This window comes from Bombyx mori, chromosome 14, assembly GCF_030269925.1.
Source record: "Bombyx mori chromosome 14, ASM3026992v2".
In the NCBI taxonomy this organism is placed as follows: Eukaryota; Metazoa; Arthropoda; class Insecta; order Lepidoptera; family Bombycidae; genus Bombyx; species Bombyx mori.
The window spans coordinates 2,367,265-2,439,353 of NC_085120.1; the positions used below are offsets into that span (position 1 = coordinate 2,367,265).

Genomic DNA, 72,089 nt, shown 5'->3' on the forward strand with positions numbered 1-72,089 from the left:
AGAATTGTAAATTTTTTTAAATTTGACCTTTGCAAATAATAGGACACAGACTGCGGACAGAAACCATAAGAAGCGGCAGTTCTGCTGTAAAGAAAGGATGCACAGTACCTTATGTAGTCCTTACTGCAGGCTCGTACCGATACGCGAGGATGAAATTCAATCAGGGAGGATGAAATTATCGAGCTACGTTCGTGATTTTCGCACTCCCGAGGCGTCACGTTTCCAATCAGTGAATGAAGACGCGCTCTGAACACAAATGCTGGGACCCGAAAGATGGTGAACTATGCCTGGTCAGGTCGAAGTCAGCGGAAACCATGATGGAGGATCGTAGCAATTCTGACGTGCAAATCGATCGTCGGAACTGGGTATAGGGGCGAAAGACTAATTGGTTCCGTCCGAAGTTTCCCTCAGGATAGCTGGCGTCGATATAAAATTTTAAAACAGTCTCATCCGGTAAAGCGAATGATTGGGGCCGAAACGACCTCACCTATTCTCAAACTTTAAATGGGTGAGAACTCCGGCTTACTCGAACGATGAAGCCGGAGATCTGATGACGGTGCCAAGTGGGCCAATTTTGGTAAGCAGAATTAGCGCTGTGGGATGAACCAAACGTCAACGCCTCATTACCCACAGTCGAATGGTAAAAGTGAAAGAACAGTACAGAGTGTGAAAAATCTGCTTAAAAAATGTGTAGATTCAAGTCAGGATTTTTATTTTTTCAAACGTCGGGGGTCCCGATTAGGTGGCGCACCGCCTATACATGGGGGTGGTGCGGTCGATGGCACTATACGGCGCTCCCGTATGGAACGCCCTGACCCGCGAGAACGTCGCCGCCTTCGCGGTCAGGGCGATCCGAGGATACCGCACCGTCTCCTTCGAGGCGGCGTGCTTGCTCGCAGGGGCGCCATCCTTTTTTTTTCTGGTCGCGGGTCGAACCTCCTACGAGGTCCCCGCGCATTTGTATAACGTGCCTGTGTCTAAGGGTGCCCCTGGTATGCTGATGTTACATGAGGCCCAGTCGCGTCACTCCCCAAAAGTTGGTCTATGGGTCGAGAGACACGGGGCCGAATCGCACCACTTCTAGACACGTCACTACCGGTAGACAACCGGTGAACAGGAGACTCTGTCAGGAGGATCTCAGGGCGCCACCACTTACCGCTCTGGGAGACTCACACCAATAAATAAAAACAATTATAATATAACAATGTTGTGTTTATTCTACACAAATAACACGGTTAAGATTATTATAATACAAAGTTCTAATTAGTGGTCAGGTACAATGTTACAGGTGTATTGGTAGGTATACCGAAAACACGAGAAAGTTATACAACTAAAATTAATTTAAAATTAAATAACAAGAAACAATGGAGATTTCACCGATTTAGTTAAAAAAGACGATAAAGGGTTCACCAGATCGCTTCCCAGCAACTGGGGTTACTGGATCCGAGCAAGGCTGTGAATGCAGATGTGTTCTTAGTCTACCGTAGTCAAGTACTCTTTCTTGGATCGCCTTGCCAGAGCCCCTCGCTTCCGGCAGCGTCCACACAGAAAGGTACTGCGGGATCTTGAAGGTGATCTGAAGGTCACTCTCCGCACCCTAACTGTTGTACATATTATGTACCAGTTACTAGGACCTACACGATAAGACATAGTGATGTTAGCTTCTATTTAATTACAGTTTGTGGACACAGTGTGGAGAATAAATTATAAAACACTTACCCTGGTTTTAATACACGACACCAAGGAACTATTAAATTGACTTAGGCAAATGCTCAAGAATACTTTCACCGCAACTCGAGAGATGTTGATAGAAAAAGGACTTGGACAAAGTGACTTGTCCTTTTATAGTAATAGTCTGACGGTTCTCGAAGATTCTGCATGTTAGTGCTGGGCTAATCTCGTCTTCGAACTATAGACAAGATTGCACAGTCACGACATGCAGCGTCGAGTGAGTGAACTCATTAGTGTATTAAAATTATTTTATTTCCCCACACTGCGCCACGTATACGCTAGATGGCGTTAATTTCAAAAAAAATCTAAATTAATTTTTCCAGCGTTACAAGGGGCGCGCGGGGTATGTGAGACTCAACGATCTGCATGGTGCTATGAGCAGACCGCGGGCCCAAGGGTTTTAGGGCCCACCTATTAAACGACTCCCCTGCACTCTTACACCCGACGTCCGATCCCCTCCGAAGCCAGAACCCGGATGACGCCCAGCCGACGGAGCCTTCGAGGCGAATCGAAGGCTCTGAAACGTCGGCCGTCTCGGTACGGCAGCCCGTCAGGCCGGCCAAACGGTGCCGCTGGTTTCCCGGAATACCCCGCTGGAACAGAACCAGCCTGCCGGGTCGAGATGCGATACAACGCCAACCGGTCGCTCTTTCGTAACTCCTCGGCAGCGCGCTAGAGTGCTGGTAGCGCGCCGCGCGGCCTCTACCCCCTCAGGTTGGCCGGGGTGCCACCCTGAGACCTGGAGGCGGAGGCGCTCGCTCGTGCTAATTATAGGTGGCGTAGCGACCTCCACTCTAGGGGGGAAGAGCGCCCTGGCAAAGGTATAGTGAGAGCGCGGAGGCTCCAATCTCGGCGGTCCGTGTCTGAGGCGTGGTCTCGTCGTTTGGCGAACTCGTCGGCCGGCCGCGACCCCGGATGCCTCACCTTCCGACTGACAATGTTGACCGGCCATGGGTGTTTGGCCGGTACCTTTTCGCGCGTGTTCCATAATTATGTGAAATAATAGTAGTAATTATATGTATTACGTATTATTTTTTATGTATTTTATGTTCGGTTACTTCGATTTAATGCGTATTAAATGTTAAAAACTACGCACCGCTGTCATCATGTAGTGAAACACACGCAAATTGGTTCAATATTGATTTATTTTAAAGATACCTTCACTTACAGTTAGTTATATTGAATGCATGACTTACGTCATTATAAATATACTACCAGAAACACCAACAATTTCACTTATTTTCGTACAAATTCAACAGAGACACGTAGCGCGCGCGGTAGTTTAGCCATTACATTTTCTTCTCAAGTCGATGTCGCCATGCGTCGGTAGGCAAAGTGCGGGAGAGGGATGGGACAGGATTTGCAAAAAATAAATTAATGCTGCTATCTTCCGAAACCAAAAAGTAACAGTTGTAAATCAGCGCCACCACTATCTTTTTGTCGTTGTCTACGACTTAACTAAAGGAACCTCTGCCTCTTTTCTTTAGTTCCTTGTCACTTAACAGGCCATTGGTGCATCATTTCAGTCTATTTTGTCGTATGGTTCCGAGATTCAGTAATCCTTGGTGTTCACGTAGATACCAACCAGATCAAATCGAGCGTCGTGAAATAATTATCGAAATAAACAGCACATCATGGAGTCTGAGTTGTTTTATTAATACCATTTTAGCACCCAATGTCATCTAAGTGTCATCGTCATCGTACTGTTATAGCTTCCCGTTGCACTCCTTCTTGCTAACTATGCACTCTGTCCCGCTACCTCAACACCCTTCATAATACGCCTATATGGGGCTCACGTCAGTGAGTCAGTCTCCTTCATCTTCTCGTCCAAGACGGTCGTCCTAAATCATATAAAGTATTTTTTTTAAAAAGCTAAATATCCTGTGGCTCATAACATTTTAGTGGCAGCGTAAAGGGATTTTGAAAGTCCTTGGTACGTCTCAATATCCAGTGGATCCTAAAACTCAGTGAATCATAGAATTGATACGTGTGATAGTGAACTCCACCGTTTCTACTGTGTTCACGCAATAATTTGTGCATTTGTGTTGTGCTCGTCGATCCCTGAAAGCCCACTGCTGCGCATTCTGCTTGACTGCTGTAGCCGGCATCACAGTATCATACCCACTGTCACTGACAACTACTCCTACGTGCCGCGACCGGTATCCGACGAAACAGAAATACAACTCACGGACCGCCTCATCGCCAAGTTCCGAGAATAAACGCCTTTATCGTGCTGTCTGCATTTCTGTGAGCTTTTTATCAATTTATTACATTGTTTTGGTTATTGCTATATTAGATACCAGTTCAAACTTTTGTATTGTATTTTCGTTTATTAACCGTGTCCACTAGTTAATTTTATAATCCGATAGATAGATTTATAAGAATTTATAATTCGTCTTGTATCGTATAAGATAATGGCGGAAAGTTCTCAGAGTCCAAAATACGAAAAAACCGATTTTGCAGTAACAGACACGGTGGAGGAGGGCCAAGGGCGCCAAGGCCATCTTCTTCCCCCACAAACGCGATCTGTCGCAAAAAAGAGAGCCGTGATGATTCAAAAGCCCGAAATCAATCTCTCAACTTTACTCAAATTTATAAAACCATACGATGGCTGTAGAGAAACGCTAAACTCATTTCTTGTGAACTGTAACAACGCTTACGAGCTAGCGTCTGATATACAAAAAGATATACTCTTTAAGTACATACTTTGCCAATTACAGGGCAAAGCGGAACTGGTGGTGGGACCTTTCGTGAGTCCGCGCGGGTGGGTACCACCACCCTGCCTATTTCTGCCGTGAAGCAGTAATGCGTTTCGGTTTGAAGGGTGGGGCAGCCGTTGTAACTATACTTGAGACCTTAGAACTTATATCTCAAGGTGGGTGGCGCATTTACGTTGTGGATGTCTATGGGCTCCAGTAACCACTTAACGCCAGGTGGGCTGTGAGCTCGTCCAACCATCTAAGCAATAAAAAAACCGCTTGTTCCATTAAAGAGTTCGCTAATTGGCAACAACTCAAAGACTTCCTTTAAGGTCCAGGTCAGTGAGAGGAAGCATTATGCTCATCTATTGACAGACCTACAAGAGTATAAACAACAAACAAATGGAAACGTTGCCAGTATGCTCTTAGGATAGTCGTCGTTGAAGTCGTCGTGGCCTAAAGGATAAGACGTCCGGTGCATACGTGTTGAGCGATGCACCGGTGTTCGAATCCCGCAGGCGGGTACCAATTTTTCTAATGAAATACGTACTCAACAAATGTTTACGATTGACTTCCACGGTGAAGGAATAACATCGTGTAATAGAAATCAAACCCGCAAAATTATAATTTGTGTAATTACTGGTCGTAGGACCTCTTGTGAGTCCGCGCGGGTAGGTACCACCGCCCCGCCTATTTCTGCCGTGAAGCAGTAATGCGTTTCGGTCTGAAGGGTAGGGCAGCCGTTGTAACTATACTGAGATCTTAGGACTTATATCTCAAGGTGGGTGACGCATTTACGATGTAGATGTCTATGGGCTCCAGTAACCACTTAACAACAGGTGAGCTGTGAGCTCGTTCGCCCATTTAAGCAATACTACCGAGAGTAGTAAGCAATACTACTACTAGAATCTATCTCTCATGGTCACAAAAGTAAGGAAATGGTAGGGCGGACAGCGGCCATGGAAGAATTCGCCCTGCATCATTTCCAAATGGGCATCATATCTCGCATTTCTATAGATGTAAAAATGCAAAAACACTTAATCCCTATCCAGGCAGGCTTGTCAATCCGGCTTCCAAAATCCACGACAGTACAAACCGAAGCTAGGCAACCAAGGCAAGGCTAGGCACACAACCCATACGACATCTCAACCCATCGACGCCGACTTAATACTTACTTCGGTCGTAACTCTAACGACACAAATCCCATTGCCCCCTTCTGCAGATACTGAAAAACCCCGGGGCACACCCTCGAACAATGTCGGAAGAGAGAGTTTAACAACAACGGCTTCAAAAACTTTAACCAGCATCAAACTTGGACGCCCCACCCAGTACATTTTACCTCTGACCAGATACTAGCGAATGAACAAAACGAGTACATAAATCAGCCTAGTGATGGGATTGACACAGTCGATAGCAATCCAAAAAACGAGTAACCGTCTCGCCCCGGTGTCGTACGGTACCAAATAATATAAAAACCGACATCAAAAAACTTAACCCTACACCCAAGGCAGCTCCGCTACAAGGAAGCTACGCCTCAATCTTAAATAAATAAATAAAATAAAAATTAAAAAAACCTTTTATTTCATGCTTTTCATACAAAAAAATTACACTCTCAATATGCATGCAAAATTATTCACATTTTAAATTTATTATCCAATATTCATGCTTTTAAAGAGAAAAACTATAGAAATAATTTTTAATTGAATCTTGATTATTTAGATGTTTTGAGTGATAAGAAGTATAATGAATTGTATTGTTATTTTAAAAAAGAAATTGGTTAAAAATTAAATTATTAGATTTGGAATTAATTTTTACATTGGATAGAATACTGAGGCTGGTTTTAGAGTCGCGCTGACTGCACGCTGACGCTCGGCGCTGACAGCCAGACTGTGTGCCCGTCTAGGAAGCGTTTTAGACTAACGCGTAGCTATGAGCGCGGACAGTGGTGCGCGCTGACAGCTCAGCGGCCGTACGCGCCGCGCGTCGCGCGTCGGCGCCGACCGTCGCACGCGCGCCTCTGACTTCAGAGGACTTCAGACACCTCTGAGCGTTCTACTGTCGAACCGACCGGACGCCGTCAGCGTGTACAATTATGGCGAATCGCGATGTAGAAACAAGTCGAGTAATCGACGAAGTACGCCTGCGAAAGAATTTGTGGGATGCATCCCATCCACTGTACAAAAATAAAGACGCACGAAATAAAGGTTGGGAGGATACTGTCGTCGTCCTCTTCGAAAATGATTCAAAGGAAGAAAAACAACAACTTGGTGAGTGTTTATTTCGTTTTATTAAAAGATAAAATTCTAGATTTATACAATGAGTTGGATTCAGTTCAGACTGATATAGAAAGTCTTGTGGAAATTTCAGATAATGAACACAAGTAAAGAGAGATTTTCGAGAACAGCTAATTCGGCTGCGTGGCTGTTGCGCAGAAGATGCTCAGCGTTGCCTCTGCGGATCAGGATGCCGGGTCGGTGACAGGTTCTAATACTAACACTAGACCTTCTGGTAGGCCAAACATTAAATTACCTACTATAAACTTGCCGATCTTTTCTGGATGCTATCAGGAATGGCTAGAATATCACGACACTTATAAATCCCTTTTACACGACAGCACAACCATTCCCGAAATTCATAAGTTTCATTACTTACGAAATACAAGAGAGAAAAACTTACTTAACATCACTACTTACGAAAAAAGAGAGCGCTTCACATATTATTGAATCTCTAGAGTTCTCAGCTGAAAATTATGACATAGCATGGAATCTGCTATGCGAGATACAATAACGATCGAATTTTGGACAATAATTACAAACAAGCAATATTCAACATACCACCAATAGTTCAAGAATCTTCCAAGGCTTTTAGAAGCGCAATAGATCCAGTTAATCGAAACTTAAGAGCTTTAAAGATGTGACGTCACCAAATCGTCACTCACAAACAGTGGTTATACAACTGACGTCAATTGTTTTGTTGTGCCACATATCACCCAGTTGATACCTACTTCACAAATTAATTGCAATTTCTTTTCCATTGCCTCTCGGATCCACCTCGCGGATCCAACCTCCACGCCGTCTGAGTTGCAGATTTTGCTGAGGATGGACATCTTTTGGGATGTCCTTCAAAACAATCATATTGTCCTGGGAAAGAACAAGCCAACTCTGATTAAAACAACACAACATTAGGGTGGCTTGTCACCGGCTCTATACAATCAAACACAAACTTTAACACCAACAATACAGTCCATTGCCATTTTCTAAACAACAATGAGCTTGATGAGAAGTAAGACAATTTTTTCGAACTAGAATCAATTCCCTCTACTCAACAAATCCATACTAAACGTGAGAGTGAGTGTGAACAAATATTTACACAAACAACAAAGCGCCACCCAGATGGCAAATTTATTGTTAACATTCCATTAAAAGGATCACCTGAATTTTTAGGGGATTCCAAACAACAAGCTCTAATTAGGTTTCAATCTTTGGAACGTAAATTTAAACGCAACCCAGAGTTCAAAGAAAAATACACAAATTTTCTTGAGGAATATTTGGCTTTAGGTCACATGTCAGAAAATGAAACAATACAAAATTTCATACTTTGAAGTCGTCGTTGCCTAAAGGATAAGACGTCCGGTGCATTTGTATGTAGCGATGCACCGGTATTCGATTAACCCGCTAAGCATTTATTATGGAAAAAGTAAATTATACAATATCTACTAAATACTTTGTCAACTTTGTTTGATTCATTATTTTTCAAAAGAAGTGCAGATTGTATTTACCTAGGTATGTTATTAAGTCCTGCATTTTATTTGTGTCTAATAATTTGCTATTTTTACTTTTTAGTTTTGCATGACAACATATAGAAAATTTAACAGAAAACATTGCCTCCAGAATGACTGATAAGTTTATTCAAGTATTTATTACTCACAAGTTCAGAAATAAAGCCGTTCAAATAGAAAATAAATTAATAAATCAGATGACATCACCTTTGAAACCTCATACCCATTCTGTTTCTACATCACCTACATCTACATTTAAAGTTACAAGAGGCAATTTCACGTTGCCATGGACATCCACATTGCATAAACCTTCACCAATCAATCATCACCATCAACAATATCTCTCTAAATTAAATCTATATTAGACTTCAGTGAGATACAAAACTATAGAAAACAGGAGGTATCTAAAATTCTGGAATGTACCTTGCTTAAAATTATAAAGAGCCCCCGATCTTGCATTGGAGTTCCCAAAAGCTGTTATTACTTAATTGATTTAATAGAAAAACATACTAATATTCCTGCACAAGATACTATAAAGTGTCTGTGTCTAAAGATAATTAGATAAAATAACCCATTTAGAGAGCTTGCTGATGGCTTTTGTTGAACTTCTGTTGTGGAAATGGTAAACTACGATTATAAAATGTATTTTAGCGATAGGTAAAGCGAAAACAATAGTTTTTTTGTAAAATTGCAGTGATCGCGCGTAAGCTCAAACGAAACAAGATGACGTTTACTAAGGAGTGACGTAATTCGCTCTGATTGGTGTTTAAGCTATCATGGCTGATTGTTGTATTTTGTAGATTTATTTTAACAAATAATTCATAAATCTCGTTATTAATATGAAAATAAATACATTTTTAAAAATCCTTGAATCCTGTTTCATTAGATCAGTTAAATATTTTGGCGATACTTGACTACTGTCATCATGCCTATTGCGCCAGATTGAAATCAAATTTCTCAACGAATTTATTCTTCGTGAAAAGCCACTATCATCAAATAATTGCTGTAGTTTATTCCACAATTCTTTCGACGATTTAACGGTTTTGACGTGGATATATATACAACGACGGGTCAATGGTCATAATCAATTTGGCTTAAGTTTTTTCATCATCCGCGCTTGCTTTTCTTTTTCCCAGTTCTGGCTTGATACAATACTTCATGCCTTTGAGAACTAAGACATTTTCTGCAGCGAAACACCACTCCAAAAATTATCGCGTCCCTTTAGTTTCGGCACATTGTTATGGTAATTGGTAGCCATTTTGACGAACAGTTTCTACACATAATACGATCAGTCAGTTAACAGCTAAATCGCACTGAATCGATCTTTTAACACTTGCTTTACTGCAATATCCTTGTTGAAACGACTCAATACCGCGATTTTATGATTTTCTGCGATTTTGTAGACCCATAACCTATTAAAATGGCGGTTGAGAACAGACTGACCAGAAATTACAAAAATAGAAATCTCTTGTAGAGTGTTATGTATGTTAAGGTCGAATTGCACGCATTTTCTGATACCTCCATTAAGGCCTATTCAGTTTGTATATATATCTACGCTCAGTGTCTGAAACTGGGAATGTACAAGTACATTTGTTACTTGCAAAGGACAGAGTGGCGCCATTGAGGCAACGGCTGACTGTGCCAAGGTTGGAGCTTTGCAGTGGCCTTCTCACTACAAGGTTAACAAAAAAGGTAGTAAATCCATTACGTTTAAACATTGACTCAACGTTTTTTTTGGTGTGACTCAACTATTGTGCTGGGCTGGATCAAAACATGCAAGTTAAAACTAAACAATTTGTATACAATAGAATTAATGAAAGCACTAATAATTCTGATCCTAATTCATGGAATTACGTTCCCACAGATATGAACCCGGCCGACATTGGTTCTCGCGGTCTTAACGCAGCGCAACTTCAATCTTCACTTTTGTGGTGGCGAGGTCCGCACTTCTTACATTAAACAGATGTACAGTGGCCCACACAGCCACAAAATATGAATATTGCTAGTTTGCCAGAAATGAAACATCAGTACCATCTGTCAACTGATGACTTGCATTGTCACAATTTTAATATATATATTTTTTCTGAATTTGGTAAATTACAACGATCCATAGCTTATGTAAAAAGATTCATGTACAACTTTCAACATTCTCGCAACAGGTCCATTGACTGTCACAGAACTAAATACTTCGTTGGAAATATTGTGCAAACAAGTACAACGTGATTCATACTGTAAACAATACTCACAATTACTTAATAAAGGCCCACTGTCTCCCAAAGACAAACTTCTCAAATTAAACCGTTTTATTGACCATGCAGGTGTGATGCGAGTAGGAGGTAGACTGTCAAACTCTCACTATGATTACAACACAAAGCGCCCTATCTTACTAGACGCATCTCGTCACATAACTAAAATATTAGTCACACAAGATCACAAAATTCTTTACATGCCGGACCACAGCTGTTGTTATCAACATTGCGATACAAATACTGGATAGCCAATGGTTGTAATCTTTGTAGAAATATTACTCGAAATTGCATATCCTGCCTCAGATTTGCAGGCAAGACTTATCAGCCTATCATGGGCAACCTACGTCTACAAAGATTGCAAGCAGACTACCCTTTCAGTAATACGGCTGTGGACTATGCTGGTCCCATCATGATGGCGAACAGAAAAGGTTGTGGCTGTCGGTTGAAGAAGGCATAGTCATATTCTTCAAGTTTTAGTCTCCAACGAATAAGACGAGATCCAGGATCTTTGCATTGAATAGCCACTGCAAAGGTTTGTGGTCTGTTATGATTGTAAAGCGACGGCCATAAAGGTATGGTCGGAATGTTTGGTGCCGAACACTATTGCTAGACATTATTTTTCAGTCACGCTGTAATTACATTCGGCTTTATTTAAGGTGCGTGATGCATAGGAGACTGGGCGGTCTTGCTCTATAGATCCTTGTGATAAGATGGCTGATATTGCGTAGTTAGAGGCGTCACAGGTCAACAGGAAAGGTGAATTGAAGTCAGGATAGATAAGGATGGGTGCTTCTACTAATTTATTTTTTAGATTTTCGAAATTAAGTTGTTGTTCATTAGTCCAATTGAATGGGGTGTCTTTTTTTTCAAAAGTGAAGTAAGAGACTTGGCAGGTTTAGAGAAGTCGGGAATAAAGCGCCTGTAATATGATACAAGGCCTAAGAAAGATTTGATATCTTTTGTGATTTTGGGACAGGATATTGAGTTACGGCCTTGACTTTGTCAGGATTAGGTTTAACGCCGTCTCTTGTAATTATATGACCTAAGTAAGTTACCTCTTTCCGAAGGAACTCACATTTTTCAGGCTGGAGTTTTAGATTAAATCTTCTTAGTCTTTCGAATACAACCCTGAGGTTCTGGATAGCCGTTTTAAGGTCAAACGCATATAGGACAATATCATCGAGATACGAGAAGCAACGAGACACTTGGAGGCCTGTGGGGCATGTATTCATCAGTCTTTGGAATGTGGACGGGCCATTTTTTAAGCCGAAGGGCATCCGGTTGAACTGGAAATGTCCCTGAGGGACAGAGAAGGCTGTTTTGGGTGCATCTTCTGGTTTTGTTAGAAGTTTGGTGGAATCCAGATATGTCGAGGGTGCTGAAGTATTGACTCTTTCCTAATTGGTCGAGTATCTCAGTCATTCGAGGGATAGGGTACACTTCACCGATATTCTTTGAATGGAATGCGGCCGATAACGCGAGACTTGAGCGAGCGGCTGAGTGCTGATTGTGATTTTTGGCGTTGATATTGTTCAGATTCACTACACGAAAAATATATTAAGGCACTTACAGAGATATAATGAATAATTGGTAAAACATGACGAAGGTGTTGTTCCGTTGGTGATGGTGAGTCCAGTCCAGTCGCGGGAAGAAACACTTTTCCACTTTTGTGTCACTTTGGTTCACTAGTCACTTGGGAGACGTCCTGGGATATTTAAAATCCCATTTAGCTGCCACCAAACTGTTATAAGGGTTCTGGATTTTCCCTTTTTTTAAAAACTTTTAAAAAACTTTTAAACCAACAAAGGTGTTGTCGCGACGGAGATCGAAAATGGACTCAGGCTAATGGGAATTGTAGTTTACTGCTGGCCACTAAAAACACTGACAGAGCAGGAAAATAGGAATGTGTCAGCAGTAAAGGGTACAGGGCCGTCTTATAACAGTTCGTAACTAAGTTCACACTGAAGCGTATCACCTTGTTGAAATTTTAATTTATTGAAAATGTTATAATTATTTAGTGATGACCTTGAAATTTGCACTTGCTTTTCTCTGTTATATACCTCGTCGCCACTTTCATTTATGGATTAAAACACTTAATTAATTAATAAGTATTTTTTAATATGAGCGCACACTGAACCGAACACTTAGGAATTAGACAAGAAGGAAGTTGAGTAAAGAGCGAGATAGCTACATTTTAGAATGACAGGTATTGAATGCGTTTAGGAATTGGTTTGATATCTCACATAAACTAATAAATTATTCGATATATAAAAGGGAAATTAAACTATATAGACACTAGGTGGCAGGACTTTAGTAAAAACTGCGTTAGAATTGAGTGTTCTTGCTGTGTAGGTAATTGAAGAGAATAAATAAGTTTGTACTGCTTTAAATTGAATTGTTTTTCAACCAAAAACAAATAACCCAATAGGTTATGGGCCCAGGAAACTCTGAAAATAGAAGTACAGAAGGAACCAGCAAAAAAAAAATACAATCGTGTTTGAAAAATCATTAACAAAATAATTTCAAAATGAATTCCATGCGGTTAATGAGTATAAAAAAAATTGATGGTAACAATTTTCGTCAATGGAAATTTCAGATAAAATGTGCTCTAAAAGCTAAAGGTATAGATATTTCGAAACCGAAACTACAAAGAGACTACAGATTGGTTAAAAAGTGACGGTATGGCAATGTTCATCATAACTTCTTCCATGGACTTCACAAACAAATTACACTAATAGAAAATTGTGAAACTGCCTTGGAGATTATCTCAAAACTCGATTCAATATATAAACAAAAAAGTGAATAGTGTGTAAAATGTTGATCCACGAAATTTTTTATCATTTTATCACGTTAACCACTGCATAGTAAGCTAAGCGGGGCGGGGTATCATTCTCCTACACTATCTATCTATCTACACCCCTCCAAATTTGAAAAAAAAAATTAAAAACCTTAAAATTAACTCATATTTTGATACAGTACAATAAAGTTCTACTCAAAATATAGGCAAACACAATAAAAATATTCCTATGTGTACACTACATTACAAATTTAGGAATAGTTTGCTTGAGCTTGCTGCATTGCCGCTGAATCGCTTTTATTTTTGTATCTAGTAGACGAATGCCATTAGACGATACTTCATGGCCTAAAAATTCCAGTTTTTCTTGCCCAAAACAACATTTAGCTACATTAATTGAAATGCCAAATTTATTGAATCTTCAAAAATTATCTCAAGATGTTGTTTGTGCTCTGCCACTTATGAACTTCCTATAATGACGTCATCTAAATAGGAAAAAATAAAATCGTGTCCTTCTAGTACAGTATGATTTACGAATCTTTGGTACGTTTGCGCTGCGTTGCGTAAACTAAATTTCATTTGAGAAAATTCACACAAACCAAAAGGAGTAATTATTGCGGTTTTGTCTATTTGTTCCGGCCAAACAGGGATAAAATGATAGGCACGTAAATAAAAAAGTTATATTCTTACGGATAGATGTAATATCTATCCGTAAGAATATAACTTTTTTATTTAAAATATAAGTAAAGTCTTGTATCCTAGGCAAAGGGTAACGAACGATCTGGTACTGTAATAGAGTTTAAACGTCTATAATCGCCACAAGGACGTATTTCCCCATTCTTTTTGGGTAAAACGTGTAGCGGACTAGACCACGGGCTCGCGACGGTCTGCAGATCCATAGCTCATGCATAGTACAAAATTCAGATTTTACCTGATTATACTTATCCGGAGGTAAGCGTCTTGCACGTGCGTGTACAGGAGGACCGTTCGTTTCGATGTAGTGATACACAGAATGTTTTTGATACACAGCAGGTGTTTCTTTATAACAAGCGAGCTTAGTTATGTTGGGATATTTACTTATTGCGTCCCAATAAGGATGGTTTTTATCTGTACTACATTAGGTTAACTTATTACATTTTACAACTGACGCCATAATATCTAACGTAGTTATTTTATCTATAACCATAATGACTAAGAAAATCGGCACCTAAGATTGGTTGCTTTACGTCGGCAACAATGAAAGTCCATTTATATTGCCTGCGCAAACGCAAGTCTAAAATCATAGATTTTGTGCCATATGTTATTATCTTGGTACCATTAGCCGCGTAAACTTTATAATCAGAACACTGAACACTGTTAAAACACTTTTTAGTAACTGGTAAAACGGAAATGTTAGCTCCAGTGTCAACTAAAAATCGAAATCCGGTACACACATCTGTAACGCATAGGCGGCTTTGTGTCAGCAACATCGCACAGGTACCCACGTGGTTTACCTGCACAGCGCCTAGTTTTTCTGCTCCTTCCGGGCACATGGCTGTACATTGGCTCGTTCCTTGAAGCGGTAGTGATAAAAACATAGCCTATTCGGATTCTTAGTTTTACCACCAGACTGGCTACTAGCACGAGAGCTGGAACGCGGCCCAAATGCAAAAAGCAGTCTTGCTCGACAATGCCCGTATAGTTTGCCGGTTTCTCTCCCAATAGTCCCTAACGCTCCGGCCGATTGTTGCCCACCTCGCCGGAGTGTGTCCTGCCGTCTTCCCAGGCGAGGCAGTGTTTAATACATATAATAATAATTCAACATATAACGGGAGCATGCCCTACACTGACACAAACAGACTACACATATAGACACAATCAAATAGTAAACATCATACAATAAAAACTTGCAGTGAAACATAAACTCATACCGAATAGCCATAAATATACCTTACTACAAATACAATCCTAGCCCTATTATTGAGACCAACGCATACAAAATATATTATGATCGTGCTATTCTAACTGACAGAACGATACATTATAACCGACCAGATATAACCCTACAAGACAAAATAAATAAAACCACTTACCTCATCGATATCGCAGTTCCCAACACCCATAACCTGCAAAAAACAATAACAGAAAAAAATCACAAATATATAGACTTGAAGGAAGTTACTAGAATATGGAAACAGGAAAAAGTTTACATAGTCCCAATAGTCATTTCCACCACAGGCGTTGTCCCTAAGCACCTCCACCACAGACTGGAGTTAATTGATCTGAAACCCGACACTTTCATGCAACTACAAAAAGCTGCTATATTAAATACATGTAGAACTGTTCGTAAGTTTTTAGAAATAGAAGACAACTCAACCAACGGACATTAAAACTATTTATTCCTTATTATTTACTTGGCTAAGGCCCGTAAATAATAAGTACGTACCAGCGTCTGCTGAGAAAAAAAAGAAGTAAAAAACATAATAATAATAATAATAATTTATTTATTTTCTCTCTTAAAGGTATAGTACCAATACAAATGGAATTTTTTTCGATCGCGGGTAGTCGCGGTGTTAACACGCAAACGTAGTGTGCTCTCTGTGTTTATTTAATTTTTTTCAAAGTATTGTGTATTTTTACATTTTAAATGTGTATATAGTGCATAAATAACTCTCCTGCTCACTGATTTTATCACCTATCCTGTTCCGGTTACCTGGCATTGCTGCCAAGATACATCATTCATATTCACAATGGATACACAACTTTCAAGTAACTTACAACAACTCGAAAAGTTATTTGCCTCTCGAATGGGGGCCTACGAGGATAAGCAAGATAAAGCCAATGAAGATGTTACCATTGTTAAATCAAGACCATTTGGTCTGAAGACATGCGAACATACTGTTGTAGGTTGTCCGTCGTTTAAAAGCACTAAATCATTATCGTCAATGGAATCCATGATTAATCTGCCCCTAATGTTAGTTCTGCTACAACCCCAAGAAGTATAAAAAGCATTAAAATCGCCAGCAATAATTAATGGTTTTGGAATATCACTCAACAGACTATCAAATTTCCTTTTTTCAAAAATAGGTGTTCAATATTATATTTGTGAATTTATGTTTGTGTTGTCGTTTTTATTTAATGTCATTACTTTTACTAGTGATTCTAATATTAAAGAAAGAACTTGTTTGTTTGAAATTAGAACATTTATGAAATCCTGTGTATTTTCTGTTTTATTTAAAGATGGAAAATCTTTTTTTTTAAGAATTTCAGAATATGGAGTACTGTAAAATTTGTTTTTATTCTCTTTAATTTTGTTCTTTTTTTACTTGTCATTGTCCTGAAATGGACAGGTGATTTAAATTACAGTGAACACAGATAGCTTTATCAGTTGATACAAAACACTCCTTGAAGGAGTGTCCTTCACCACAAATTGAGCAACGCTGGGAATTCTTACAGAACTTAGCGAGATGACCATACCTGAGACAGCGGAAGCACTGTTTTACTGGGGGAATAAATGGGTTGACAGGAAGTCTCCACATTTTTAAGGAGACATGTTCTGGTAATGAAGTTGAGGAGGCAAAGGTAATGGTAACAGTTGTTGTGGGCTGAAGGACAGCTGCACCATTGACAAAAACCTTGCGCATTATACGTCTAACAGAAATTACTTTAGCTGAAGAACTTGACAAATCTTTGAATATTTTTTTGTTTGACATATCAGTAGGGACCGAGGTGATTACACCAGTTAGTTCAGTTGAACCTGCTGGAATTTGTGCTTTTAGACTTTGCTCCCGCAAAAAAGTCTGATTGTCTAAGAATACATTCGCTAAATTAGGTTTGTCAAATATGGCGGCGATTTTTTTTTTTTTTTTTTATATTTTACTCCCTTGACGAAACGAGGAAAACACGAACTTAGGAACATCATGTCCCTATCCCCTATCGGTTTCTCCACTTTCGAACTTTCAATAAATACAGGGTATTCATTGCCCGCAATTAGGTCTTCGGGATATCTGCGACAGTAGTCTGCGACCCTATAAGCAGCTTACTTATCATCTTCTCTGCAATCATCATATTTGTCGGAATAATCTGAATCTGTCGACACAGATTCGGCGTGAGAACCCATAATTTCAGTACTTTTTACCTCATCAGCTTTATGTTTTGTGCGCTTTTTCGCGCCCATTTTTTTAACAAAAATTTACAAGTAACTTACCGAATATACAGCAAGTTATATGCGTACACTATTTATAAACAACTTACGGCTATTATTTATATACTAATCAAGACAAATTTACAAATATAAACCATTTTTACAATAAGATATTTTTTGTCGCAAAAACGTTCTGTATCTTAATTCAGGCCCGCGCCCCAAAAAAAAAACTTATCCATAGATTCTTCGCTTTAGATATGGCCATAGACTATACACTTAATATTTGTGATTTTTGGCATTGACGTATAACACGCTCAGCCTACGACAAGTACCCATCGATTAATTTCTGATATTATCTAGTATAGTGTTGCTTATTTTAATATGCTCTTTTACTAAACAATTTTCATATTTAAGAACACATTTGCAAGTCACTGTCTACACTGCGAGCTATTCTTTTGTTAATATGTAAGTTAATTCATTGATGTTATTGTATCTACACGTCTAAATCTGTGTAATACATGTTAAAAAATATCTTCCAGGTTTATTGATTGATCAGTTGAGCCGGGAGTTAATTGCTAGTTTATTGATTAAGAGTAATATTGTGGTGTGGTCTGGTTATGATGGATTAGCAGAGAGTAAATAATACGTCCATTCAGTTTGAAGGTTCGGTTTATTGTGTAAAGTATGTATTTACTTACAAGACAGTAAGACAGTAGTGCTAAAGAAGCACTTTAAATAAGGCTGTATACATACTTGAATGTTTACACACTACATCATCCCCGTTATTTGAAAAAAATATATATATGATAAAATGTTTTTTTTTTTATGTAGTACTTCTATTATATAATTATTATTACACTTAAAATTAATAGGCAACTATGGTTCCGAATACAATTTTGTCCTATTCTTATGAACTATGACATTTTTTCCATTAATATTAATTTTAACATTGGGCGCAAGGTTTTCTATCACAATATATGGGCCAGTGTACAAAATATCCAATTTATTTCCTATCTCATTTTTCAACAATAGTGTATCACCTGATTTGTAAACAATGGCATTACTTGACTTATCATAATTTAATTTTTCTACGTTCTTTACTTATAATTAAATTATTTCTTGCATCTCTTTGAGCTTTTTGTAATCTGTATTTAAATTCGAACATATATTTATCAAAACTATACAGTGGTTCTACAATATTACATAAATTATTAGATAATCTACATAGTTGACCAAACACTAACTCATATGGTGTATATTTAGTCTCTGAATGTACAGTAGTGTTATATGAAAAACACCAATACTGTAACCATGAACTCCAACTTGAAGGATGATTATCTGTTTGGATTCGTAAATAGGCTCCTAACACTTTATGTGTATTTTCTAATGATCCAATACTTTGATGATGGTAAGCACTCGCAATTGTTTGTTTTATATTTAAAATTTTGCATAAGTCTGACATAATTTACCTTAGAAACAAACTCTGTACCTCTATCACTTGCAATTTCTTTTGGAATTCCGTATCGTAAAATAAAGTTTTCCACAAATGTTTTAGCAACTTCTGTTGTTGTTTTAGTTTTTAAAGGGTATGCTTCAACATATTTACTGAGTTCGCACTGTAATGTTAAAATATAATTGTAACCTAAATCATCTCTATGTAATGGACCTACAATATCTAAGAAAATTTTTCGCGCGAGGACTCGTTCCAAAGCGTCACTCCTCAGCTGTTTCTGCATCCAGTTGATGTGGCATCGCTTGTACAGGCAAAAAAACCCGATCAACACTGCCAGCAGCATACAGGCGCATATTATGGACAAAAGGATATTGTTCGTCTGAAGGTGTTCCGCCGTCGCTTGTGCGTGATTGCTCCCGGCTGCAGACTGCGCAATGACCACTTGTTCTTTACTTTGCTTTGTGCCCATGATCCGTTCTTGGTTGGTGTGCTATGTAGCTATAGAGTAGCTATCCTGGCATGGTCGCCATGTGGTGTGGTCTGGTTATGATGGATTAGCAGAGAGTAAATAATACGTCTATTCAGTTTGAAGGTTCGGTTTAATGTGTAAAATATGTATTTAGTTACAAGACAGTAAGACAGTAGTGCTGAAGAAGCACTTTAAATAAGGCTGTATACATACTTGAATGTTCACACACTACAATATCGACTGTCCCTACGTATAATATCGAAATTGAAAAACGGTACTTTACAGGAGAGCACTTTGAAGTTAATTTTGTGTACCAAATTGTCATTTATTGGCCTATCTGCAAATAATTTCAGATATATGGGAAACTTTTACTGGCAATTAAATGTATATGTCATTTTATCCCAAATTCTTCATAGTTTTTGAGAAATGTTAGTTTCGATACTTTACTACGTTAATCAATTAGTGTGAACAATCGAAACGGTCCGTTTCGATTATTTACTTCGGAACTATTTTATCAAAATTATTGAATGTGACTCTTTCGATATTTTACGTTGTACATTTAAATTAAGAAATTATCGGAGGTATCACTTTCGATACAGTACGTCAAAGTATTTTATACGTTTCGATACTTGGCATGTAAAACGATTTTAATTAAAACAAAGACAAATTTAGTTTACTAAGGTTTTCATTGATTTCATTTTAATTTATAAAATGAAATCAATAAAATTCATAACTATTATTATTAGATTTACGTTTAATATAATGATATCAAATGAAATACACTTTTATTCTTCAGTTAGTTAAAAATAAAATATAGAAATAACAAACTTCTTTGAATAAAATATGAACATACTTAATTCTACAAAATAAAAACTAAACAAAATAAAAGCTTAAATTAACTTAAAATTCAATAACATTCGCATTTCTTAGAGTATAATACTAATAATGATTTAGTATTCTTATTAAAATAAACATTTCTTATAATTTCTTCAATAAATAATCATAAAAATTTTAAATACTGAACAAAGGGAAGTTTTAAAAATTAAACTAAAGCAGGTAACATAACAGATTCAGGTAAGTACAGACTGTAGGATAACTGTACTGTAATATTGTATTTAGTCTGAATCGTCAGTCTTCTTCAAATGTGTTCCTGCTATATTTCAAATTCTTATAATAACTATAATATTCTTTGGGTATGGACTCCAGTGTTACTTAAATGAATTAAATCCTAATATGTATTTGGCTTCAGGTAATGGTAATGTTTGACTATACAATTTATTTAATTCGATATTAATTACTTGCCTTCTTCCATGACTTCTTGTTTCTATTTTGGTATTTAAGCATGAAGGATTCTCTTTAAGGTTGTATTTAAAATATAAACAATTTGGATCATCTTTACGCACACTAATTTCTTTAATAAAAATAAATTCCACTTCATATTTTCGTTTCTAATATATTTTTTCCACTTGCGATCATCCAATATAGCTTTAAAATTAAAAAGGTCATCTTGAGTCATTTCCACTACATTATATGGGGTTTTATTAGTTTTAGACTAACGCAAACCATTGATCTGGGGCGTATGTGTATCAGTTCATTTAGACTCTTGCTCTTTATGAACGTGTACGCTATCTCCTTCGTTCTGCGTGTGCCCTTGCTCTAAAAAGCGATGAGTAATATCGATTTTATATTCTTTTGCCAGATATATATATAAAGAGTATATTATTCGGTTACGGTTTTGGCCCGCGCAATTATCGGATCAAAAGAGAAATTCCTAGGCACCTTACTTTACTTTTCTGTTAACAAAATGAAGTAAGTAACTGCTTACTTCAGTTGCTCGCTCCCCTTTTGCCTGTGCACTCTGTCTACATATAGCACGTCTCTTCCTTCTTTCCAGTATCAAATAAAGTAAAATTGTACACACAGAGTTTCCGTAAAATAATCCCACGTCACCATCAGGACAATTCAGAATTTTCTGGAAATCCTATGTGGCAGAACTGTTTCAAACCACTTTTGAGCAATCACTTTATCATTATTTTTAAATTCTCTAGCAACATTATGTTTGTCATAGGCGCTAATTTGCTCTTCAGTTGAAGAGTTTTCGTTAGGAAAACTGTGGCATTGGTCACACATATCCTATTCATATTTTCATTAATTATGTCTGTATACTGGCGTAAAGTTTGCGCTTTGTTATTATAAAGATGAAGATTGTCCCACCCATTATTTAAGTTTTATTATTCTCATTGATAAGTTCTTATCTAAATAAAGCTTACTACTATGTTTTCGGGCGTAATGGGATTCAACTGGTTGAAAACTGGCTACATGATCAGATACACTTTGAATAATATTAGAATCTATCTTAACTATATGGTTGCTTTCATCTGTTATCTGGTAAAGCGATATCTTCCTGATTTAGTTTTTGATGAGCAGTACAGACGAATTGATCCGTAATCGACAAGATGTTCAAAAAAGTTTTAAGACAAACACGTCTATATTCGCAGGGATAGTTTTGATTTTCGACTGGATCTGGTAAGAAATACTGAGTGGTAAACTGTCTTCTAGATGTACTTTCAGTGGAAAAACGGTGCTTGTTTAACTTTTTGGTAAATTTATTAATAAAATTCAATTTTTTAGCATGGTCAGCCAATTGCCAAAAACTTGTATGAATTTTCTGACGAGTTGTTTCATTAAAATGTTCACAGCAGTTTAATTTACAAGTTGCTTTACAAATCGGTCCCATTCCTTTTTTGTTATGTACCTTTTCATTCCTGTAAATATATTGTTGACCAGTATTCACTACAATTTTTCTTTTAACATCTATCCAGTGGTCTTTGCACCTTTTCCTTTCCTCCTTTTCTTTTTTTGCTTGGGTTAACTTTAAAAGTAGATTTTTTTTTTAACTGTAGATGACGAGTCACCTTCCAACAAGGTTATAAGTGGAGACTCACATTCAGTTCAGTTCGATTCAGTTATAGCGACGCGACACTAGGTACCACATTAGGAGAAACTATAATAGTGTCCGTGTATTAAATAAGTTAATAAAACAGGAATTGATTTGTAAAAAATATAGTTCTGTTGATATGTTATAACATAAATTAATAAAACATACAAATTGATTTTAAGAAAAGTAATATTCTATATATCGAATATAAAAATAAAAAAAATATAATTCCGAATGAAATCATCGAAAGTGGTATTTTCGATAGGCTCTTTGACTAATGTACCCGCGTATAATAATGAATGTACCAGATTCGATTACACAAGGAAATTAAACATCAGCGAATAATATCGAAACTGTCACTTTCGACACTTCAAAAAAAATGTTAATCGACGTACAAAATCGAATTTGGGACTTTCGATAGTATACTTCGGGTGAATGACATTTCGTCGCTGCGCGTGCGAAACCGCGTAAGAGCAACTTGTAAAGACCGCGTAACAGCAAAACGCGCAAAATTCAAATATCGTGCTGGTCGATTCCAAACGCTTATAGGCTTATACTAGACCTCACCTGATTTGATTTATCCAATGAGAAATGCCAATTTTACGATCGAAACAATACCGCAGAACAGTAGGGGGCCTGAAGCTGGAAGCAAGTGCGCGTATTTACTACGACCGTGAGAAAAATGTAACGCAATTTGTGTGTGCTCCCAAAAATAATTATTTTGCCGTGGTTAACCACCATGTAAGTTTGTTTTAAATGTTTATTGTTTTTCGTTTGTATTGTGCTCATGCTAGAATATTTAAATTACTTAAAATTCTTTATTAATTTAATGGTTCTAACTAATATAATCCCTAACAAGTATTTACGCGGTCTTGACATCGCCGGATTTAATTGTTTTGTTAAGTTACGCTGTATCGCAATCTACTAAAACTATATATTTATTTCGCTATAGAAAAATCCTTGCATTTTCAAGTAAGTACCCAAATGATGGAGGACCAAGATAACTTTATTTTAGAAAATGCAGATATTAGTGAAAACGTCGTAACTTTGCGAGAGCTATCTGAAAGGCGAAAAATATTGTTACAAAAGAAAAGAGAAATATTAAATATGTTTAACTATCAAAATCAAGCAGTGATACAACCAGTGTCTACATCTTTGTCTGAGAATCAAAATTTAAAACCAGAGATATCTTTGTCTGATAAGTTATTATCCGAGTTTACTACACTTACGACGATCTTGGACCCTCCAGAATCGATGCGAAATGAAGATTATAATATTCCTACACCGATTGAATCTAACGATGTTGCAGAAAATCACAATAATGACATTGATTTTCTGTCTGATGATCATTCTTTTGTCAACTTATCAGCCATTACAAACTTAAAACCAAAAAAAAACCATTATCACCAGAATGTATAGAGTGGTTTCCCGAAAGGGATATAGAAGAAAATAAAACAAATATAAAAAAACGCAAAGGAGATAAAAATAATTGGATGAGAATGAAAAATAAGAGACAGCGAATGATGGGAAAAGAGTACATTGGATTTAAAAAGGAGGGCACAAAATTTGTTCAGAACGATTCTAAGTCAGCAAGAATAATGATCCCAATATGTTTGTCAAAAAAATGCTTTAGTGGTAAAGCTATGTATTGTTCAAAGTTAACAGAAGACGCTCGATCTGAAATATTTGATGAGTACTGGAAGATGACATGGCAAGGAAAAAAAAGTGTATATATCTTCAATGGTGGATAAAAAACCTACGTCTAGAAAAACCAAGATCTCTAATTCAAGACGAAGTGATACTAAAATGTACTATCTAAAAGTTAATGATAAAAAAGTAAGAGTTTGCCTGAAGACGTTTTTGGAAACATTGGGTATTAAAGAATGGACGGTCCGCTATTGGCTTGGAGATGGGACAAATAATAAGGAAATTAAAACAGCAGAATTCATACAAAAAATATCCAAAAAATAATCAACTAAAAAATATTTAACTGTACTACCGAAACTACCATCCCATTACTGAAGACAATCTACGTCAAAGTTGTATTTAGAAACTATCATACGATCAAAATCACAATTGTATCGTCTTTATGTCGACTACTCGGTTTCAAAAAAGAAAGTATTTGAAAGCGTTTTGTTTGAGGAGAATATTGGACTGTTTCAACCAAAAAAGGATGCTTGCGACCAGTGCTATGCTCACCAAGTTGGTAATTTATCAGACGAACAGTATGCTAAACATATCGAACGAAAGGACTTGGCTAGAGCAGAAAAACATTCTGACAAAGAATTAGCACGAAAAGGAATCATACATGCATTAACAGCAGACCTTCAGGCAGTCAAACTATGTCCTTTTCTCAATGCCAGTGCACTTTATTTTAAAACTAAACTCGCCGTACATAACTTTTCTGTGTACAATCTTGGCAATAATAGAGTCACGTGTTACTGGTTCGATGAGACAGCATGCGACTTAAAAGCCACTACTTACGCGTCCTTTTTCGTTGACTACGCAACTAAATTACTGGATAATGATTGCAAGGATGTTGTTATATTTACAGATGGTTGTACAGCATAAAACATAAATAATGCTGTATCAAATGCATTGTTGCACTTGGCTATGGCTAGAAACGTAATAATAACTCAGAAGTACTTGGAGAAAGGTCACACGCAAATGGAAGTTGATTCAGTCCACTCGGTGATTGAGAGAAAGTTGAAAAATCGGGAGATATTTTTACCCTCAACAAACGCCACAATGACAAAGGAGGCCAGAAAAGTACCAAGTCCTTCTGAAGTAATTACACCTGATTATACGTTTTTTAAAGACTTTGGTCTTAAAGATCACCTTATTTATAAATCCATAAAACCTGGCCGAGGACCGGGTGATAATTGTGTTATTGATATAAAAGCACTGAAATATAATCCAAATGGCACCATAGAATATAAACTCCACTTTTCAGATGATTTTGTCCCATTGCCTAGAAGACCAAGGAAGATCACGTCTTTGATTAACAGTCCGCCTTCGCTTCATAAATCCAGACAACCAATTACCAAGATAAAGTATGATCACTTACAGGAGCTAAAGAATATCATACCTAAAGACTGCCATACTTTTTATGATAATTTACCTTTCAAATAATTTTAAGTTACCATTTTGACTGGGAAATGCTGTGATTAATAGATTTTAATTAGAACTTAAGAGCAAGTACCAAACAGATTGTGGTTGTTATGATTATTAGGTTGTTTATGAAAACTTTAATTGAATACATTTAAGATACCTACCTGACACACGAATTTGTGATGAAGGTTTTGTGATTATTATGGATTAAATTATTATTATTAGTATTAAAGGGATTATTAAAGGGGCGCGCGGGGTATATGAGACTCAACAATCTGCATGGTGTTGTGAGCAGACCGCGGGCCCAAGGATTTTAGGGCCCACCCACTAAACGACTCCCCTGCACTCTTACACCCGACGTCTGATCCCCTCCGAGGTCAGACGGTGCCGCTGGTGTCCCGGAATACCCCGCTGGACCAGAACCAGCCTGCCGGGTCGGTACGCGATACACCGTCGACCGGTCGCTCTATTCACTCCACGGCAGTGCTGGTAGCGCGCCGCGCGGCCTCACCTCCTCAGGTCGCCCCTTGACCTTTACCGGGGGGAGGCCGCTACAGGAAGTGGCCCTGCTGCACACCCGCCCCGAGCAAGTATCGGCCGAGAATGGCCAACTTCAGGCCAACTTTTTTTATCAACTATTATATATTCTATTGTTTATTAACTTACCAATTTGTTTGTAACAAATTTTTAACTTTTTTTTTCTAAAACTTCTAAAATTAACAAAAACAACCATACATAACAAAGTGTAGGGGAATGATACCCCGCCCCGTTTAGCTTACTATGCATTTATAGTAATGAGCACCATACGTTAGTCAGTAATAAACATACAATTATAGTCAGTGTCTTATTGACCACTCTGATGAGGTTTCTGGAGGAGAGCGCACAATAAACCCTCAACATCAGCAAACCTTACAAAAGTATAGAAAAAAAAAACAATTTTTTACTGTACTTTTAAACTATTAGAGATACGAAAACAAACATTCTAGTCGATTTTATAAATGGTTAAAGGATCTTTTAAACGAATTATTTAAAAAAAAATTAGTTATTACTAATTTTTTATTATGCGCATTTGTTTACAAAAACTTATATGTTTTTCGAACTTTCGTGACTCCTAACTTTTTAAATAATGCAGATACGGTTACAGACCTTCAAGGCAATTCTGTCAAGTAATAAAATATATAAACGTTGCAGTTATTTATTTATAAGTCATGTAATTTTTTTATTAATTAATGGCTTTTTTTCTTTTTTACGGTTTTGTTTATTTTTATTATTTTAATGGGTGAATGAGCTCACAGTCCACCTGATGTTAAGTGGTTACTGGAGCCCATAGACATCTATAACGTAAATGTGCCACCCACCTCGAGATATAAGTTCTAAGGTCTCAGTATAGTTACAACGGCTATCACACCCTTCAAATCGAAACGCATTACTGGTTCACGGCGGAAATAGGCGGGGTGGTGGTACCTACCCGTGCGGACTCCCAAGAGGTCCTACCACCAGTGATTACGCAAATTATAATTTTGGGGGTTTGATTTTTATAACACGATGTTATTCCTTCACCGTGGAAGTCAATCGTGAACATTCGTTGAGTACGTATTTCATTAGAAAAATTGGTGCCCGCCTGCGGGATTCGAACACCGGTGCATCGCTAAATACGAATGCACCAGACGTCTTATCCTTTAGGCCACGACGACTTCACGGTTCTCTCGCTTCTCACAGTTTATTATTTTTCTTGTAATATTCATCATTTATTTCGAGTTCTGTACTTAACAATGAACAGCTGCTTCTTTTAGAGGCCATTTTTTCTGTCCGACCTTTGAATCTTGTCCCTTCTGTTACCTGCTTTCTTTGCTGGCGTGGCTTATAGTCTATACCTGCTTCAGTTGAAAACGTGGCTCATAGTCGATCTTACCGTTACCAAAAACAGTTCAGCGTATAATCCTCGTGGTGTATTTTTTTTTTTTTTACTTAGTATTGATGTGATTGCATGAAGTTTTGTTGAAATTAATTTTTCATTCCATCAAAAAGACATTGAATCTTTAGTACATCGAAGTAAAATCGATTTCTATAAAATATTATTAACTGAAGTGCTACGTGTTTAATTTATTCTGAAGGATTGTTTGATGTTTTTCTCTTAACAGTTTAATATTTTATAACAATGGACTTCTCAGTGAAATGTTTTCTTTGTGAAAAAAAAATTCATTAGTTATTCTCAGGAGTGGTGGACGTTAGTTAAAGAACGTGGAATACGTACAATATGTGAATATAGTAAAAAAATAGGGGACAATAAATATAAACTATTGGAAGGTCAGTCTGTCAGTCAGTATGTTTAAATAAACATAATGGAAAATCGCGTGTCATGTGCACAATTAGACGAATTACTAGATTATTTAATTGCGCATCCACAACTCGTTAAGGGCATCCAAAGAAGCCATTGCTCGGGAATGAGATAATTTGGCTTTGAAATTAAATGCCCACGGATTGGGTGCTACAAAAACTAGCCAACGATGGAAGCGGGTGAGTTTTAATAACACAAATTGGTAGTAGACTTAGTTCATTTTTATTCACTTAAATGCATGATTTTATTTGAATCTTTACATTCGTAGTACTGGGCTGACCTTAAGCACAAGGTCAAAGCCAAAGCTGCAGAACGAAAAAGGAATGCTTATAGTACCGGTGGTGTACCTGCGAACCACGACGAGCTGAACGAACTCGAAAAAAAAGTTCTAGCTATAATAGGTGAAGGGGCTATATTTGGTGACACACAGCATGGATGCCTGCAATAACTGTGAGTAATAATTATGTAATTCCAAACACTAATAACGTTTTTATTGTAATTAATGTTTAATCATAATAGTTATTTACGTCATTTAATTATAATTAGCGTGAAAGTTTAACTTTAAAAACAAAGGCGTATGTCACTTTATTTTTTAGACCACTATTGTTCCTAAGGAACCCCTATCGTCGGGATTGGTTGTCGCCTCCGAAGATCAGGGTTATGGCCCAGGAAACAGTTGTTCTAACAACAGGTAAAATTAATCCCATTTGATGAATTAATTATTTTTGTAACTTAACAACTTTTTTTGTAACATTAACAATAAATAAATTTCAGATTCACCACCTCCCGCCTCAACGCCAAATCTATCGCGTTTACTGAATTCTCCATCCCAGAAAGGACAAACACTTGTTTGTTAGTTATTTTTAAACTTTCATAATTATTGCGCTAGTTTAATATTTTTGCAATTGCATTTTGTATCTGGATTTGGATCATTAACCGTCCTACCGTCAACGATTACGTAAATAATATTCGCAGGTTTGATTTTAAATAAAATATCTTTTATTAAGATACATCGCTTTTAATACGCCGGGCGTCTTATTCACGCCGCATAGGCCACGACTCGATTTCAAATGAAATGAATTAGTTGTATAGTTTTTCTAGTAATAATTTGTACAGCAGATCCTGCTCAGGCTGAGATGAGCCCGTCAACGCTTGAACAGCCAATCAACGATATTATAGGTAAGATGCTGATTATACTTGATAAAGTTGTGGTTAATAGATGCTTGACTTTGCCAAAGTAGGCTCCGAGTTTAATTTTTTTATTATTATTTGGATGGGTGGACGAGCTCACAGCTCACCTGGTGTTAAGTGGTTACTGGAGCCCAGACATCTACAACATAAATGCGCCAACCACCTTGAGATACAAGTTCTAAGGTCTCAGTATAGTTACAACGGCTGCCCCGCCCTTCAAACCGAAACGCATTACTGCTTCACGGCAGAAATAGGCAGGGTGGTGGTACCTTCCCGTGCGGACTCACAAGACGTCCTAACACCAGTAGCAGCTAATTCTGGAAATATAGTACATTCTTTCACAGTTTGAGGAAAATAAAAAAGCTGACAAGCTAAATATTCGAAAAGACATTGGCAAAATATTTTATTTTATTTTTAAACAAACATATCTAATATCTTTTAAGACTGTACATAAATATTGTTTTTATAGTTAGCCCAGTTTCTCGTCGACTAGGAATAGAAGTCACCCTAGAAGAAGCTTCATTGCGAATACCAGGACGAAATTTAGTAAGTTATTTGTATTCCATAGCCAAGCCACTCTTTGCACTCACTCACTACAATCAGAATAATAACCAATCATTATTTTATCTATAGGACAACAAACAAGAGTAGACTCGTCCTGGGTTATAGAGCTGGAGAAAAAGCGAGTGGAAGCTGAAGGGAAACTGGCTGACGCAGTTTTGATTTTAGCAGAAGCTGCCCGTACGCAGGCAGAGGCTGCCCGCACGCAGGCAGAGGTTGCCCGTACGTAAGCCAACCCTCAACAACTTCAAGCTGAAGTAAATGCATCTCAGCATAAAATGTTGGAAAAATTAATTAGCACCGTTATTAAAAATAAATAAATTAATATTGTTTTATGATTGTATATTTTTAGCAAATACCAAAATGGTATGTTACCTTAATTACGAAATAGAAATTGTTATTTAAAAATAGTTCAAGAATTTTATAATTATGTTTTACTTTAGGCAGGCACCATAGCAAATTTTAGGAAACTAATAAATATAATCTACGGAAACAATAGCATTTCAAAATAAGCATTATGCTTGACATTATACTATTCAATTCTTGCCATATTCTGCCAGTAGTCTACGAAGTAGCTATCACCTACTTCTGCCAGAGTTAGTCATGTGTTTCATTGAAGTCATAGGCACACAATCGATATTATATATATCAATATTCATCATTTATTTCGAGTTCTGTACTTAACAATGAACAGCTGCTTCTTTTAGAGGCCATTTTTTCTGTCCGACCTTTGAATCTTGTCCCTTCTGTTACCTGCTTTCTTTGCTGGCGTGGCTTATAGTCTATACCTGCTTCAGTTGAAAACGTGGCTCATAGTCGATCTTACCGTTACCAAAAACAGTTCAGCGTATAATCCTCGTGGTGTATTTTTTTTTTTTTTACTTAGTATTGATGTGATTGCATGAAGTTTTGTTGAAATTAATTTTTCATTCCATCAAAAAGACATTGAATCTTTAGTACATCGAAGTAAAATCGATTTCTATAAAATATTATTAACTGAAGTGCTACGTGTTTAATTTATTCTGAAGGATTGTTTGATGTTTTTCTCTTAACAGTTTAATATTTTATAACAATGGACTTCTCAGTGAAATGTTTTCTTTGTGAAAAAAAAATTCATTAGTTATTCTCAGGAGTGGTGGACGTTAGTTAAAGAACGTGGAATACGTACAATATGTGAATATAGTAAAAAAATAGGGGACAATAAATATAAACTATTGGAAGGTCAGTCTGTCAGTCAGTATGTTTAAATAAACATAATGGAAAATCGCGTGTCATGTGCACAATTAGACGAATTACTAGATTATTTAATTGCGCATCCACAACTCGTTAAGGGCATCCAAAGAAGCCATTGCTCGGGAATGAGATAATTTGGCTTTGAAATTAAATGCCCACGGATTGGGTGCTACAAAAACTAGCCAACGATGGAAGCGGGTGAGTTTTAATAACACAAATTGGTAGTAGACTTAGTTCATTTTTATTCACTTAAATGCATGATTTTATTTGAATCTTTACATTCGTAGTACTGGGCTGACCTTAAGCACAAGGTCAAAGCCAAAGCTGCAGAACGAAAAAGGAATGCTTATAGTACCGGTGGTGTACCTGCGAACCACGACGAGCTGAACGAACTCGAAAAAAAAGTTCTAGCTATAATAGGTGAAGGGGCTATATTTGGTGACACACAGCATGGATGCCTGCAATAACTGTGAGTAATAATTATGTAATTCCAAACACTAATAACGTTTTTATTGTAATTAATGTTTAATCATAATAGTTATTTACGTCATTTAATTATAATTAGCGTGAAAGTTTAACTTTAAAAACAAAGGCGTATGTCACTTTATTTTAGACCACTATTGTTCCTAAGGAACCCCTATCGTCGGGATTGGTTGTCGCCTCCGAAGATCAGGGTATAGCCCAGGAAACAGTTGTTCTAACAACAGGTAAAATTAATCCCATTTGATGAATTAATTATTTTTGTAACTTAACAACTTTTTTTGTAACATTAACAATAAATAAATTTCAGATTCACCACCTCCCGCCTCAACGCCAAATCTATCGCATTTACTGAATTCTCCATCCCAGAAAGGACAAACACTTGTTTGTTAGTTATTTTTAAACTTTCATAATTATTGCGCTAGTTTAATATTTTTGCAATTGCATTTTGTATCTGGATTTGGATCATTAACCGTCCTACCGTCAACGATTACGTAAATAATATTCGCAGGATTGATTTTAAATAAAATATCTTTTATTAAGATACATCGCTTTTAATACGCCGGGCGTCTTATTCACGCCGCCATAGGCCACGACTCGATTTCAAATGAAATGAATTAGTTGTATAGTTTTTCTAGTAATAATTTGTACAGCAGATCCTGCTCAGGCTGAGATGAGCCCGTCAACGCTTGAACAGCCAATCAACGATATTATAGGTAAGATGCTGGTATACTTGATAAAGTTGTGGTTAATAGATGCTTGACTTTGCCAAAGTAGGCTCCGAGTTTAATTTTTTTATTATTATTTGGATGGATGGACGAGCTCACAGCTCACCTGGTGTTAAGTGGTTACTGGAGCCCAGACATCTACAACATAAATGCGCCAACCACCTTGAGATACAAGTTCTAAGGTCTCAGTATAGTTACAACGGCTGCCCCGCCCTTCAAACCGAAACGCATTACTGCTTCACGGCAGAAATAGGCAGGGTGGTGGTACCTTCCCGTGCGGACTCACAAGACGTCCTAACACCAGTAGCAGCTAATTCTGGAAATATAGTACATTCTTTCACAGTTTGAGGAAAATAAAAAAGCTGACAAGCTAAATATTCGAAAAGACATTGGCAAAATAAAGTTTTAGGTCAGCTATATTAGCTTGTAGCTATTACTCAAAACATTAAAATTATAACACGACATTCACTTTACTATATCAGTGTGACATCATGCATTGGAAACATACGACTCGGCGCGTATCACGAACATAGACCTATATAGTAGGGACACGACATATTGTTCTATACGTACAATTGCTTATATAAATAGCACCCATTTTGAAGGCACACACATAAACATATATCTATCTCGTTCTTACTCAGCACTTTAACTCGCAAGAAAACAATATAACAGTATTTCAGTGCGTACATAAAATGAAACATGAATATACGTAAATGTCTCCGTCTCCGTCTAATGAGGCCGAAAATCCGCCATGTTTAGCGCGCCAAATGTCATTGTCACGTCAGTTCGGCCGTCTGTTTTGGGTTGTACATTATTTATTGACTTTCATATCGATTTAATATGATTGCTTATATACAATTTCTAGTTTTATCATGCTTAAAACGTACATAAATAATAATTAAAACATATTTTATAGGATCTCAAGAAGGTCGATGCCCCAAAACTATTATCTATATATATTTAAATTCATTATGGAGCCCTCATCCGAAACATGGATTATACACTTAATAATATATTTGAATCCGAAATATCGGATACCATTTTTCGGTCGGAATCTATTTGTGGGCTTACTCCACATAAGTATTAAATATTATTTTGGATTTATTATATACAATATATAAACATCAGAGATATATATATATATATAATATATATTAATTTACTATATATAAATTACACAACACATAATATATACAACAATATAACATAACAATAACTATAATATTAACATGTACTGTATACATTCACACAACAAAATACGTTTACATTATGTACGTTACGATACGAATCTGACGGACGACGCGACAACATAATGGAAACGGACAATTCTACGTCATACGAACGAGATTGGTGTAATGTGTGAGCCAGTGTGAGGGCAGTTAGTTAAAATATTGGAAGTGTTTACACATCATATCGTTCGGACAAAAAGTATTTATTTTTCGATAATTTGTTTGTTGTTGTTTAACCTATCTCTGTGATTGTCACTCCTTCTTTCTCTTTGTTAACTTCTTGTGTGTATGTGATTAAATAAACTGTTTGTGTTTGTGTACGGAGTGTACCTACATTATTTGAAACCACCTACCAAATCACAACCACCGAAGGTAATTGAGCATAAAACGCATTAATACAACTAAATTGGTGACCCCTTACGAGCACCAAAAAAAAATAATGAGCAAGTCAAGAGATAGTGAAACTACCGACAGTGGTTCCACAAAAACGCAATTAGAGACGAGAAACGTCACCACCCGTCGAACAAAGACGAAGCGCGTTTCCATGGACCCGGATCCACAGACGTCATTTGACGTACGAAAATTAAATTTTAAAGTCCCAACATTTTCACCGGACGATCCTGAGATTTGGTTCGCATTACTTGAAGGACAGTTCGAAAACTTCGGTATAACTGACGACCATGCGAAGTTCAACCAAGTAATTACGAACTTGGATATCGTGCACGCCAAGGCCGTCAAGGATATCATCGTAAACCCTCCTGCAAGACACCGGTACGATAAGGTGAAATTCGAGCTCATCAAGCGTCTCACCGCCTCGCATGAGAACAAGGTCAGGCAGCTGCTGACACATGAGGAACTGGGTGACAGGAAAGCATCCCAATTTCTCCGACACCTGCAAGATTTAGCAGGACCGGATGTTCCAGAGGAGTTCCTGAGGTCGATTTGGAGCAACCGGTTACCGCCCAGCATCCAGACAGTACTGGCATCGCAGTCGTCTCAGAGGCTGGAGGATTTAGCAGAACTGGCAGATCGCATACAGGAGATATCGTCCCCACCTCAGCTTGCAGCAACGTCGGCGCAGGTTGTAGAAACGGGCAGCACTGGACCTGGCAGTACCGTATCGGGCGAAATCGCTGAGCTCAGAAAAATGGTCGAGCACCTCGCGCTTAAACTCGATGAGCACACCCGACGGTCCCGGCACCCCCATAGAACCAACCCGCCGCAGCGACGCCGGTCAAACTCACGCAGTTCAACTCGTTCAGCTTCAATGTACCGCCGCTTCCCAATTTGTTGGTACCACTCCAAGTTCGCGTCGAGGGCACACAAATGCCAAAAGCCATGTGACTACAAGTCGGGAAACGCAGCGGGCAATCAGTGATGGCGACGGAAGATTGCCCCACCACCCCAGGTCGCCTTTTCGTCAAAGATCGCGGAACGAAAATGCAGTTTCTGGTCGACACGGGTAGCGACCTCTGTGTTTTCCCCCGATCTCAACTACAAGAGCGTCGAGCATCCACCTCTTACAAGCTGATGGCGGCCAACGGAACTACAATTAACACATATGGGTATGTGCACCTGACGTTGGATTTCGGACTCCGTCGTAGCTACCCATGGCGTTTCGTGGTGGCTGATGTCACCAAATCTATTATAGGTGTTGATTTTCTGGCGTATTATAACCTTATTGTAGATTGTAAATGTAAAAAATTAATTGACAACACTACCACTCTCTCTGCTCCAGCTTCACTGGCTAGTAAATGTAATTCAATTTTGTCTGTAAAAGTTCATACTGGTGACACACATTACCATCAATTACTTTCGCGAGAATTTCCTGAAGTCACACGTCCGGCCGGTACGCAGCGTAGCATTCCCCACAACACTCAACACCATATACGCACCACACCTGGTCCTCCCGTGTCGTGTGCGCCTAGACGTCTTGCTCCCGACAAGCTAAAGATCGCGAAAGCCGAATTTGAAGCGATGCTAGCAAACGGCACCGCTAGGCCGTCGGAGAGCCCTTGGTCGTCCCCATTACATCTGGTCCCTAAGAAGGACAACGGGTGGCGTCCATGTGGCGACTATAGAAAACTCAACGCTCGCACAATACCGGATATGTACCCCATCAGACATTTACATGATTTCACACATAACATTGCAGGTTGTCGCGTATTCAGCACGATCGATTTGGTAAAAGCCTACAACCAAATCCCCGTATTTGAAGAGGATGTACCGAAGACGGCTATAACCACCCCGTTTGGAATGTTTGAATTCCCATTCATGAACTTTGGACAAAGAAATGCGGGTCAAACATTCCAACGCTTTGTCGATGAGATGATGCGTGGCCTTGATTTCGTCTATTGTTTCATCGATGACTTTTTAATTTTTAGCAGAGACGAGGCCCAGCATGAACATCACCTCCGACAAGTGTTCAGCAGGCTCAAAGACTATGGAATGGTCATAAATGCTTCCAAGTGTGTTTTCGGAGCTCCTGAAGTAACCTTCTTGGGTTACTGTGTATCGGAGAGCGGCACCAAGCCCTTGGAAGACAAAGTACGTGCCATACTTGACTTTCCCCCACCTCAGAACGTTAAGACACTGAGAAGGTTTCTCGGCATGGCCAATTTTTATCGGCGTTTCTTGCCCAAGGCCGCCGAAATCCAAGCCCCTCTTAACGCTCTTCTCACTGGGTCAGTAAAAGGGTCCACGCCCCTCAGTCTCATCGGCGACGCTCTGAAGGCTTTCGAAGACACCAAGAAAAGCCTCTCCAATGCAGCTCTTTTGGCTCACCCAAAATGTGATGCCAAGCTAGCGTTGGTAACAGACGCGTCAGACACGGCTATCGGCGCTGTTCTTCAACAGCTAGATGATGAAGCGTGGCAGCCTCTTGCGTATTTTTCACGGAAATTGAGCCCAAGCCAAACCAAATATTCTCCTTACGACCGTGAACTTCTGGCGATCTACGAAGCCATCAAATACTTTCGGCACATGGTAGAAGCCAGACATTTCACAATCTACACGGACCATAAGCCGATCAGTTATGCCTTCCACGAACGGAAGCATGACTGCTCGCCCAGACAATTCCGACATTTGGACTACATCTCCCAATTCACCACCGATATCAGACATATTTCAGGCAGTAATAACATCGTTGCTGATGCACTTTCACGAGTGGATGAATTGGAGTCTCCAATTGATCTGACGGACCTCAGTCTAGCACAGCATAATGATTCAGAGCTCGCCGAACACCTTCATAACTCATCTTTGCGACTTCAGAAGATGGACTTTCCAGGTAGTCAAAAACCATTATTCTGTGACGTTAGCACTTCGGTGCCTAGACCTTTCATTACCGAACAGTTTCGCAGACAGGTATACCAAAGTCTTCACTCACTCTGTCACCCCGGCCCTAACGCTACAGCCAAGTTAGTAGCTCAGCGTTTCGTGTGGCCCGGGATGAGGAAGGATTGCAGAGACTGGGCACGATCTTGTTTGTCGTGTCAACGCGCAAAAGTAAGCCGTCACGTGCATACACCGCTAGGTACTTACGACTTACCACGCGCACGCTTCACTAACATCCACATTGACTTAATCGGTCCACTACCTGTCTCCCAGGGATTTAGGTATTGCCTGACGGCCATTGACCGATTTACACGGTGGCCCGAGGTCATACCAATAGTAGACATCACTGCAGAAACGGTGGCTAAAGCACTAATATCCGGCTGGATATCCAGATTCGGTGTACCGATTGATATTGTTACAGACCGCGGACGACAGTTCGAGTCCGCACTGTTTCAATATTTGTCAAAAGTCTCGGGTTTCCAGCATAAACGCACCACCGCCTATCATCCAGCGTGCAACGGACTCGTGGAACGCTTCCACAGACAGTTAAAAGCGTCCATAACGTGCCACGCTGACTCCAACTGGTCCGAAGTACTGCCCTTGGTACTCCTCGGCATTCGCAGTGCCTTCAAAGAGGATTTACAATCCTCCTCCGCCGAATTACTGTATGGTGAACCGCTCAGACTACCGGGAGAATTTTTCGATTCGAGCACACCTACAACATCCGATGTAACAGATTTCACGGCGCGCCTACACATGATCGTCCAAAAGCTGAAACCAGTCCCAGCTTCACGTCATGGCAAGCACACTGTCTTTATTCATAAAGAACTGGAGTCCACTCAGCATGTCTTCCTCCGTGAAGACGCTGCACGACCTCCCTTCCACCCAGCATACTCGGGACCGTACAGGGTGCTCACTAGAGGAGACAAAGCCTTTAAGATATTGGTTAAAGGGAAACCAGTATCCGTTTCAGTAGATCGCCTTAAACCCGCTTTCATACTGGTAGACGATAGGAGTACACAAGAGAAGAATATACCTCCCCCACTACCTGCTTCAAAATCACCAATTACCAATCGTGATCTGCCGTCTCCAAAATCTAGCCCATCTTTAACTCCTACATCCAAAATAACACGTTCGGGACGACGGGTACGATTCCCAGATTATTATCGCCCCTAACCGGGACGCTGGGGGGGAGTGATGTGGGCTTACTCCACATAAGTATTAAATATTATTTTGGATTTATTATATACAATATATAAACATCAGAGATATATATATATATAATATATATTAATTTACTATATATAAATTACACAACACATAATATATACAACAATATAACATAACAATAACTATAATATTAACATGTACTGTATACATTCACACAACAAAATACGTTTACATTATGTACGTTACGATACGAATCTGACGGACGACGCGACGACATAATGGAAACGGACAATTCTACGTCATACGAACGAGATTGGTGTAATGTGTGAGCCAGTGTGAGGGCAGTTAGTTAAAATATTGGAAGTGTTTACACATCATATCGTTCGGACAAAAAGTATTTATTTTTCGATAATTTGTTTGTTGTTGTTTAACCTATCTCTGTGATTGTCACTCCTTCTTTCTCTTTGTTAACTTCTTGTGTGTATGTGATTAAATAAACTGTTTGTGTTTGTGTACGGAGTGTACCTACATTATTTGAAACCACCTACCAAATCACAACCACCGAAGGTAATTGAGCATAAAACGCATTAATACAACTAAATATTCATCATGACACTAATCATAAATACCTCTTTAAAATATTATGTCATCAAAACATATTTAGACATTCTGTTTAGATATTTCGGGAAAAAGGCTATCGACAAAATCTCTTCGGAACTATTTAAATAAAATAGTTTTATTCCGCAGTGAGTAAAACACTATTGTAAATTCGTTAAATATTTATTAATTAAGTGATTTTAGAGAGGAAGTCACAAGGAATAACTTTGTAATTTCATTAACGAATAAATGTTCTGTAGGTGTTTTTTGTTATCAGGCGGTCCCTTGATAAGTTTAAAATTTGAATCACTCTCAAGTGAGAGTGATTCAAATGGTGCGGTGCACCTTCCTTGAGGTGCACTGCGGTAGTCTGTTACGGACTTTAGAGTCAGCAAAACAATTAAAATAGATTGTAATAGTCTAAGAAAAACACGTACTCAAAATACGATAACATTCAGCATGCTAGAAATGGGCTGATGGCACTGTACTATGCCATATCTTTATGTTTTGCGGCAAACGACAACTTTATAAAATCAGTGTAGCAAATTTTAAAAATCGTCATATCGTTTACTTGGAAAATTTGAAGCACGAACTCGTCTTAGATTTCACATAATATCTAAATCACATCATCTTTGCACATAACAATATACTTAATTCCTATTAAAGTATAAATTCTACAAATACATTCATACTCAACAATATTTAAAATAAAATAAGCCAAGAACGTTTATCGATAAAACCTACTAACATTAAAATCTTCTGGGCAGCACTAAAGCCGCCATGTTTTGTGGCCAGATGACGTCACAGTGGCACGAATTTTTTGTTGACGTTTCATTTCCATAGGTTTCCTACTTCAGTGATCACGAACGACGCGCGTGCGCAGATCACTCAGCGCCCCGCGCCAGTCGGTTTGAGATCCTCGGCCGCGAAGCCCGTGTCGCTTGCTTCCCGAACGCTTATTGCTATCTATCGTTTATCCGCTAACAACAGCTGTTATTGTGAACATTTTGTGTTACGGTTCTACTCGTTTCCACTCCTTCTCTTTTCTATGGTTTTGTGTATGTCTTCGTGTCGTCGACCTATCTTATGTGTTAATTAATAAACTTTTTTGTGCACCGGATATCATTATTACCTACGACACCTGGCATTCCTAACGGACAACTGATATGTCTACCATAAGCTTTATATTTTATTTTATTTTTAAACAAACATATCTAATATCTTTTAAGACTGTACATAAATATTGTTTTTATAGTTAGCCCAGTTTCTCGTCGACCAGGAATAGAAGTCACCCTAGAAGAAGCTTCATTGCGAATACCAGGACGAAATTTAGTAAGTTATTTGTATTCCATAGCCAAGCCACTCTTTGCACTCACTCACTACAATCAGAATAATAACCAATCATTATTTTATCTATAGGACAACAAACAAGAGTAGACTCGTCCTGGGTTATAGAGCTGGAGAAAAAGCGAGTGGAAGCTGAAGGGAAACTGGCTGACGCAGTTTTGATTTTAGCAGAAGCTGCCCGTACGCAGGCAGAGGCTGCCCGCACGCAGGCAGAGGTTGCCCGTACGTAAGCCAACGCTCAACAACTTCAAGCTGAAGTAAATGCATCTCAGCATAAAATGTTGGAAAAATTAATTAGCACCGTTATTAAAAATAAATAAATTAATATTGTTTTATGATTGTATATTTTTAGCAAATACCAAAATGGTATGTTACCTTAATTACGAAATAGAAATTGTTATTTAAAAATAGTTCAAGAATTTTATAATTATGTTTTACTTTAGGCAGGCACCATAGTAAATTTTAGGAAACTAATAAATATAATCTACGGAAACAATAGCATTTCAAAATAAGCATTATGCTTGACATTATACTATTCAGTTCTTGCCATATTCTGCCAGTAGTCTACGAAGTAGCTATCACCTACTTCTGCCAGAGTTAGTCATGTGTTTCATTGAAGTCATAGGCACACAATCGATATTACATTTCATTTGAAATTTCGATTTCATGTTGCAAGGAGTTGGATCGTCTATTAAAAACTACAAATTTCTAGTCAATCTACTGGTCATCCTACTCTATAATGAAAAACAGTAAAATAATATAACGACACAACACACAAGGTAAACAGAAAGATAAATACATGAATTGAGCATGACAGATTAAAATAATTTCTCAATACGACCTCACAAAATTTGTCCAAAAAAAAGGGTACCCTTGCATTAATTCACAACCTGAACATTTACGGGTATGTAAGGAATACCATTGTAATGAAATCTGAAAGTATTCTGAGCTGTATTCTTCATAAAATGCACACTTTTCCACGCCACCTGTGAGGTAATATACGAGGCGCATTTTTTTTACGTGATTTCCCCGGTAGGCATTCTCCACGGTCTGTTTTAGTATCAAATCAGATCTTATTGAGCTTCGTCTTCTTCATAATTATCTGCTTTTTCTTCTTTTTTATCGGCATCCTCATGAGTCGATGTAAATTGTTGTAGCAGCGTTACATACATCATGTATTTCGTGCACCGATACACGTCCTCGGGTGTAAACCCGTAATAATGAAACCAGAGAACAGTCTTTGTTCGGCCACTACTGGCAACCGTTCAACTGAGGTGAGTTCTTATTTAACTCAAAGAAAAATATATTATATATTTACACCAGCGTTCAATTAAAACAAACGAAAGCCTCAGATATTTTAGCAACAATCTCAAATATTGCCAATACCAACAAGAGAAATCACATTATTCACTTGTTTACCTATAGACTAAGAAATCTATAGGTAAACAAGTGATAAAAAGGCAACACTCTTTAATTAAAGAACATTCAATACCAGAATTAAAATTAAATTAAAAGCTCACTAAAGTTGACTATGTATGTTCCTTGATGGAGGTTCGAATGCGCACAGATCAACGCGTCGCTTAAAAGGCGGTGTCACGAGTCTGAGCTCCCTGGCGGGACAGTGGCTTGCGATGTGACCTTACAGATGCAACATCTGTAGACTGTCATTAACGAGAGTTTTATAATTATAAGCAGAGAGTACTAGGCTATTGTATTCATTCTTGTCTTCTCAGTTTACTCAACTATGAACAACAGCTTTAAACACTTACATAAAAATACTAGAATACAGAGAGGTTGGACTAACATTTAGCGTCTGTTCCTCCATAATCTTTGAACCACCATTGAACGTTGACGACGCCCACTTGCCAAGTGCTGTGTTTCTTCTTCTCCACCAAAAAATACATTGTTATCCATTTGAAGAGAAACATCCCTTACAACATCTTCATCGGGAAGCTGGAGCTGGGGCGCTGGGAGCCCATATCTATTTGCCATGTTATGCAATGTACAGCCAGCATTTATGATCTTGGCCACCATATGGTGATCATAATGCAGTACTCTGTGTGCTAACAAGCATCTCCAACGAGCTTTCAAAACGCCTATACAACGTTCAACAGTGTTCCTGGTACGGCAATGAGGATTACCATAGATCCGGGAAGAGCATTAACAATTGGCGTCAGAAGCCAGCTTTTGAGTGGATATAGCCTGAGTCACCTGCAAGTGATATTTTTAATTAAAAAATAGTTTGGTACATAAATAGAAGAAATATTTATCTTTAATAATATCTATATTTAATAAAAAAAAATTTACTGTCTCATTAATCACTACCAAGTTTCCTTTCCATTCTACTGAAGTTTATTGTACTATTCTAAAATTGATTTCCAGAGTATGTACTGTACCTACCGGCTCGGGCTAACTGTCTTCCCAGTGTTTAAAAAAAATAGTAAATTGAGTTAATGATTAAAAAATAGTAAAATGAGAAAATACATTTTTGTAGTTAAGTTACTGAAACAGAACATATGTTACTTGCCTAAAAACCAAAAATTTCACCATTATGGTGCAGATTCTGTACATGCATATTCAGTTCAGGCTTACGCCAGACAAATGCATCAGGAGTAGCTCCTCCAAATGTTGCATCCACATTTAAAATGTTAAGGTCACTATCACAAATCTGAAAAGTTAATCCTTCAGATAAGCACTAGGAAGAAATATATGTTATTGTTAATGAGAGGATTGTACAAAGCACTTACTATTTGCACATTTCTGGAATGATAATGCTTGCGGTTAAAAAACCTCTCTTCATGTTCTAAAGGTCTGACAAGTGCAACACGAGTGCCATATATACACCCCAAAACCCCAGGAAAGCCAAATTTATTGTAAAATCTATAATGAAAATAAATTTATTTAGTATGACATATATTTTTACAATTACAATGCCAATGCACACCAGATAGTCATCCCCAATATCTTCGCACTATCAGAATGAGACAAATTTTTACAGATTACTAAGAATTCTGTTACATTATTTAAGTTCAATGACATAACTGATATGTGGGGTTAACTCGAACAAAAAGAAAAATCAGTGGAACTTTTATGCTTTAAAAGATAATTATTTGACTTACCCATTTATAACTTGTGAACGTTCTTGCTGGGTTTGTGGAAACTTTAAATGTTTTTTTAAAATTTGAAGATTGTTTAATGCCATAGTTACTTCCCTAATGGCTTTGGATACACTAGCTTGACTCAAACTATGCAAAAAGTTCATACTGACTGGTTTCTGATATGAGCCGGTTGCAAAAAATTATAATGCTGTTAAAACCTGTATAAAAAAATATTTAAAACATTTCGTTAAAAATAAGTCTGAAATCAAAATAACAATTTATGCTACTTTAGACAAACAAGATATGATTATGAAGCTTTTATTTTCTTCACGTTTTACACAAATTGAAATGTTACATTGAATATTATTATTATACCTTGCATTCTACTGTGACTCTCGTTCCTCTATGTGAACTAGGTAGTAACGGTTTCAATTCAGAGCACAATTGTAAAAATAGATGTTTTGAAATTCTTTAATGTTTTCTGAACAAACTTTCCGATAAATTCAGGGGTTTAGCTTGATCTCGAAGACAGCGTCGCAGACGCACTGATTCGAGTATATTCAACCTATTTTCGTCTACCTCCAAAGCGTCAATTATAATTAGTGCTCTGGCCATTGTAGTTTAACTAGAAGCAATACATATTAATTTGTAACTAAAGTAAACTGTATAACCTCAACATTATTAGTGTACGTGCCCAGCGTGGTGTTAAATGTTAATATTACTGAAAACACCACAAATACAGATCTAAACTAATTACACTTACCTAAATCAAGTTAAAATATAAAAAAATATAAAATATTCGCAATATATTATATTATTTTTGTGTAGATTTTTGCGGATCCGCAATATTATAAATATTGTCATAATAATTTAAGTGAAATAAATAAATAGGTAAATTAGACACAAGATAGGAGCTTCACCTACGTTAAAGTGCATACACATCAACCAACATACATATTCTGCAACCTTTTTGAGTGAGATCTTCAAGATCCTGCTCATAACCCCCGGACGAGAAGAGGACTCTGGATAACGTGGCGAGGTATATATGTAACCGGGGTACCACTGGCTCGTTAATCACAAGATCTCCGAAACTCTATGTCCGATCGAATTGAAACTGAGCATCGTTATTCATTTCAAGTCATGAACGCTCACTAGGAACAGATTTTAAGGAAAGCCCTACATTTCTATTATTAATATAATTTTTTTACGAGGGCGGACTAACATCTGTTGTGCTAACTATTTATATACATTGCAGATATAGCTACTATACTATAAATATAGCATACTATATATACTATTGGTATGAGTTTACTTTTTTATCTATTTTAAATGTGCAGCATGTTTATTGTCAAAAGATTTGTATGGATAGGTGCCCTCAGTTAGACGACTGCTCTTCTTCGTCAGGGTTTGCGGGTGCTTCTGCATCTCAGGAAAATTTTTTGCAATGTCCAACTTGTCCCCAAGTGAGGCTTTTTAAAGGAAGTCGTGGTCTCAAAATAAATATCATCGAAAACACCCAACAAATGATCACTTAATATCTCATTCCTGTAACCCTTCCTCAAATCATACCATAATTCCTCCTTCACACCCCATAATTTCTCCGTCACAACCAGATAAAGATAAAGCTTTTTGGGAAAAAAAATCAGAATTAAACGAGAACGTTCCAGTTCTTAAACCAATTCCCCGTGGTGCAAGAATTGCACCATCACAATCGTTATCAAATTTGATCAAAAACGTTATAATGCACTATTCTGTTCCGGCCTGGGAGCGGCTCCTTCTTTTTCCATACAGAATTTTACAAATTAGGCCTAGCAAAAATATTAAAACGACTTTAACACATACAATCAAAGATATTTGTAGCAATAACACAGCAATGATTTCGATAGTGATTTATTCATTTTCACAACCAAAAAAACCTACTCTGAGACCACATTTAAAAAAAAAGTTAAAACTAGACACGGTTATAGTGATATAAGGGGTGCTGCAAAACTTTTGTTTTCAACTGACGTAATAGCGTCTAATACCTCCAATACTTTGCAAGCTCTCGAAAGTAAACACCCAGATCCGTCATCAAACATATTTTTTCCTTACCCTTCCAGCTCTGAACAAGCCATAGAGGCGACCATAGAGGATGTTGCTAATGCTCTTGCGTCTTTTCAGAGTGGTTCTTCTGGCGGACTTGATAGCCTAACTCCACAGCACCTTAAAGATCTAACTAGTGGCAGCTGTGGCGCCGTCAGCCAATCGCTTTTAAAAGACTTAAAGATTTAATTAATTTTATGTTTTCGGGCAAAGTCAATGATAAAATCATTGACATTCTCTATGGTGTAAATTTATGTGCTCTAAATAAATGATCGTATATCGCCGTCTGGCAGCCAAAATCTGTTGCAAGAAAAATATGGAAATATGAAAACAATACTTCCAACCAGTGCAATTAGGTTTTAGTTCACGAGGCGGCTGTGATGAGGCTGCTGTCCACGCCTTAAGGACTTTTCTCCTTAAGCAGGGAGGGGATATGGTTCTCAAAGTCGACACCCCAAAAGGAGCGGTTTGTTTTGGTGGGATTGATTATTTATTATTATGGAGTTTTTATTTAGTATTTTTAATTTTTGAGGCAGTTTCATTTAGACTTTCATGTGCGCATATGAGCAACAGATATTCGTTTAATCGTATTGTTAATTAAATTCTTGTTATTATTTTATTGTTACATTTTGTGTCTCTTGTTAAGTTTGTGTTGTTTTTTGATATTGTTTTATCTTAACAATGCCTAACGCGTACGTTTATAGTGCTCGTGAATTAGTCTAGTCAACACGTTCAAAAACGTGAAAAATAGAGATAAAGGTCCTAAAAATATGAGCGATGGCTCATTCGATTCGGAATTACTCTATTTTTCACGTTTTTGAATTGTTGACTAGACTAAATACGGTAACAAGTTAATGTGTCTTAGAGAATCTCGCGGGAATTCTTCGTGTGCATTGCGAATTTACCGAGAGAGATTCCCGACAGCTCGACATCTGGCTGACTCTCGTCTGATAACAGCAGCATTTCAGCGAGTGTTGAAAAATCGGCCCATTGCTCCAGTAGTGGCAAGAGGTGGAAGTCAAGTGGCTGTTCAGTTCGAGGAGCGCATTTTAGATGTCGTTCGCCGGTATCCGTACTTAGGTACACGAAATATCGCTAAATTGTTGAGGCGTCGGAATGGAATTAGTGGGTCATACTGGACCGTTCACAAGGTGTTAAAACGTAACCGAATGCGGCCATACAAAGTGCACAAAGTACAAGCTTTCGTATCTGGCGATCATGACCGCCGGCGACTTTTCTGCCGTTGGTTATTATACCAGCAAGAACGTGTCCCTGGTTTGTCATTGAGCACGTGATGTGGACGGACGAGTCAACATTCACCAGAAACGGGCTGTGGAACCGAAGAAATACACACATGTATTCCGAGGTGAACCCGCACGCTGTTCTACAAACCGGGCACCAAACCCGATGGTCGGTTAACGTATGGGCAAGTTTATTTAAGGATCGCATAATAGGGCCAGTATCTCTGCCACAGCGACTTGACGGACAGCGTTATTTAATCTTTATATATGAACAGTTGGTGAACATCTTAGACAACTTATCATTGGGTGAATATCGCCACACATGGTTTGAGCATGATGGTGCAGCTTCACACGCGGTAAGGTTCGCCTGTGAGCACCTCACCGAGTTGTTTGATGAGTTGAGGATCGTGAATGTTTTCGACAAATTACGTGAGGACTGTGTCGAAGACCCCACGATGATGCCCCGCCTGCATAAGGAGACGCAACGCCGAGCTCTAATCTGCCTCGAAATGAATGGGGCACAATTTGAGCCGCATCTCATAAGGCTACGGAGAATTTAGATCGGTAAGCTGTTTCATACCTAAATATAACAATTAAATCATCCTGATGTTGGCTTTCTGTCATTTATATCACTTCCCTAGTCAGAATCAACATATCCAATCAAATCAATACTTGCATTACTATTGAAAGTCAACTTCAGATCAAGTGTAGCATTTACATACCTAAGCACTCTTTTTAGAGCTTTTAATAATGCTTCATTTGCACAATTTTGAAAACAACTTAAATATGCTAGGACATAAATCAGCTCTATTACACAAAACAGCATAAATTAAAGATCCAAGAATTTGTCTACATTGATTTTCTAACTTAGGATCTGAGTGCTTTGACTGAAACATCTGAAACTTAAATTCCATTGGAGTAGACATAGGTTTTGACTCACACATATTAAACTTTTTCAATAATACCATTTTGAAAATCTTGCTCAACATGAATACCTAAATAATTAGTTACATGACCTAAGTATTTCATAGAGAAAATATTATTCAAGTAAAGTTTTAAACTGTGTACCACCTTATCATTAGTTCTCATAATAAATATATCATCGACAAACAATAACAAATAAATTTTATATTCAGAATTTACTTTACAATAAAGACAGAAATCATTTTCAGATCTACTAAGCCCTTTCTTAGCAATAACTTTATCAAACTTTAAATTCCAGTACTTACTTTATCAAACTTTAAATTCCAGTACTTGAGTGATTTCTTTAGTCTATATATACTTTTGTTTAATTTAACAACACTTACATTGTCATCACATCCAAGTGGTAGTCTCATATAAACATCTTCCTGTATATCTCCATACAGGAAAGCACTCCGTACATCCATGTGATGGACTGGTAATTTCATTTTACTGGCCAAAGCCATTAACATCTTGAAGGTAGAAATTTTAGCTACTGGTGCATACACATCATAGGCTTCAAATACGTCTTCCTGTTGAAAACCTCTGGCAATCAAACGTGCCTTGTACTGGGTTATTTACTGTCTTGTTTTATTTTATAGACCCATTTGCTATCTATTACTCTCTTGTCTTTAGGAATTTTTATTTCACTATTCCAGGTATCATTTTCTTTTAGAACTTCGAATTCATTTTTCATGGCTTCATTCCACTTCTTACTACTCTCACTGTTAATAGCTTCATTTTTCTTTTCTTAGCTAATCTTCATTAATAGCTTCGTTTTAGGTTCATTTAATATACACATAAAGCTAGTTTCTGTGTCATAATCTTGTAACTACATGGGTTTTCTTTTTTCTCTCTTTTCTGGTAACTCTTTCTTTACTTCTTTTTCATTTTCTTCTGTATCACTAGATGTATCTGTATAATATTCTTCCTCTTCATCATTTACATTTTCTTTTATTTCTTCTTCAAAAGTGTCATTTACTATTTCACTGAATTTAGGTGACTCAAAAACAACATCTCCCTTTATGTCTATTGTGGCTGAATCGGGGAAATAAATTCTAAAACCTCTTACATTTTCATCATAGCCGACCCTTTTTACTTTTAGAGTCCCACTTTCTTCTTAGGTTTTCCGGTATATGCACATACACATTTTGACCAAACACTTTTAAGTCATCCAAATTAGTATAAGCCTTTTTAAACATATCTAACATTTTCATTACAAATCAGAATATTAAAATATTTAACACCGAAAAAACTGATTTTCATTTTCTAATTTTTCTTTTTGTGTTTCCGTATTGCCACACAATTGAACCGGAAACATTCTATGTTGTAAACTTCTAGGATTTTCTCTACCACGACAATATCTTGTTGATGAATAATTATAATTATTTCCCCTGTTATTACTTGTTCCACGGTAATATCCACCACGAGAATTATTATTGAAATGTTCTTGTTTAAAATTATTATATTTATTAACTGTGGCATATTACCATATCCGAATGGTTTTGTGAGACTAAAATTGTTCTTGTAATAATTAGTTCGACCTCCTCTGTTATTATATCTGTTATTTGACCTTTTCTTTCGGGTAGAGGGCCGAACCTCCTACGAGGTCCCCGCGCAAAAGGGGCGCGCGGGGTATGTGAGACTCAACGATCTGCATGGTGTTGTGAGCAGACCGCGGGCCCAAGGATTTTAGAGCCCACCCACTAAACGACTCCTCTGCACTCTTACACCCGACGTCCGATCCCCTCCGAGGTCAGAACCCGGATTAGGTAGGGGGGCTACCGCGGTCAACACTACAACCAGACGGCGCGGCTCACCCCAAGGACGCCCAGCCGACGGAGCCTTCGAGGCGAATCGAAGGCTCTGAAACGTCGGCCGTCTCGGTACGGCAGCCCGTCGGGCCGCCCAGACGGTGCCGCTGGTGTCCCGGAATACCCCGCTGGACCAGAACCAGCCTGCCGGGTCGGGACGCGATACACCGTCGACCGGTCGCTCTATTCACTCCACGGCAGCGCGCTAGAGTGCTGGTAGCGCGCCGCGCGGCCTCACCCCCTCAGGTCGCCCCTTGACCTTCACCGGGGGGAGGCCGCCACCTACAGGGTCTGTTATTTGACCTACCTCTCATGTTGAAAATATTGCTAGATGATGAAGGTTGAGCCAACTCCTCGTCTTCCGCTGCTCGCACCACGTCTTTTAGGTCCTAATAGTTGCATGCTGAAATAATGGTACTTAATCGCCTATTTCTTAACCCATCAGAAAATCTTTTGATTGCAAGTTTTTCATTTATAGGTCTTAGTATTTCCGCCAGCTTGTGCGATAGTCAAGCCTATGAATAATTCTGATAATTTATTTCCATATTCGCTGATAGACTTATTATTTTGACTTAAGTTATTTATTTGAGAAAGCATTGATTTTGTAAGCAAATAAGATTTCATGTCTTTTACGAGACTTTCTATATCATTATATTCACTTTTTAATTTTAACCTAGCACATTTAGTAAGTCTGGTTTTTAACACGAAAGATATTAGCAACTTTACTTGATCTTTATTTTTTAAGCAATCACTATATAATTCTGTAGTGTCAATATTTTTTCTGTTGTTTCTTCAGAACCATCCATTATAGGAATTAATGATGTTGCCGTTCTTATCTCAAAGGTTTCCATTTTGTCAAAATTATTATATTTTAAGTTAGATTCAGTACTATAAGTAAGAATTTTTGAGTAAACTAATTCAATTTTTTCCTTTCATACTTCAAATATAAGTTCATCTAATTCTAACGAAATTTTATGCTCGGAAATAGTACTTACAATATTTATATAAGAAGAATATAGCTTTTTAGCCTTTAATATTTTTTCATCTACAACCTTTTTATATTGCTTTCTCTTAGAGCCCTATTTTCTTAAATAAATTTGTATGTCAGTTAACTCTCATAAGATTTGTTCTACATTTTCTTCCATAAATTTTAATTGAGATTAAAATATACTCACTAATTATAAACTAAACTTAAAGTACATTAAAAAAAAATCCGTGACGGAACCTTGATCTGGAATCGTAGTAAGTAGCACACAAAAACACAACCATAGCACTTTTAGCTTTATAGCTTACAGAAAAAAAAAAGATAATAAAAAATGATAATAATAAAAACACTACACATCCTCAACTCCTTCTCCTTCGCCATGGATCCTTTTGGACAGCCGCATACGCATTCTTCTTATAAACTCAGTATTAACTCTTTTATCTATCCATTTCTTCGCTTTGTTCAGTACTTTTTTCACAAGTACAGCGACAATCACAAGTATGATTATTCCCAAGGCCGACAGCAATATGATGTTGTTCCTCTCGATATGAGACTATCATAGTATTTTCTCCAACAATCACCTCCTTTATCTCTTGCTTATTGTTTCCGTTGCCCATTGTATATAATTTTAATATAAAAATTTCTGTCTTCAAACGACGTTTTCAGTGCAGTGGTTGGCGTTATTCTCCTTTGTTTTATAACTTTTATAATTCACAACAATTAACTTCGTGCACTGAGGCACACAGGAATTCGCTGATCCCCGCGTATTTGTCCGTCGCGCCGTCGCCCGGTGCCTGGTGCGAAACACCGACGTGATTGCGCAAGGCAGGGTCGCTATGAGGTGTGGGAAGTAGATGTTGTTGATTAAAACACGTATTGTCTGTACGACGACTTTTATTATACTGAATTATTGACTTACACACTACAGCACTTTATACAACATGTAACATAATTAACGCACACCCTGAAAGTAATTTGTTCAGAATCGGAATCTGGATCGATTTTGATTGTTTTTTATGCACCAATTTTTTTTTCTAAAATTTAGTTAAAACTAAGTAAATTACAGTCACCCTACACAGCTAGATAAACAGTTCATAGAAACGAAAATGGAACGTAAGTCAGGGTATTAAGACTTTTCAAAATGAAATATCTAATTAGTAAAAAAATTATTATTTAATTAAAGAAATCTGATACTTATTTCAAGGCTAATAGTCTATTACAAAATAAAATACCTACGCACACAATACCAACAGCGACCGCCGGCACACAGCAACACTACGATACATAAAAGAAAGCCATGTAACACAAAAATAATTACTATCCCTTTCTTTCTTCGGGGGGGTTGCGTCGGCGGTGATCAAAGAAAAATCTAAACAGCGAAGTCAACAAAATATTTTTGACAAGTCAGTCACGCCGCGTCCACCTTACCGATAAGAGGTCAAGTGATAGTGCAAATAAAATATCTCCCGTATTTCGCTATGTCTTTTCGGTATACTAACGTTCAATACACAGAAATGGTGAGAACTTTGGCACGGTGTGATGATAATGTGGCACTAGCATGTATTTAACGCGACATACGGTACTAGTGTAGACCGCCGCACTATGTTATCAGCAACACAACGGCTTCGAGACCACGGAACTTTTCGTGCAAACACGGCTATCGACAGGGGAGACAATATGCGTACACACACTCGTCTCCAAAACGAAATTCTCGATTATTTCGACGAAAATCCGCACAGTAGCACCCGGGAAGTAGCGCCACGTTTTGGCTGTAGCCATATGCACATATGGCGCACGCTTAGTGGTGATGGCGAGCATCCATTCCACCTCAGGCGATGCCAGGAGCTGACGCCAAGTGACTACTGACCACGCTTAGAGTTCTGCCGCTGGTTATTACAAAATTGGCAGCGAAACATTATTTGGACTGACGAAAGTACATTCACACGTGTGGGAATGTACAATCAACATAACACGCATTTATGGATGCATGAAAATCCACACGTATGCAGAGTAGACTCCTTCCAACATCGATTTTCAATCAATGTCTGGGCGGGTATGATCGGTACACACATACTGGGACCAGTATTTTTACAACGTCTGACAGGAGAGTCATATTTACTATTTTTACGAGAAACTTTACCTACTCTATTAGAGGACGTACCTCTTGTTAATTTACAAGAGGTATTTTACCAACACGATGGTGCCCCCGCGCATTTCACCTGGAGTGTTCGCCAGCATCTTCATGCCGAGTACGGAGAACGCTGGATCGGGCGCGGAGGGCCTGTTCAGTGGCCTCCTAGATCAGCTGATTTGACGCCTCTCGACTTTTTTTGTGAGGGCGAATTAAATCGCTAGTTTATAACACACAGAAAATAAGTGCCGAAGAACTAAAGAATAAGATAATAACCGCCTTTGAAAAAGTGAAAAATGACATTGCAGTATTATCTAAAATAAAACAACAATTACGAAAATGGTCATTAAAGTGCATTGAACAAGGCGGTGGACATTTTGAAAATGTTCTAAAACGACAATGCCGTGTGAGTGCAGATTAAACTGTAAGTTTGTTTATGATCTTTAAATTATTGTAAATATTTTTATTCACATCTTTTACGCCGTCTTTGTTGAACTTTGTCGTAGGTAGGTATTGTGGCGTCTAATCAAATCACGCTTTATCAGCAGTTTAATAATTCTTATTTACAAATTTACTTTAACTAATCAGTAATTACACAATATTGGCTTCACATAGAACAAAATTATTCAATGACAACAATCCAAAACCTGAAAAGTGTGATGGAAAGAAGAATCATAAATATTTACTATGATAAATCATAATGTAGTTATTTCGTGTACCTATAATTATTACCTACTTATTTTTGTCGGGTGGCACTCGGAGAGCGGGGAGCGGGCGCGGCGAGTAGGTACATGTGTCTGTGTGTGCGTGCGCAGCGGAATGTGAATCAGTGACCATTTTATTTCCACGAAATGGGAATAACTAATTTCACAAATAATCAATGTTAACGCACATATAAATAATATTTGGTGTATACATAGCGTTTATACTAATAAAGTCTAATTGGGGTGTTTGAGGGTGTGCGCTAAATATGTTACATGTTGTATAATTACGTACTTTTATTGTAATTTCAATGCTTCGAAAACGTGTAAACACGCTCACGTGTACCAAGCCCTATAAATACGGCCGTACTGTCTAGCGCTGGGTCAATCGTGTCCGAGTCGTAGTACAGTACGGATCTCTCTGGGACGTTATTACGCTCCTCGTGAAATATACGCAACTCACGAAGTTCTCGTGAAGTTTTGTTTCGGAAGCCCAAACATGAGTCATCGCTCGACGATTCTCAGCAATGCTGACTTCACATTTTTTAAAAACATTAAGAAGACTACCCTCCGTCATATATTAGATTTAAAAAATGGTTTACCCACCGCAAATAGTTTAAATATGTTTATTGAAAAAATTTCATCTTCGATTGCCGCTTTAAAACAATTAAATTTACTCGATTTAACTGATTTAATTTTATTAAAATGCTCACTGAGAAGGTTAGATCCTCAAACGTTACATTCTTTTGAAGCGAAGCATCGGTTCGTGGTATTGAAATACCCACAACTGAAATGTTCATTAAATTTATACAGGATCAGATTAAAATATTAGAACGCTCTTGCACCGAAATGTAACATAGAGAAATCTAAAAATCATAAGTCTTTTATTTCTAGTAGTTATAATGACCCAGTCTGCACTGAAAGGGTCAATAAACCGGTTTCGCGCATAGGTAGATCCTTATCTACGTGCGATCTTTGCTCGAGCTCGCACCACACGCAGTGGTATCGTTGCAATGAATTTAAAAATATGATTTCTCCGCAAGCACGTTATGAGTTTATTAAATCGAACACGGGTTGCATAAATTGTTTAAGTTTGTCGCATCCATTAAAAGCATGTCAATAAAAATCAACATGCAATAATTTCAATCTCAACTTGTTGTTCAGTGCTACGATAATAATTATGCGGCTTCGAATACTAATTCACACGCTAAGAAAACGATACAACAACAAAATAATACGACCGCTACCACGTTAACTCACAGTCCCGCCGCAGGAGGGCTATTTACACGCCCTCTTGCTACACCACAATACGAGTAACTAGGTATCATTCCTACACTACTTCCCTGCTGAGACCAAAGTTATTGAGTTATCGGCCCAGCATAATCTATACCGACAACTTGGAAAGCTTTGGAGGGCGTCACACGATGTGTAGGGATAGACCCCATCAGCTGCTCTGCACAAGTCGCTTTCATTCTGAAACAGTTTAAACATTTGTGAGTAATCTTTTTAACTTGACGTAAACCATTCAAAAGCCAATATTTCTGGTTTAACTGAGATACTAATAACTTGGGACCAGCATGAAGGAGTCTGAGGTGCTCTCGCGAGATAATAAGTTCGGTTAGCTTGGAACGCTTCGGAAGGATCATAGGATGCTTTTGATTATACGAAATAGAAGCATTTTGTAACCTTCTTCTTTTTTTCGGGCCGGGGGCCGAACCTCTTACGAGGTCCCCGCGCCAACCTTTTATCTTGTAACCTTCCCCCAACACGTAACAAACCTTGGTCATCAAAAAATGGATGCAAAGGTTTCAGAGGGCCCTTAATATTCTCACCTTTTCGCAGTAACTTTAATTCCTTACTGAAGTAATATTCTTGTTCATGCTTAATCAATAAAGATAAAGATCGCTCGAGTTCTTTACTATGTAAATAACTAGTTTGTATATTAATATTGTTAGGTTTGCTATTAAACGTAATATGTACGCCAAAAACCACAACCACAACAATAAAAAAGGTTTTATACCAATTTGTTGGGTTGCCAACACTCGTAACCATTCTTGCAGTGGCTTTTGCACCTGGATGGCTGTTTATGAAGCGCGTCAAAAATAGGTTTCTTGAAAACTACTGTTATATATGGTCGTGGATTTGGTGTGGATACGTCGCAGTAAATTTCCTTGTCGGAGTCTGGTATTTTAATTTCCTTCAGATCTAATGCCGAACCTTTCTCTAGCAGCTGTTGTGATTCTAGATCCGAGTCTTGTGATGCTGCGAGTGCGGACTAACTTCCTCTATGCCAGAGAGCGCGTCAGCTACAACATTTTGGCTTCCTTGGACATACTGGATATCCGTTGTAAATTGGGAGATGTAGTCCAGATACCGAAATTGCTTTGGAGAGCATTTTTCACGATTATAAGAGAAAGCAAATGGCAGGGACTTGTGATCCGTAAAAACTGATGACCATGGCAACGACAACAATAAATATGAAGAATTTGACAAAATTCTCAAATCCACTGAAAAAATGTTAGTAGATAAATTAAAAAGAATAGTGATCCGTGGTAAAAGAGGAAGAGGGGTGCCAGTACTGTTTAGTATTGAAGTGCAAGACGATATTAAAAAATGTTATCAGTGAGACACATGTATGTTAAAGACGACAATAATTTGCTATTTGTAAAAGCAGGTGGAACAACTGTTTGTGGCTACAAAATTTTAGAGAAATATGCAAAAGCCAGTGGTGCCAAAAACTATAAAGCTCTTACATCAACGCGCTTGCGAAAACATCTAGCAACGATGACCTAGCTATTTACAATGGCTGAATTAGAGCTCGAACAACTAGCTACTTTTATGGGTCACACCCTGAGTGTACACAAAAATAATTACAGGTTACCCAGCGACGTTTATCAAACTGCAAAAATTTCTAAACTTTTACTATTGATGGAAGATGGAAAAGCGGATGAATATCAAGGAAAAACTTTAGATGAGATAGAATTGAACATGGACGAAGAAGTGATAGGAAACGAGATCGAAAATCAGGAAGTTGTTGATATGGAATAAGAAGAAGCAGGTCCATCGCAAAATATTAACCTGAATAGAGACAAGCAAGTTGCTCCAACTTCCCAAGTACTTACTTACAACACATCTGCAAAAAAAAAAGAGGACACTTGTTCCTTGGACAAATGAACAAAAAAACGTTGTAACCAAATATTTTAAAGACCACATTAAGTATAAAAAACCTCCAAAACGAGCTAAATGCGACCAATAAAAAAATAAACATCCTACACTTCTTCACAATAAGGACTGGCTTAAAATTAAAGTCTATATACAAAATATTTATTCAAAACGATAAATTGATAGGGTAGTTAAGTCTAAAGGTAAGTGTTTGGACGTCTGACTGTTTGTTGCTATTTAACGGTGATGTGAATCGTGCTAAGAAAAACATTTCATATACTTGATTATATTGGGGTATTCTTTAGTATGTAGGTTAGCGAGTGATATTACTGTACCCACCTGGTACAAAAGTTTTCTTCTGTGTTAAAAAAATTTTTTTTCTATTTTAATCTCTCAATGGGCGGCATCGACCACAAAGATCAAATGCTGTCTGCCTATCCCATTGAGAAATCACGTAACATAATCTGGTACAAAAAATTATTTCGCCGACTTTTAAATGTATCGATGCATAATGCTTTCGTAATGACGTTATAAACATTTCATTGCAAATCATTGCACGACAGGATGTCGAACCAACAAACTCAGAATTCCCGTGGAAACGGACGATCGCAACCATTTCAGCGTGGTCAGCCCGCTAGTGGACAGCGAGAAGGCAACAGAAGCCAGCGACGAGCGTACGAATTCCAGCAAAAACAGAATTTCGAACAAGACTGGAACGCCGTTCGCGAGTTCGAAGAGAGGCCCGTGAAGCCACGAGGTCCTGCCGAGCGTAGTGCAGCCTGGAAAGGCAAGAAGCTTGAGAAGAAACCTTCCTCAGCTCCAGAACCTACATATAACTTCGTAGCCAAAACTGAAACACCCCCAAACGATGAACCAATGTATGACTTGGGACCGCACAGTAGTTCAATCCCTGTGCAGGAGATTTATTCACAGAATTTTGAATTTTCCGGGTATATTGATCAAATTGAACGAACTTATGAATTACTCAGAGGAATTGATCCCCGCTTAGATCGGAGGCTTCCATTTTCAATGTTTCAACATGCAATGTGTACAATTCTGCACTGTTATGTGCTCGACCTCACTCTAATAAATGGCGAGCTTAGATTAAATCAAACAAAGCATCAAGACCTACTATCTGAAGTCTTATACATACCAGAGAATTTATATCATTACCTTACGAGCATCGGAAATACCACTACAGTAGGCGGTGAAGAGGTTAGATTTAACCTTTCTGCGGTGGCGATCCTGCCAGGACAAATTAAATCATCGCAATAAATTAAACATTTCTCGTAAGTGAGACCCGCTAGAGCTATATTCATCATGCGAGAAAAGGAACTTGGACTCGTTTTTAATCCCAGTAGTCCAGAATAGAATGAAGTGAATTTTCGACTATTTTCTTCTAATTTAACATTATAGTAGCCTTGATGTAAATCTAAATGAGTGAAATATATACTACCAGACAAGGATTCTAAAATGTCTGTAATATCAGGTAATGGGAATTTATCATCTTCTATACAATTGTTCAGTTTTCTATAGTCAATTACTAATCTCCATTCACTATTTTGCATTGAACTAGATTTTTTAGGTACCAGTAATATACACTTACACACAGTAATACATCACAGTTCAACCACAACCGCACTCACGCCCTTCACCGTGAATTCCGCCTGCAGTTGGCAAAGCAACTGCTGCAAAGCAGCAGATCAGCAGCACCTTCCCGGTCTTTAGCACCGGCAGCTCGACCAGAACCAGCGGCATGCATACGGGACATGCACTTGCCAGGAAAAAACACAAAAAAACAGCGCTGCAAGCTCTGCTACTCTGCCAAAGTGCAGCGCTCGACGGTGTGGCGGTGAACCACCTGCAATGTTAATCTGTGTATCATAGGATGCCACACCGTATACCATATTAATCTAGCGCAAACGCCCGCCGTTTAGTGCAAGTTGTTTTTTGTTTTTTTGTTTACTCCGGATCCGATTACCTAGTCTACGTCAGAGTACGTATCAAAATATATAAAATCAATATAGATAAGGTCGAAATAAATAACGTAAAAATGCCGAAATTCCAAATACATACATAAAGTATCAAAATATATAAGTTCCAGTATCTGTTGTTCTGGTCATCATCATACCCTGCAAACTTTCCACAGAGAAGTTGCTACACCTACGGAAGTAATAATTAACTTTAGGCATTTTGGGATGGGTGTCACAGACAGTCAACAACAAACAAAACCGACCGACAAAACTCCGGATCCGGAAAAAATAATGTTCCGGATCAGACTCGGTGTGTACCGAACCTTAAATATTGGTGTAGCCCGCCGATTTTGTTGTTTACTCTTGAATATGTTTTTGTAATACAGTACAATACACAAGTGTGATATATTTTTAGAAAGGGCTTGAAATGTTCTATTTGGTATGATTATTCTTGTTTTTACATTGTCTATTTTGTAGAACAAAGAATCTGTAAAACTACAAAGATTTCACTGTGCGAATGAGACCTGCAGCACTAATTTTAACATATTTCAGTAATGGCTAATGCTATCGATTGGATTTTTGTATATTTTGTAAGAATGCAAGATAACCCATATTATACTACTTAAATTGTAGGCCTAAATGTGATATTTGCGCATCTGTGATGATAAAAGTTTGTCTAGAATTACGGCTTGCGCCGCCAAATTTTTATGCAAAATAAAAGAGCTGTAAATAAATATTTTTGTAGGAACAGGTGTATGTTTTTTTTTATTTAATATCCTCATGTTTATAGTATATATATTGTAATGAAAAATAAAAAACCCTATGTTATCGCCTTAATTTTTTAGGTATGATCGTTTAAACACAAATCGTGCTCAAAAACGCACTAGCTCTGTGTTCAACCTTTGATAACTTTACACTGTAGTCAAATATTGATAAACAAAGCACTTAAATAAATAGCTTTGTTCATTCTAAACATAAAAAAACATAACACTTGACAGGGTTCTAAGTTCTCACTCCGCTAGGGCACAGGATCTCCTCGTCCACACCATGGCGGAGTGGTCAATTGATGTTGCTGTCGCCGCGGAGCCGTACTTCGTCCCCACCGACCAGGACTGCTGGATGGGGGACGTCGACGGCTCCGTGGCCATCGTACTAAGACAGTCCGCGGCGTTACCCCCCTTGGATATGGTGGCCAGGGGACCCGGGTACGTCGCGGCTAGGATCGACGGGACCGTCGTGATCGGGGCGTACTTTTCTCCGAACAGGAGCCTCGCCGAATTCGAGCGGTTTCTGGGCGGGCTCGAGGCGCTTTTACACCGCCTCGGGTCCCGCCCTGTCATCGTCGCGGGGGACCTCAACGCCAAGTGTACGGCTTGGGGTTCCCCCCGCACGGATTCGCGAGGCGGGGCCCTTTCGGAGTGGGCGATCGCGACCGGCCTCTGTCTCCTAAACAGAGGCACGGTCGCGACTTGCGTGCGGTGGAACGGGCAATCTCACGTGGACGTGACGTTCGCGTCCCCGTCCGCCGTGCGCCGCACCCGCGGCTGGCGCGTACTCGAGGGGGCGGAGACGCTCTCGGACCACAGATACGTCCGATTCGAGCTCTCCGCCTCCTCCTTGTCGTCGTCGTCAGCCGTGGGCGCCCGCGGCGAAGAGGAGCTCCCGCAAGGTGCGCCTCGTTCGTTCCCCAGGTGGGCCTTGAAACGGATGAACAAGGAGTTGCTGATGGAGGCGGCCGCTGTTGCTGCGTGGGCGCCAAAACCCGCGCGGCTCGCGGACGTGGATGCGGAGGTCGACTGGTTCCGGGGCACCATGGCAAACATTTGTGATGCCGCCATGCCCCGGGTCGGCCCCCGAGCACCACGTGGGGGTGCGTTCTGGTGGTCGCCCGAGATCGCAAGACTCCGCGAGGAGTGCGTGAGGGCGCGCCGCCGGAGCGCACGCCACCGCCGCCGCCGTCGTCGCGACGCTGCGTTCGCGGAGACGGCGGCCCAGCTGCACGCTGACTGTCGTCAAAAGCAGACGGCGCTGCAGCTGGCCATCGGCGAGGCCAAGAAGCAGAGCATGAAGACTCTCCTGGAGTCGCTCGACGAAGATCCCTGGGGGCGCCCATACAAGATGGTTCGCAGGAAACTGCAGCCGTGGGCGCTCCCGGTGACCGAGCGGCTCCAGCCTCGGCAGCTGCGGGAGATAGTTTCCGCGCTTTTCCCGCCGGCAGCGGGGGGGGACTTTGAGCCCCCCCAGATGGACGCCACGTGGGGCACACCTCCACGTCGCCCCAGCGTTCCCGCTGCCGAGGAGCCCCCTCCCCCTATCACGGGGGCGGAGATCCATGCGGCCGTGTCCAAAATGAGAGCGAAGGACACGGCCCCCGGCCCTGACGGCGTTCACGGCCGGGTCTGGAGCTTGGCCTTCGAGGCCCTAGGGGACCGGCTCGGGGGGCTTTTCGAAGCGTGCCTCGAGTCGGGACGGTTCCCGTCGAAATGGAAGACGGGCAGACTGGTCCTTCTGCGGAAGGACGGGCGCCCCGCGGACTCACCCGCGGGCTATCGCCCCATCGTGTTGCTGGACGAAGCGGGCAAGATGCTCGAGAGAATCGTCGCGGCCCGCATCGTCCGGCACCTGACCGAGACGGGTCCCGATCTTTCGGCGGAGCAATACGGCTTCAGAGAGGGCCGCTCGACTATCGACGCAATTCTGCGCGTGCGGGCCCTCTCCGACGAAGCTGTATCCCGGGGCGGGGTGGCGATGGCGTTATCCTTAGATGTAAGGAACGCCTTCAACACCCTGCCCTGGTCGGTGATCGCGGGGGCGCTGGAGTATCACGGCGTCCCCGCATACCTCCGCCGACTGATCGGCTCCTACCTCGAGGGCAGGTCGATCCAGTGCATCGGACACGGTGGGGCGATGTACCGCTTTCCGGTCGAGCGCGGTGTTCCGCAGGGGTCTGTCCTGGGCCCCCTGCTGTGGAACATCGGCTACGACTGGGTCTTGCGGGGCGTCGTACGGGGTCCCCTCCCCGGGCTGAGCGTAATATGTTACGCCGACGACACGTTGGTCGTGGCTCCGGGGAGGGACTACCGGGAGTCTGCCCGTCTGGCGTGCGCAGGCGTGGCACACGTCGTCACAAGGATCCGACGGCTGGGACTCGAGGTGGCGCTCGACAAAACCCAGGCCCTGTTGTTTCACGGGCCGGGACGAGCGCCGCCTCTGGGTGCCCACCTCGTGATCGGAGGCGTCCGCGTCGGGGTCGGGGTGACCGGTCTTCGGTACCTCGGCCTCGAACTGGATGGTCGGTGGAACTTCCGCGCTCACTTTGCGAAGTTGGGCCCTCGACTGATGGCGACGGCCGGCTCTTTGAGCCGGCTGCTTCCAAACGTCGGGGGTCCCGATCAGGTGGCGCGCCGCCTCTACATGGGGGTGGTGCGGTCGATGGCACTATACGGGGCTCCCGTATGGTGCCACGCCCTGACCCGCAAGAACGTCGCGGCGCTGCGACGTCCGCAGCGCGCGATCGCGGTCAGGGCGATCCGAGGATACCGCACCGTCTCCTTCGAGGCGGCGTGCTTGCTCGCCGGGGCGCCACCCTGGGACCTGGAGGCGGAGGCGCTCGCTGCCGATTACCGGTGGCGAAGCGACCTTCGTTCTAGGGGGGAAGGGCGCCCCGGCGAAGGAGTAGTTCGAGCGCGGAGGCTCCAATCTCGGCGGTCCGTGCTGGAGGCGTGGTCTCGCCGCTTGGCGGACCCGTCGGCCGGCCTCCGTACCGTCGAGGCGGTCCGCCCGGTTCTCGCGGACTGGGTGGGCCGCGACCGCGGATGCCTCACCTTCCGGCTGACGCAAATGTTGACCGGCCATGGTTGTTTTGGCCGGTACCTTTTCAAAATAGCCGGAAGGGAACCGACGGCGCAGTGCCACCACTGCGCTGACCGCGACGAGGAAGACACAGCGGAACACGCATTGGCGCGTTGCTCTGGATTTGACGAGCAACGCGCCGCCCTCGTCGCGGTCATTGGAGAGGACCTCTCGCTGCCGCGCGTCGTGGCTACGATGCTCGGCAGCGAGGCGTCCTGGAAGGCGATGCTCGACTTCTGCGAGTCCACCATATCGCAGAAGGAGGCGGCGGAGCGAGAGAGGGAGAGCTCTTCCCTTTCCGCACCGATCCGTCGCCGTCGAGCCGGGGGCCGGAGGCGGGAATACGCCCGTACGTCCCGGCCCCTGTAGGTGGCGGCCTCCCCCCGGTGAAGGTCAAGGGGCGACCTGAGGGGGTGAGGCCGCGCGGCGCGCTACCAGCACTCTAGCGCGCCGCCGTGGAGTGATTAGAGCGACCGGTCGACGGTGTATCGCGTCCCGACCCGGCAGGCTGGTTCTGGTCCAGCGGGGTATTCCGGGACACCAGCGGCACCGTCTGGGCGGCCCGACGGGCTGCCGTACCGAGACGGCCGACGTTTCAGAGCCTTCGATTCGCCTCGAAGGCTCCGTCGGCTGGGCGTCCTTGGGGTGAGCCGCGCCGTCTGGTTGTAGTGTTGACCGCGGTAGCCCCCCTACCTCATCCGGGTTCTGACCTCGGAGGGGATCGGACGTCGGGTGTAAGAGTGCAGGGGAGTCGTTTAGTGGGTGGGTCCTAAAATCCTTGGGCCCGCGGTCTGCTCACAACACCATGCAGATCGTTGAGTCTCACATACCCCGCGCGCCCCTTTTGCGCGGGGACCTCGTAGGAGGTTCGGCCCTCTACCCGAAAAAAAAAAAAAGGGTTCTAAGTTCTAATAACAAGTTGAGTCACAATGAATGGTTTCGTCGAACTCGAGCCACGCCGCACGGCACCGCGCTAAGTAGCAAAAACGAATGGACAAAATAGATTCACGGCGGTTGGTAAACGGGGCAAAGAAGCGTGCAGGTCGAGGGGCGGGCGGGCAAGCGAGCGGTTATAATCAAGAACAACTTGCGGTTTGTACCGGTAATAACCGTATTTTTCAATTCCGCCGACTTCTATGGGATGGAAAGAAGAAATCATTACCACAATATTTTTGTCCATCCACACAACCACACTCAGGTCTTTGGTCGTGCTGAATGCCACCTCGCCCTCCTTCATGTTATTTTTTGTTTTTTTTTAAGAGCTTCGGGAACAAACTCTCTGTTAAGTCGTAGAGTACCCATCGAATCAGTCTTGTGCTGAACTTTTAGGATCCGAGACAAAAGTGGCGTATTATAAAAATTGTCCATTATTAATGTATGGCCTAGTGGTCTCGTTAAGTTCAGCACAATCTGGGCCGTGGCACTCTCCGCCTCGTCAGACTCTTGCCCGCGCTCTTCCGGCTCCCCGTCTTGTACCACATGTGCGTGCCCTTTGCCCGTGTAGACCTCCATCTGCCATAAATATCCAGTCCTGGATTCACATAACTCGTAAGACTTTATACCTACTCGAGCTCTTTTTGTAGCAATTTTTTGCAAAAATGAGAGGTGCCCCTTAGAAAGAAGGAGTGACTCGTCAATTGCTATATCTTGCTCAAGTACGTATAAATACTTAAATTTTTTGTTTAGGTGCTCTATGATGGGGATGATTTTATCGAGTTTGGTAAGCGGCACAGGCAAAGTGGCATTGTCTATAAAATGGAGACAACGTTTGATGACGATGAAACGGTTATAAGTCATTATTTCTTTAAAATTGCCTATTTGGAGTTCTTCAATCACGGCATACCAATATTCTCGCTCCACATAATCTATTACTAGTGACTGTAACATTAAAACTGCTAAAAACCGTAGGATTTCGTCACTGGTGACGTCATTCCAACGGGTTAATCTAGAATTTGGCTTGGATGGTATGGTCGACCTTATTAGCTGAGCACCGTAGCGGTTGGTTTCGCGCACGATGTAAGCAATAATATCTGCATCCCAAATCTTGAAAAAAAACATCTAAGGGAATTAAATCGGCGTTATCAAACGTTGGTCCAGTAGACAGCAAATACTTCCCAGACAGACTCAAAAATTTCCGGCTCGCCTCGCCAGTCAAAATGAAGCAGATCGATTTCCGGTCCCACCACGTTCCGAAGGACTTCGTCGGCAGCATTGTCCAGCTCCTGTATCGCCTGAACTACCTCATGTTCAGCAATACTGTCTAAGTCCATCGGAAAATCATCGATTTGTCTTGGTTTCAAAGAAATATCGATCATACCGACCATATTCGCCGAATCACCTTCATCTACTTCACTGCCTTCGCCAGGCTCTATGAAGTCACGCTCCATATCTATATCGATATCTGTTGTAAGTAACAAAATAAATTTTAGGATTACGGCCACCCTATCATCTTATGGAGGCGACACGTGAAATTCAAATAATACTTTAACTTACCCATACTGTAAGTACTCATATAAAAAGTGCGAGATTTGTGCCATAAGCAATAATTTTATTAATCATTATTATTTTATGTACCGACTGAGTAGGTGCCAAATACCTATATAAAGTTATTTTATTACCTATTGTAATTATTGTTATGTTAATGATAGCAACTAAAGACTGGATTGTTCTAATACGAGTATTAATACTATAGTTTAAGTACCGACTGAGTAGGTGCCAAAGTTACAGAGTGAATGGCCAAATTCGAAATTATGAGTAGTAGCGAAAAACGCTCAAAAGAGTCTCAAGGCCGATTTTGATGAAAAATGAAACCGCATAATTGGATTTGAAAAATATCTATATTTCTAGCCAGGAATCGAAATCGGTGATTCTGAAAAAAAGACACGTCCTGTATTTTCTTCCTTGTTACCGACACTATCGAATGGTGTAATAATACAAGTGTATCTTTTATTTCAAAATAACGAAGTTCGATTCTTGGCTAGGAATATGGATATTTCGAAAATCCAATGATGTTATTTATAGTAGTTTTCTTCAAATCGGACTCGAGACTCGTTTTGCGCTCATAGTTTCGGTATGAACAAAATGCTATATCATCTACGATACTGTTTGATATTTCTAGTGATTCGACTTAATACAGTGTTGATTTCAAGTATGCCCCAAGACATTCATCACAAGGACAAATGCAACAAACTCTTAACACGCTAAACGCCATGGGGGTCACCGGTGACCTCACCCTTCCTCTATCATAGCGCCATGGGGGTCACCGGTGACCTCAACGTATAGTCATATTCAAACTACTTTTTCTCGCCGTCGGCCATACTGACTGTTACTTTATTCGTACTCCGTGACCGGCACGGCGCTGTAGAACTATACTGCGCAGTGGGACAAACATACCTTGTAAGGAATTGAAAAAATGAAAGATAGCGAAAAAAGTAACCAAAATAAAAATTCAGGATATATAATTCAAATTAGTCTTTATTATTTAAACGAAAATTAGCAGTCTTTATTTTTTAATGAAATACAAACATAAAAATCAGTTTTACTGAAAAATAAAATAAAGTTCTCATTAGTAAGCATAATTACAAACAACCATTAGAAATATAAATAATTAGCAATAATATTTGACAAAACATGCTGTAAAAGATGAGATAAGAAACCTTTTATAGCATCAACATATTAGCGATGGACATAATTGAAACATTTTAGACAAAAGTGAGGCTCCCCCTTACATTGCACACAGTACGTACTCACTTTCTTAGCTTTATTCTTAGCTACTTTACGACCAAATTCCTGTACTGAATCTTTATAACATTGCACGCAAAAACGACGCGTGTCTCTTACTTTTCCTTCCTTTAATTTTAGAACATGCTTGAGTCTTTTAGGTCTTTCATTGATAATTATTTCTTGGGAATCTGCTGGCCGAGTCAAATAATTTATGAGAGCCCTCCTAAAGTCGACAATTGAAGATTTGCTCTGCTTATTTTCATTGTACATGACCCAAGCATTTACAACTGCCGTATTTAGAAGTAGTTCTATTGCCAATTTTCTATACCATTTTACGGTTTTCCGCAATGGCGAAGAATAGGCACCCATCTAGTCACTCATGTCTACAGACCCTTTCGATTTATTATAATCCAACATAACTTTTGGTTTACGAATCTGTTTGCCTTTTTTCACCACCACAGCAATTTTGTCGGAATGCTTTGTCGACAGCATAAGCACGTCCCTCTTATCTTTCCATTTAAGCACTGTTACTCCATCTTCATTCTCCATAGCCATTGTTTCACCTTTTTGCAGTTTCGAATCAACAACAGCCTTAGGCAATCCTCTTCTGTTTTTTCGCAATGTGCCAATTAAATGGGTTTGCTTCTCCAATAACCGATAAGCCAGTTGCAAGCTAGTGTACCAATTATCAGTTGCTAGCGTGAGTCCTTTGTCAAATATATTTTCACATAGTGCCATCACCACATTTGTTGGCGTAGTATTTATTGCGTCAATGTTTTTCCCACTATACAAATTAAGTTTGCAAGTATATCCGGGAACAGTACATAACTTAAATAGCTTCATGCCAAACTTGTGTGGCTTACTTTTATTGTATTGCCTGAATATTATTCGACCTCTGAAAGGTACTTGGTTTTCATCCACACAAACATCTTCTTTAGGCGAATAATATTTCTGGAAAGTAGCATTGAGAACATCGATTAAAGGTCTTATTTTGGCAATACGATCGTTTCTGTCGACAGATAAATTGTCGCTAAAGTGTAGGTATTGCAGTAGTAACTCGAAGCGGTTCCTACTCATAACGGTGGCTGGAAAAGTTTGTCCAAGTATCTTGTCTTTGCTCCAATAATAAGCTAATTTCGGCAGCTTTACTACGCCCATAAACAAGACCAGCCCAAGAAACTGTTTTATTTCTGTCTTGTTTGTTGGCTTCCATGAATGAGACCTTGATCCAGGCTTTGTTTGCCTGGCTGTGATGTTTTGACTTGCGAACAAATTTGTCTGCTCAGCAATCATTTCAAGAATTTCTTCAGGCACCAATAGATCATAATACTGGCCAGGGCCAGCTTCTTTCAGCAAATTAGAATATGGAGGTTTCATACCCTCTAACTCGGTGAAAGGAATCACTGATGGCTGTCGTCTTTATGGCCTCGACCATTTTGAGGAAATACGGTCATTTTGCGATATATTGGCGGCAACAAAATTTTCAGCCGACTCACTGTCACTATCACTATCACTTGCGATAACCAAATGTCTTTTCTTTTTCGGTAATTGCATGGGTTCACTATCCGATTCTACGAGAGCGTCATTGTTTATAGAAGCGATCGAAAAATTTGCTTCCATTCATCCTGCGTAAATTCGAAGTCCTCCATAGCTAAATCCATATCTAAAGGCTCGCACATTAACTATTCAATAAGAAAATGATGACAGCTAAGATAGTAGGAACGTAATTGATCTAGTAACACACGTTCTATCACCGTAAGCGCGAACGCACTACTGGTGTAGCGGGTGGCCGGCGCGGCGCCGGGTACCGGAAAATATATTTTCTGTATTTGTGCGCCATGGGGTGCACCGGTGACCTCAGCTATGTATTTGACTGTAACTATGTAACCCATGTACAGAATTGAATAAAACTTATTTTCTATACGTATCGTAACATAATAAACAAATTACGACCAAAAGTATTTTTACGATTTTTATTTTTTTCTATCGGCGTATAACGTGTTAATATTCTTCCACAACAATTGTCAGGTGGTGCTCTCACTCACTATGTCATGCAATTCAATCCAAACACAAATAGCCGCATCTCCACCGGACGCATGCTCGGGCGAGGCAGCCTCGTGAGCGAAATGCTGGGTCGGTATGGATGTGCCTCAGGGGTTGTGCGCACGGTGCCTCGGCCGAGCATGCGGCGCCATGTTGGCACCTTACTGGTAATTTTTCGAGGCTTTTATTGGTATTTTTTCATTATACAGCGAGTTATGTCGGCGTAACCTACAGGACCTCCATACACAACGTGATAACAACCGTCGCATAAACCATCCCTTGTTTTAGGAAACCATAAGATAACATTTAATAATATAGAGCTCCTTTGTACTTTACTAACACACCATTGTTTAGCTTAAGAGTATACTTAGTCTGGCCATAAATACCGTTACAATTAAAAATGAACAAAATATTACATTTGAATTTGGAATCTGTCATTTTTATATGATTGCTCATTGAGTTTTCTCATTTTGGCGCCAATACATTGTACAATATTTTGCGATATTAAAATGGAGTGGGGTGATAAAGAGAACCGAATCGCTGTTATTGCATTACAAAGTAGGTATGGAGCCAAATGCAATTTTTAAAACTCTCTATACGTTTGTTATTAGTAAAATGTTTGTGTACCGGGCTATTAATAGGTGCAATGAGACTTCCCTGGCTGAGACTGTTTGTGACAGAAAAAGATCTGGCCGTCCACGTAGTGCTCGTACAAAGAAGGTGGTCAAAGCAGTAAGGGAAAGAATTCGAAGAAATCCTGTCCGAAAGCAAAAGATTTTATCTCGGGAGATGAAGATAGCACCTAGAACCATGTCGCGTATTTTAAAAGATGACTTGGGACTTGCAGCCTATAAGAGACGTACTGGTCATTTCTTAACTGATAATTTAAAAGAGAATAGGGTGGTAAAATCAAAATAACTACTGATGCGGTACGCAAAGGGAGGTCATAGAAAAATTTTAGGTGACTGAAGTTAGCCCCTCAGAATTTTTTTTTTCTATTTACTACTTACTTTCTATTAATTCGTTTGTTCATCATTTGTTCTTGATTGTTCACTGTTAATAATTGTTTGTTCTGCATTTATTTATTTAATTTTTTTTATTAAAAATATACCTAGATTTAGCCTCTTTCGAAATTACTCATTTTTTGTTTAATAAATATTTGTATTAGTTGAATAAATGTATGCAAAATATGTGTACTGCGCATGCGTCAACTATAATGCCTAAACTTTCTACGCGGTTTTAATCGTGAAAAATGAAACAATTATAAATCCTGAAGGATCAATTAATTGGTAAACAGATTAATTTAAAAAAATAATAATAATAATGAAATACTGTGTATTCGCGTAAAGTTAGACCAAATACATTTTTTCCATGCTCCTACCTATCGTTTTGAAGGTATAAAAAAGATAGGTTAAGAGTTCACATAGGTAATATAGACAAATAAGTAAATATGTTCATTATTTCTCTTTCAAGAGATCACGTAGGTATACATTATAATAACTTTTATACACAGTCGAAATTATATTCCTAACATTAGTAAAATAGCATTTTAATATTATTTTTATAGGTTATGTATTGAAAAACTGGGAAAATTATTTCATGTTTTAGCTGGAAAACGACATAGAGAATTGTATGCAATACAATATAATGGGCTTCATGAAATGAATACGAATGAAACCAAACTGTTTACCATCCAAATTTGATTGTCGGGCAGATAGAAAACGAAAATTCACTCGAAGTGAACCTCGACCTGCATTTGTGAAACGGCAAAGACTCACTAATACTCACTAATACTCACTATTATCAAGGAGATTGAAGAGACGACTAAAAATGAGATGTGTCATATACCTTTGCCATTTTGTAGTCAAGGTAGGTGTAACTGTCAATAATTAGTTACACTCACAGATCTCATAATCAAATAACAATATCAGAAAAAAAGAGAATAGTTTGTTAGTTAGTGGAAGTAGCCAGAATGGGCAAATGGACCTCAGTTCCTATAACATAAGATTCTAGGAAGTTTGTGATAATGAAAATTTATCACAGTGTAATATCACTTACTTACTTTAACAGTGAAGGAAAACATTGTGATGAAACCTGCACACCTAAATGTTATTAGGATTTTCTTAGGTGTGTAATCCACCAACCTACTACTACTACTACTACTACAGTACACATATAATCCTATATATTTACAAACTATAAGTTTGTTGGGTACCTAGAAATTGCTAACATTATTTCATATTTCCAGATGTCCAGCCACTTGAAAATAGGTGTAGTAATGACAAAGCTATCCAAGTAGCTCGAGCACAGGAACACAAAGGCAAGGCAAGTGTGTATTGCCACATCACCCCTTAATATATCTGAAGCAAGTACAAGTAAACAATCAGATCCAGCAAAAAGAAAACTGTTGTTCCTGAGGACAAATTTGACAGTGATGAGTCAAATGCACCAGCAACAGAAGGATCAGCTGTTGACTATGAGTTATCTCTCTATATCTCCACTCCATCAAAGACTTGTGCACTTCAGACTATAGGTCTCAAGAAGACTACAAAAGTTGAAAAAATGAATCTGTTAACAACTTTATCTAAAGTGAAAAATAAACCACGTTTTTTTATATATTGGACTTCCACAAGAATTATATTTCATAATAGGCTTGATTGAGAAACATACAAATGTTTCTGAACAAAATATTATATTATGTTTGATGAGAATAAAATTAAATAGAACATTCTCTCAATTGGCTGATGATTTTGATTTATCTGTAAATCAAGCAAGCAATATATTTTTTAACAAACTCCCAGAAATTATCCCAGAATTAGAAATTAACAAACACCCCTTGTTAAAAAAAACAATACAATATATATATTATATGCAGGAAGGATAATTTATGTCAACTTGGTGGAAAATAGAAAGTTTTTAGACAGTTTGCCACCTACAAGACGCTCTAATTTTAAATAAGTAATCCTTAGTAGGAATTTTTGTAAGTATTTTCACTCTTCATTCAAAAACAACTGAACAGATTTTAATAAAACTTCTATGCTGTCTTCTATGGCTAGCGACTCATTATTATTTTGATTCTGTTTTCCACAAATTTGCCAAATATGGGTTTGGGGAATATATACGACAAAGAGAAGATCTTCCACCGAGCGGATGATATTGCTCGGTAGACCGACGGTCCGAATGTTGTTGTTCGGAACTTGTATATATGCGCTTTATCTTGAAAATGTCGTAAGCGAGATTCAGGCATCTGTCAATTATCTTGCGTTGTATGATGGCTACCCGCCACATCACTCCCCTCCGAGACCGGAGGTCGTGTCATTTTAGTTATCGTTGTCCGTGCTGAGATTAGCTTGCAAGTGCCAGTGCTGCTCGAAGTTTGCGGTGAGTCGAAACTGAGCTTGAATGCTGCGTGATTGTCGCCAGTGCTGCTCGAAGTCTGCGGTGAGTCGAGACTGAGCTTGAATGCTGCGCGATGAGGCAGTGTAGGTGCGTGCCGTAGGGCCAGGAAGCGCGGTGAGTCGGCTGCGATGGTCTTGTTGAGGCTGCGATGCTGGCTTGCTGCGGGACGACTGTCAATGACGTGCTTTTATCTGCGAGAATGCGGGGATTGTGGTAGCCAAAGTTCTTGATGCGCTGATGATGAATCAGAAGGTTGCGTGTTCACATCACGTCGGGATCACCAGTTAAGGGAGTTTACGACGAAAGGAAAGATCTTCCACCGAGCGGATGATATTGCTCGGTAGACCGACGGTCCGAATGTTGTTGTTCGGAACTTGTATATATGCGCTTCATCTTGAAAATGTCGTAAGCGAGATTCAGGCATCTGTCAATTATCTTGCGTTGTATGATGGCTACCCGCCACATGGGCTTATATTATATATGAAAAGGAATAAAGATTAATGTTATGTAGCCTTTGTACCTGTAAGTTACGAATAATTTTTAAATAAAACATATTGAAATTGAAATATTATTTTTATTAAGTCACATTCACTTTGCGCACATCAATATTTTGTACTCCCTAAAAGGAAAATAGGTATATAGATTTTTTTAAGAATTTAACATTTCGTGACGTCTACTGTGTAGCGTACCTTCATCATGGAATGAAACAACACTAAGGTGATGGAGTTCATTGAACTCCTGCAAAATGAATCGACCATATGGGACCCTCAAAAGAAATCCTAACAACAGAATGGGCGTTAATGACGCCTGCGTTCCAATTAAACTCTTTTTCTCTTCAATGTTCTATTAACGAATTAAAAACGAAGAGAAATTCGGAAGACATTCGTAAACAAGTGTAGGAGGAAGCGCAAACGGGTTCGCAAATTGAATACCGAACCCATTTGCACAGCCGCTATGTTTGCGAATGAATATCTGACGGCCCTTCACATGCGCGCGAACATTCGGACAATGTAAAAATGTTCGCGCGCATGTGAGTGGCCGGCATTGGAATAATAAATTTTTAGAAGAAGATTAATTAATATTTATTGAAATTAATATTAATTTAAATTATCGTGCGATATTTGTGGTCAAAACATATATGTGTATTTTATAAATAAATATCTATTCTCAGTATTAATGTTGTTTTAATCTTTGATTGAAAAATTGGTTCTTAATGAATTTAGTTGGAGCTAAACGCTGCTTGGAGCTTAATATTTTCGAATAACTTAAACACGTGACTTTAAGCATAAACATATTTTTTAGGTAAATACTTTATTTAGCTTTGCTGGATTTATCCAAGATTTCGACATATCAAAATTTCATACAGGAAA

At 39.4% G+C, this 72,089-nt stretch overlaps 2 protein-coding genes and 4 non-coding genes across 21 annotated transcripts in view; 4 read left to right on the forward strand and 2 right to left on the reverse strand.

The window, feature by feature from the left end:
* The first annotated feature begins 6,808 nt into the window (after positions 1 to 6,808).
* Positions 6,809 to 6,881, forward strand: Mir2810 (microRNA mir-2810). Its single transcript, NR_107396.1, has one exon. It is a non-coding gene; the product is annotated as a microRNA mir-2810 (primary transcript).
* A 5,175-nt stretch (positions 6,882 to 12,056) lies between these two features.
* Positions 12,057 to 12,168, forward strand: Mir3245 (microRNA mir-3245). Its single transcript, NR_107530.1, has one exon. It is a non-coding gene; the product is annotated as a microRNA mir-3245 (primary transcript).
* Positions 12,169 to 14,002: 1,834 nt separating this feature from the next.
* On the forward strand, positions 14,003 to 39,888 carry LOC105842934 (uncharacterized). Of its 16 annotated transcripts, none has more exons than XR_009974825.1 (11): positions 14,005 to 28,133; positions 28,280 to 28,374; positions 28,458 to 28,862; positions 29,344 to 29,420; positions 29,508 to 30,866; positions 30,956 to 31,137; positions 31,282 to 31,375; positions 31,459 to 31,536; positions 31,802 to 31,864; positions 39,464 to 39,540; positions 39,628 to 39,888. XR_009974825.1 is itself a non-coding variant. In XM_062672010.1 (5 exons), exon 5 carries the CDS (start codon positions 34,486 to 34,488, stop codon positions 37,615 to 37,617), a length of 3,132 nt encoding a protein of 1,043 aa, XP_062527994.1. In that variant the 5' UTR covers positions 14,003 to 28,133; positions 28,280 to 28,374; positions 28,458 to 28,862; positions 29,344 to 29,420; positions 29,508 to 34,485; the 3' UTR covers positions 37,618 to 39,888. The 16 variants fall into 16 exon arrangements, 1 of the variants encoding a protein (XP_062527994.1); XR_009974827.1 differs by having other exon boundaries at positions 31,300 to 31,375; XR_009974826.1 differs by having other exon boundaries at positions 29,508 to 31,137; positions 31,805 to 31,864.
* Mir3308 (microRNA mir-3308) lies at positions 25,175 to 25,294 on the reverse strand. Its single transcript, NR_107590.1, has one exon. It is a non-coding gene; the product is annotated as a microRNA mir-3308 (primary transcript).
* LOC101741554 (uncharacterized) lies at positions 38,373 to 43,434 on the reverse strand. Its single transcript, XR_005245482.2, has 4 exons — positions 43,417 to 43,434; positions 42,675 to 43,278; positions 42,303 to 42,435; positions 38,373 to 42,223 (listed from the first exon to the last, which is right to left on the reverse strand). It is a non-coding gene; the product is annotated as an uncharacterized LOC101741554 (transcript).
* A 25,624-nt stretch (positions 43,435 to 69,058) lies between these two features.
* The window catches only part of LOC134200076 (uncharacterized), a 10,874-nt gene continuing 7,843 nt past the window's right edge, over positions 69,059 to 72,089 (forward strand). The window contains exons 1-2 of the mRNA XM_062672013.1: positions 69,059 to 69,189; positions 69,569 to 72,089. The exon at positions 69,569 to 72,089 is cut by the window's right edge and continues 4,847 nt beyond it. The gene's annotated coding sequence lies outside the window, so the exon portion shown is untranslated. The remainder of the gene's footprint in view (positions 69,190 to 69,568) is intronic.

What these genes read in the sequence shown, in the direction of transcription:
- LOC105842934 (XM_062672010.1), top strand. Translation starts at nt 34,486, where the DNA reads ATGGCGACGGAAGATTGCCCCACCACCCCAGGTCGCCTTTTCGTCAAA.